Source organism: Myxine glutinosa, chromosome 5, assembly GCF_964187855.1.
Source record: "Myxine glutinosa chromosome 5, kmMyxGlut1.1, whole genome shotgun sequence".
In the NCBI taxonomy this organism is placed as follows: domain Eukaryota; kingdom Metazoa; phylum Chordata; class Myxini; order Myxiniformes; family Myxinidae; genus Myxine; species Myxine glutinosa.
In genome coordinates, this window is record NC_136265.1 from 33,788,771 (window position 1) to 33,860,859 (window position 72,089).

General features: G+C 47.7%; 2 protein-coding genes across 4 annotated transcripts in view; one reads left to right on the forward strand and one right to left on the reverse strand.

Annotated features, from left to right (window-relative positions):
* Positions 1–25,504: 25,504 nt before the first annotated feature.
* COX6B1 (cytochrome c oxidase subunit 6B1) lies at positions 25,505–44,274 on the reverse strand. The gene is made up of 4 exons (XM_068117418.2): positions 44,147–44,274; positions 37,753–37,866; positions 25,884–25,984; positions 25,505–25,668 (listed from the first exon to the last, which is right to left on the reverse strand). Exons 2-4 carry the CDS (start codon positions 37,856–37,858, stop codon positions 25,615–25,617), a joined length of 261 nt encoding a protein of 86 aa, XP_067973519.2. The 5' UTR covers positions 37,859–37,866; positions 44,147–44,274; the 3' UTR covers positions 25,505–25,614.
* A 27,220-nt stretch (positions 44,275–71,494) lies between these two features.
* The window catches only part of ST13 (ST13 Hsp70 interacting protein), a 63,412-nt gene continuing 62,817 nt past the window's right edge, over positions 71,495–72,089 (forward strand). For 2 of the 3 annotated variants that reach the window (XM_068104676.2, XM_068104677.2), the window contains exon 1: positions 71,495–71,738. In XM_068104676.2, coding sequence (XP_067960777.1) covers positions 71,629–71,738 — 110 coding nt within the window. In that variant the 5' untranslated portion in view covers positions 71,495–71,628. The remainder of the gene's footprint in view (positions 71,739–72,089) is intronic. The other variant, XM_078777849.1, reaches the window with a different exon arrangement.

The window sequence follows — 72,089 nt, forward strand, 5'->3', positions numbered from 1 at the left end:
GATACACCTCCACGAGTCTAGGATCTACCTCCACGAGTCTAGGATCTACCTACACTGCTAATTATACCCCACGTTATTGTGTAGGGTGGGACGAAACGAGCTCTGTTGTACAATGTCTGCATTGGTGGGTGATATTGGATATGCGTCCGCCTGCGTTCGATGTCAACCCACTGTTTACGTTTGATCTCGATTAAACGTCACATGACAGAGGTAAAACCTCAGATGTTTCAAACTCAAGTTATGATCTGCAAAAATATTTTCAAAGGGCACATGTCCTGTTACACCCAAAAATTTAATCTGTCCATCTTTGCACAGCAGGCCTTTGTGGTGTCAAATTTGGTTGTTGTTGTATCACGTCGGACAGTTCTCTCGAACAAGCCCTTGACACAAAGACAGCGGATCGATCTCCCAGAAACGACCCAGAGATCCCCCACATCGCGGATGGTGTGACCCACCTTCACGAAGTCAGGGCCACGTCAGAGTTGGAGAAAGAAAGAAACAGGGACAAGAGGGAAAGGGACGGTCCATGGGGACCAATCGACACTCTGACCCTAATAAAGCGCTGACCTGACGAATCGGGGCAGCAGGACAGAATGGGGAAGATTTTGGAGGGGGAAGGGTTTGACCACCATGAAGAAGCATCCGCGATATTTACTGTCAAGTTTGATTGAAATCCCTTCTCTCGTCCACAAGTTGTTGTGGTAACCAAGATTTTAAATTAAAGGTCACATGACCATGGTCCTTTTGACCTTTTCAACCCAAAATCGAACCAGTTCATCTTTGCATTACAGTTCATACCAATTTTGTTATCATACCAATTATTACAGTTCATACCAATAAGCCAATCCCATAAGCGGTTATTCTGGAAACGAAAGTCTGGTACGGACGGACAACCGGACGGACAACTGTCCTGCGGAGGCATAAAAACGTGCAATGTACACTAATTTTAAATAATAAAATACTCACGATCACCTTGCTGTTCTACCTGAGCTAAATAATTGCTGATTAATTATACCTGAGATTTTTCAAGTATATTGCTTGATCTTGTGCGTTATTCTGTCTGTTTTTCTGTCTGTTTGTCTGTCTGTCTGTCAGTCAGGCGCCTACGGGTCACAATTTTCAACCGATCTTCACGAAACATCACCAAATGGTAGAGTTGATCATAAGCAAGAAGCTTATTGTTTTTGGGATCAAAAGGTCAATAGGTCAACATAGGCCAAAGTTCACCAATTTTGTCGAATTTCTAAAATCCTCAATTTTCATCCGATTGCCTTGAAATTTTAAGAGGATTTGTGCTACTTGAGCCGTGGACATTCAGAATTTTCGCATACATCGAAGCCTGTATCTTTGCGTATTGACACGACGGTGAATAAACTATCATGCGATTTTCTTCAGGTGTGTGCCTTATTATCTATGGATTGATACTTATTGTATCAATGGATTATCATGTATTCATACCGCCGACCATAATACCAAGCTTCCCTACCTACTCTACATTCACTATGCTATCCCTGGTCATCATGCGGTCCCCATATGCATCTGGAGGCATTTTTAGTGTCGCCCCTGTCGTGGAAGTGTAGTGAGACTCAAGACTCCAATGATGTCACAGGTTTACAAAAGATCACAACTTTATTAACTGGTTGTTCACTTCATTCCAATACCAAATAACTACCGTTTAACTCAATGGACCAGGTAACTCTATCCGCATAGTCCCTCTTTCGTGGCTGCAGCGCCGTACTCGTGGTACGCGTTCATTCCGTCGGGCAGGGCTTCTGAGGATGAGTGCTCCTGAGTCAAGGAGATGTTCACTCTTTTATGGGCACCGCAGTATTAATCCTTCCTCCGCTAATCCTAATCCGTTCTCCGCAAACGTTACTCGGTCGCCTCACTGGCACCAGCTCGCTCCCCTCCTGCTGCGAGTTCCATTTACCAAACAATAGGGGGGTGCTCCAGCCTGGGGGCTGTGACCAGGTGGACAAGAGATTACCATGTTCGTGCACATTCCTGACATTCATTTACGAAATCGTCTATCTGCTTCGTTACCAGTCCCAATCAATGAGTTACCAGTCCCAATCAATGACTTACATTTCCACAATTCCCTCATCTTTTTGTTTTTGTTTATATTAACCATTAATCTAAACATCAATATAAGTAAACAATCAATCACTGCAAGTAAACATCAATACAAGTATAAGTAAATAATCAATCACTGCAAGTAAATATCAATACAAGTATTCAAACCATAACTTTGGTAATCAAATTCCCTTAGGCATACACCGTCATCCTGCAAGAATCACAAAACATTTCGTTGGTCATTGACTCCTTCCATATTGTTCAATCTATTGCATTTGCATCACAAATATCTTTTCAAAACAACACTTCACCATCACCAAGATACAACAATTTCACTTCATTTTCAAGTTTTGTAAAGCATCTGCACCATCTGGCAAAAACGTTTGCCTCCACACAAATGTTGACTTTGTTTGAAAGGAAGGGCTGATCACTTGTGTTTGAATCCAGGTATGAAACATTTTCTCCTAATGTCTTCATAGCACCTGCACTACTTTGTGTAGGATTTCGCTGTTGTGGTAACATTGCGGAGTCATAGACTGACCCTGCTCTCCATGTAGCATTCTTGCCACTTTTTGCTGTAAACCATAGTAATTCCTGAACAAGGCCTTCACCCAGTTGTAGTCGACTTGCCTCCTCCCTCATTGTGAGTGGGCAGCAAGTATTGGTGTGATGTTGATTGGCCAGCAAGATGTGGAACAGGGATGCCGGATGCATCCACAATGATGTTGGGACCATGGTGTTCAGGTCATCCATGGTCCATACCAGGAGTGGCCCGCAGAATCGTGCACAGCTGTTGTGAAAAGGCACAGCCATTGGTTTGCAGCTCCATGCTGGCTCCCCGGAAGTTGGTGAAGTAATAACATATGTCCCCGCATTTCACAGAGGTTGCAGGTAAGGTGTCGTTGTCCTGCAACTTCTGATGTGATGAATGTTCCAAGCCTTCGAACAAGAGTAAGTGATCGCCTTTCTTTCATATGTTGCAGTGTGATCCAGGCAAATGGTCACATAAATTTCCTTGGTGAAGGTAAGCATCCATCTCCAAGTTACACGGGAGAATGTCTTCATCATTCTTTGAGAAAGAGGGTGTATGCCACGTTTAACTTCATTTTTTTAGCCACAAATTTTCTTTCTCGAACTTCTTCCCAATTCCGTTAGCACCCCTTTCAAATGTGATCTCGTCTTATCCTTATGCTCAGTCACATCTGAATCTGCTTTCCACACACACTGAATCAGATAGGGTACATCTTACCATGAAATCAGCATAATCATGTATATCTTCCGACAGTTTCACATTCAACAATTTGTTGTTTTTCCTTAACACAAAAAAGTTATATTCGTTTATATGCGTCACACAAATAATATTCAATCAGGTATGTATTTGACTACTAAACTAAGAATAGCATCCACAATTGCTTTCAGGTTAATATAGTTCAAAAATTTACTCATGCAGGTATTTTAGCACTACTCTAAGAAAATAAATTGTATATGATTACAATCACAAACGGGAATATCTAATTCCCAACAAGAATTTTCCCAAACCAACAAATTAAGCATAATGTATTATTACCATAATTCCTCTCCACTTTTTCTTTTCCCCTTTTTTTTTTTCTTTTTTTCTAACAGTGTGTCACTCGTGGTGATATGAGTTCACTGATATTGTAATTGACACAACTCATAACATTGTCGTTATGCCATTATCGTAATTCTACTTTATTCATTTGCAACATCACTTGATTTAATCTTTTAATCTCAGTATTTATGTCGCCATAAAAGTCTTCCTTTTCTGGTTCCACATTTCTTTCCTCATTTGTCACTTCATGCGTTATCATCGTGTTGTTGGTTACCTTATTCAAACACACCGTCACTAAGGCTTTCAAGCAAGCCACCACTAAAACAATTGCCAATATAACTACTAAACCAACAAACAAATATTGCTACTCCTTGTATATATTCATACCTATGACATAATTATATGTCGATGACATTCAACATTATATACCAAACTAACAAGCTTCCTAAAAGGTAAATAAAGAAAATCCCTTAATATGTAACATAAATCAGATTATTTGTCTTACCCTGATCCCCCTATCTCCCGGGGTTGAACTCAATCCCCTGATCATGAGTGTAGTTGTGATACATTTTTCACTCATGTTGTATTAATATCAGCAGGTAATTGTATGTCATGTAGGCAAATAAATGTCACTATCCCAAGTAGGAATATCACATGTTGAAAATGTAATGTTTATCAATGCAAGGGGTGTTAAAATGTAATTCAAATGACTGTAAATCACGACTATCATTTATCTGCCACTGAATGTTCTGCTGGGCTGCTAGGTGCAGCCTCATTTTCTGTGGGATCGTCCACCTTAGCCCCATGTGCTTGTTTGCAATGAGGGGCATGAATCCAACTTTCTATTTTGGGTCCATATTTTTCTCCCTATTCTTATCAATCTCCTATGGTTTATCATTTCGTTCCAAGATACCGCAACCAAAGGTTTTAACCAAAGCTCTACCAAACTATTTCCAATTTGAACAAAAAATGCCAGTGAAACAATGATTCGAAGAATTAACTTCAAGGGGTCAATAAATTTATTCTATAGCCAGATCTAATTTTCCTATCCAATAGTTTGCCTTGCCACATGTCATATTATAACACTTTAATAAACCTTCGAAAAATGTTTCCCATCTCAACAAATTTCCTTTTTACAAATAGCCATGTGTAACTTACGTATTTAACTACAATTTCCTCTCAATTTGTTTGGCCTAACTGGCTGAAAAAGTGGCTGCCAGCATGCAGTACCGTTTTTTATCTACCAAGGAAGTGCTCGTCCACACAAGACCTCTTCCAAAATGTTGTTTGGAAAAACAAATCTGGGATTTCCGATTACATGGATGCACTCTCAGGACATTTTCAGGCTGCTGTTAACAATCCACTATGATAAATTAATTCCTTTACCCACAATCAAATAATTAGTACAAATTGAGGATATTATCCATCTGACATTCATTTATAGATTCATTATGTTGGATCTAATATATATATATATTTTTTCCCAATAATTTCGCACTGGTGTAAGGAAGAACAATAGCTCTCATAAGTCTTAGTAATATCGTAGTTAATTTACCCAGCATCGAAGAATTTATTTACTATCCATTCTCATCTGTGAACCAGTGACTTTGTTTGAACTCCAGAACTCAAAACTCACAATAGTTCAAACCAGCAAAATTTCCCTTACTATTTTCCCATATCATCTATGCCTTATACACATCCATACATACAGCCCAATTTATATTCTGATAAAATTCAAGTTTATATATATATAAAATCCGTGAGCAGAGTACTCTGGGAAGTCAGTGTAAGACCTCTCCAAAATTTGGCTAATTTTGTACTCCCACATTTTTTATGAAGCTCATATCCATAAATAGCTTTGATTCTCATATAAATTCTATCACAATGGAATCCCAAGATTACTTCCAATTTTTTACTATTAATGAATAGCTGCTCATAACTCAGCAAATCAAATCTTTATTCTCCATCTCCCTTGACAAAAGTGATAATTTTCATAATCAAATTATATTTCTATTTTTTATTTTACGAATTCTCTCGATATGCGATCCCATCCCCATGGAACTATCTATTTTTCAGACAAGGCACACTGTCGGTGTCAACAATCTTGTAAGATTGATACACAAAAACAAAAACACTGACACACAAAATACCCACACACACATGCATTATGTGTATTTGTTTGCGTTGGAACCCTTATTTACAGATCCGGATGGGTGTCAACTTTATTTCAATTTCTCAAAATTTGTCCTTCAATTTTATAAGCGCTAATACACAAATGGACCAAAAAGTTTATTCTTAGAAAACCCCTATGACGTCACATTGACATTACCCTTTCAGTTCCCACAATAATTTATCCAAATTTGACTACCCACCCATTTGTATGTCAGTCGACCACTGACCTATCAATCGTGTGGAACAATAGTCCGAAATTCCCACCTGATCATGATGTGACTCTTGTCACTTGGTTTGCCAAAAAAATTGCAAAGCAATTGTTCCAAACTTTGTAAATTTAAAATTTTGTGCCCAACATAAAAGATCCAATTTCGGCATTTGATCAATTAATTACCAATTTGCTTACAAGCAAAAGAAAAATGAATAATTCTTGCTCCGAAAACTTTTCAGACCCAAGAATCATCGACAGTTATTCATGTTTGTCCAGTAATCTAATTTGTTGAGGCCAATCGTCATTTGGGATTTGTCGCAATGAAGGCCTAATCATTGCCTGAGGTATCGGTCAGCACTGGTACCCTTGATCTTGGTTTACCCTATGAACTTGTCTTCCTTTTGGTATACGGACATCCTCTTTTCCAATGTCCCTTCCGTCCACACTTGAAACACCGGTTTCTGTCGTTGCCTGGTCTGTGCACCTGTGCACTTGTATTGCTGGGCTGCATCTCTACATCCCTGAGTTGCCACTGCAATCTCTCGTTATCTCCTGAAACACGAAAAAATTCTCTGTGCCGTCCTTTTTGGGGAGACAACTGGAAATCAGATGGGACAACTGTCACTTTCATTCCTAATTTCGAGGGCAGTTGTGCATTTGTCTCCTCCACTGTATCCTGTATCCTTTTTATTTTAAGTTCTAGATCCGTTATCCGTTCTTGCTGTTCCCGTTGTCTGGATTCACCATCCCAAAGATGGAATGCAAGCCAGTCTACCGTTAGATTCTGTCTCTTCCTGGCTTTCAATCTTTGTTCCAATCTTTCCAATCGACTTCGCTCAAATGTACCATCTCTTGGAAACTCCTCATCATGTCCCTTTGTCCACAAATACCAATTCTCGACCTGCCTTATAGCTTCGGCACCATAACGGTCGTACATATGATGTGTACAAGTACCTTTTTGTGGAATCTCTGGTTGTCCTTGTGTATTCTTGCAGGCTCCATTTCCCATTTTGCCTTTTATCAAAGTAGCATTGGATGTGTTGTAGTTTGTTCCTCTAAAGCTTCACTCGTACCTCCAGGAAGGATCTCTCCACCTGTTCAAACGGTGATTTCCAGAGAATCTCTCTCACCTGTGGCTTTTGCACAATCCAATCTCACAGATCAGTATTTGCAGATGAGCCAGAGGGTCAGTATGAAATGGGTGAATCCTCAGGTGTCCGCTCTGTTGAAGGGGAAATCACACAATGGTAACCGCACATATATATCTATATATAACTCACCACCTTCCTCAATTTTCCAAGGTTGTCTTCACATTGATAATATCTCACAAAGATATCAAAGCTTCTTTCTTGAGACCGCATTTTCATCAATCAAACAATCAATATATTCAATTCAATTTATTCAGTTCAATTTATTCAGTTAAATTTATTCAATTAAATTTATTCAGTTCAATTCAATTATTCAATTTCAATTAATTTATCAATATTCATCAATAAATCAAATTAATCATTTTGGATGACTCCTGCATAAGCCCTTTCCCCAATGATGTCAGGACAGGTCCATCTATTGACTGAGAACGAAGCTCATCGGTCGTCACCTCTGGTTCATACCTCATGTCAATTGACGAATCACTGTTCTGTCCTAGGGTCATATCTGACCTATTTTTTCCATTTTGCCCGGTCTTCACAAATTTTCTTTGCAACCACTAAAGGCAACTCATCCTTCATTCGTGAGACCGCCAAAATGGATGGCAGATATTAAAGTTCTTTGGGAAAAATATCTCATCATTTTTCTTTTAATAGTACCCAAATCTCTTGGCAATATAAATTTCGTAAAACTCCTGAAATAAGACTGTAAAATTCCTTCAATCATGCTAAATTTTGAAACTCCATCGCTTGTAACACCCAATTTATCCCATAGGGCTTGAAAGTTCTTTCCCAAGTTCATGCAATCATTCTGCATTTGAACCCTATGATATCATTCATAATAATCATCATGATTTTATAGTCATGGTCCTATCATAATCATCTATTTAAAATGAACATTTCCTTTATCACCACAGCTATGTGGTATAATCAACAATAGAATAAAACTGTACATAGCAACAGGCTACCTCATGGCCACTTAGTATACCTATTGACAATAAGTCATAACAATATCGAATAATCATTGAACAATTAAAAAATCGCTTCCACTGCTCCAGCCGCAGCATTCGTCATTTTGTCTGCTCATCCGCGTGACCAAAACGAAATAAAGGGAGCTCAACCATTACACAGCGCTTTTAATGGCGCATGCCATAGGAACTCAACGCAATTTCGACTCGGCCAGAAAAACGAGCAAATTTTGCAGGATGTTAACTGGAATTAGCCGTGAAAATATATACAAAATACACAAAAATACACACCCACAAAAATAAACAACAAAACCCAAACAAACCCAAGGTCGACCATCTTACACAGTAAATTACATCATTTCAGCATCGTATTGATTGCTGAAATATTCCAGGGTTTATACACACCTTAAAAGAGGTATGCATGGTGTTGCCCCCTCCCACGTTTATTCCAGGGTTTATACACACCTTAAAAGAGGTATGCGTGGTGTTGCCCCCTCCCACTTTTAATTACCTTCGCAAAAGCGGAAGGTTATGTTTTGATCGCTGTGTATTTATTTGTATGTCTGTGTGTGTGTGTGTATGTTATTCGCATAACTCAAAAAGTATTCAACCGAATTGCATGAAATTTGGTGGGATGATTGGTTATTATACGGGACACATTTGATTAGATTTTGGGAGCAATCGGGTCAAAGGTCAAGGTCAAGGTCACGAAAAGGTCAAAATCGTATTTTTACCAAGTACAGAACAGTAGCTGCGGCGAAGGTATGCGCTCTACCAAGTGCCCGTTCTAGTTACCTTCGCAAAAGCGGAAGGTTATGTTTTGATCGCTGTGTATTTATTTGTATGTCTGTGTGTGTGTATGTTAATCGCATAACTCAAAAAGTATTCAACCGAATTGCATGAAATTTGGTGGGATGATTGGTTATTATACGGGACACATTTGATTAGATTTTGGGAAACAGATTTGCTCAAATTCTGACTATTTTTAACTCGATCGTATTTCACTCAAAGTTATGAGCGACTGAAGAAGAAGATGTCCATCCAGGACGTCATCACTATAACGCGATCTCCCGCGATCATTTCAACCTCAAAAAAAATTATAATTGCAGATTTGACAATAGATGAGGCATATTAACAAACGAATGAAACAGATTTGCTCAAATTCTGACTATTTTTAACTCGATCGTATTTCACTCAAAGTTATGCGCGACTGAAGAAGAAGATGTCCATCCAGGACGTCATCACTATAACGCAATCTCCCGCGATCATTTCAACCTCAAAAATTTTATTTTGGCAACAAAAGTAGCTGCGGCGAAGGTATGCGCTCTACCGAGTGCCCGTTCTAGTTCCTCATTAAATTCCTCATTAAATTACTCATTAAATTACTCATTAAATTACTCATTAAATTACTCATTAAATTACTCATTAAATTACTCATTAAATTACTTATTAAATTACTCATTAAATTACTCATTAAATTACTCATTAAATTACTCATTAAATTACTCATTAAATTACTCATTAAATTAACTTACATAGTTTCAGCATTGTATTGATTGCTGAAATATTCCAGGGTTTATACACACCTTAAAAGAGGTATGCGTGGTGTTGCCCCCTCCCACGTTTATTCCAGGGTTTATACACACCTTAAAAGAGGTATGCGTGGTGTTGCCCCCTCCCACTTTTAATTAAATTACATCGTTTCAATTAAAAACATCGCTTCTACTGCTCCAGCCGCAGCATTCGTCACTTTGTCTGCTCATCCTCATGACCAAAACGAAATAAAGGGAGCTCAACCATTACACAGCGCTTTTAATGGCGCATGCCATAGGAACTCAACGCAATTTCGACTCGGCCAGAAAAACGAGCAAATTTTGCAGGATGTTAACTGGAATTAGCCGTGAAAATATATACAAAATACACAAAAATACACACCCACACAAATAAACAACATTTATTCCGTTCAACAGAACAAACATTTCCTATATCATGACATGCATGTCTTCAAAATTATATGACCAAGAGAAAAAGTAAAACTAATTAAAACTGCGGGCAGTGATGATCCGGGGACCATACCGCTCCATCGTGATTGGACGGGTGCATGCTAGAGTCGTTAACAACGACAGTCCAGATCCGATTGTTCAAAATTTCAACTCAATCGATCGAAAAATGAACGCAGGGATGCATTTTAAAGGTGCAGTGGCACTAACTGAGTTGCCACGAATATGGCCACGAAATTGCCAATATAGCCATCACAAAATATTTTCCTTAATCAATTGGCTCATAGCATAACCAATCTGCAAGTATTTCATCCGAAGATGTATCTCTGAGGAATTTTAATTAAATAAGTCATTTATAAATCAACGAGTTAATTTATTAAATGATTAATCAATAAATCAAAATTTTCCTTGACAGCCACATCACTTGGTCAGTGTCATGTCCAAATATCAGCTTCCTTACTCAAAAGGTGCCTGAGTTAATGTAATGTAATTACTGTAACTAGGGCATGCCCGTACTATATATATATCTAAAAGTATATCCCCCCCCTCTATTTACATGCAAAGGTTTGGTCCAAAGCGAACGGCTTGCGAGTACGGTGACAATCCCCCCCCTCTATTTACATGAAATGGTTTGGTCCAAAGCGAACGGCTTGCGAGTACGGTGACAATCCCCCCCCCCCCCTCTATTTACATGAAATGGTTTGGTCCAAAGCGAACGGCTTGCGAGTACGGTGACAATCCCCCCCCCCCCCCCCCTCTATTTACATGAAATGGTTTGCTCCAAAGCTAACGGCTTGCGGAGTTTGGTAAAGAAATCGCCATCGCGTGCACAAATGCGCAGGAAAGCGAATGAATCGCAAATTAGTTTTAATTAGTTTTAAAACATAGTTTAACGCCCGAGCGAGTTTAACGCAATCGCAAATCGCATCGCAAAGCGAAAGAATCGCAAATTAGTTTTAATTAGTTTTAAAACATAGTTTAACGCCAACATAGCGCCAACATAGTTTGCCGACGGGAAATAAATGAATACGCTCTCAAATGTGCCGTCCGAGGCAGAGTCTGTTCGCCACGTTCGGCACACGTGATAGCTCGCTGCTCTCTGATTGGTTGAATCGTTTTTTGGACATAGCTCGGTAACTACTTCTCCGATTAATATGAAACCTTGAAAAGGCACATCCTCGGGTCCCCAGCAATATACCTGGCAAGTTTAAAGTATATCGGACCCGTGGTTGTCGAGAAACAGCGGTCACAGACAAACATACAAACATACAAACATACAAACATACAAACATACAAACATACACACAGAGATTACTGGAATTATAGATAGATAAGATTACTGCAATTACTGTAATGATTACTGTAATTACTGTAATTACCGGAACTGTAATTACTGTAATTACCTCAGGTAATTACTGTAATGTAATTACTGTAATGTAATAAGAAATGTAATTAATTAAATAAGTACTTCATTAATCGCTAATAATTAAATAACTCGTGAATTCTTATCCGATTTACTTAACATTTGAGTGTCCCCAAAATTTACCCAGCATCGAAGAATTTATTTACTATCCATTCTCATCTGTGAACCAGTGACTTTGTTTGAACTCCAGAACTCAAAACTCACAATAGTTCAAACCAGCAAAATTTCCCTTACTATTTTCCCATATCATCTATGCCTTATACACATCCATACATACAGCCCAATTTATATTCTGATAAAATTCAAGTTTATATATATATAAAATCCGTGAGCAGAGTACTCTGGGAAGTCAGTGTAAGACCTCTCCAAAATTTGGCTAATTTTGTACTCCCACATTTTTTATGAAGCTCATATCCATAAATAGCTTTGATTCTCATATAAATTCTATCACAATGGAATCCCAAGATTACTTCCAATTTTTTACTATTAATGAATAGCTGCTCATAACTCAGCAAATCAAATCTTTATTCTCCATCTCCCTTGACAAAAGTGATAATTTTCATAATCAAATTATATTTCTATTTTTTATTTTACGAATTCTCTCGATATGCGATCCCATCCCCATGGAACTATCTATTTTTCAGACAAGGCACACTGTCGGTGTCAACAATCTTGTAAGATTGATACACAAAAACAAAAACACTGACACACAAAATACCCACACACACATGCATTATGTGTATTTGTTTGCGTTGGAACCCTTATTTACAGATCCGGATGGGTGTCAACTTTATTTCAATTTCTCAAAATTTGTCCTTCAATTTTATAAGCGCTAATACACAAATGGACCAAAAAGTTTATTCTTAGAAAACCCCTATGACGTCACATTGACATTACCCTTTCAGTTCCCACAATAATTTATCCAAATTTGACTACCCACCCATTTGTATGTCAGTCGACCACTGACCTATCAATCGTGTGGAACAATAGTCCGAAATTCCCACCTGATCATGATGTGACTCTTGTCACTTGGTTTGCCAAAAAAATTGCAAAGCAATTGTTCCAAACTTTGTAAATTTAAAATTTTGTGCCCAACATAAAAGATCCAATTTCGGCATTTGATCAATTAATTACCAATTTGCTTACAAGCAAAAGAAAAATGAATAATTCTTGCTCCGAAAACTTTTCAGACCCAAGAATCATCGACAGTTATTCATGTTTGTCCAGTAATCTAATTTGTTGAGGCCAATCGTCATTTGGGATTTGTCGCAATGAAGGCCTAATCATTGCCTGAGGTATCGGTCAGCACTGGTACCCTTGATCTTGGTTTACCCTATGAACTTGTCTTCCTTTTGGTATACGGACATCCTCTTTTCCAATGTCCCTTCCGTCCACACTTGAAACACCGGTTTCTGTCGTTGCCTGGTCTGTGCACCTGTGCACTTGTATTGCTGGGCTGCATCTCTACATCCCTGAGTTGCCACTGCAATCTCTCGTTATCTCCTGAAACACGAAAAAATTCTCTGTGCCGTCCTTTTTGGGGAGACAACTGGAAATCAGATGGGACAACTGTCACTTTCATTCCTAATTTCGAGGGCAGTTGTGCATTTGTCTCCTCCACTGTATCCTGTATCCTTTTTATTTTAAGTTCTAGATCCGTTATCCGTTCTTGCTGTTCCCGTTGTCTGGATTCACCATCCCAAAGATGGAATGCAAGCCAGTCTACCGTTAGATTCTGTCTCTTCCTGGCTTTCAATCTTTGTTCCAATCTTTCCAATCGACTTCGCTCAAATGTACCATCTCTTGGAAACTCCTCATCATGTCCCTTTGTCCACAAATACCAATTCTCGACCTGCCTTATAGCTTCGGCACCATAACGGTCGTACATATGATGTGTACAAGTACCTTTTTGTGGAATCTCTGGTTGTCCTTGTGTATTCTTGCAGGCTCCATTTCCCATTTTGCCTTTTATCAAAGTAGCATTGGATGTGTTGTAGTTTGTTCCTCTAAAGCTTCACTCGTACCTCCAGGAAGGATCTCTCCACCTGTTCAAACGGTGATTTCCAGAGAATCTCTCTCACCTGTGGCTTTTGCACAATCCAATCTCACAGATCAGTATTTGCAGATGAGCCAGAGGGTCAGTATGAAATGGGTGAATCCTCAGGTGTCCGCTCTGTTGAAGGGGAAATCACACAATGGTAACCGCACATATATATCTATATATAACTCACCACCTTCCTCAATTTTCCAAGGTTGTCTTCACATTGATAATATCTCACAAAGATATCAAAGCTTCTTTCTTGAGACCGCATTTTCATCAATCAAACAATCAATATATTCAATTCAATTTATTCAGTTCAATTTATTCAGTTAAATTTATTCAATTAAATTTATTCAGTTCAATTCAATTATTCAATTTCAATTAATTTATCAATATTCATCAATAAATCAAATTAATCATTTTGGATGACTCCTGCATAAGCCCTTTCCCCAATGATGTCAGGACAGGTCCATCTATTGACTGAGAACGAAGCTCATCGGTCGTCACCTCTGGTTCATACCTCATGTCAATTGACGAATCACTGTTCTGTCCTAGGGTCATATCTGACCTATTTTTTCCATTTTGCCCGGTCTTCACAAATTTTCTTTGCAACCACTAAAGGCAACTCATCCTTCATTCGTGAGACCGCCAAAATGGATGGCAGATATTAAAGTTCTTTGGGAAAAATATCTCATCATTTTTCTTTTAATAGTACCCAAATCTCTTGGCAATATAAATTTCGTAAAACTCCTGAAATAAGACTGTAAAATTCCTTCAATCATGCTAAATTTTGAAACTCCATCGCTTGTAACACCCAATTTATCCCATAGGGCTTGAAAGTTCTTTCCCAAGTTCATGCAATCATTCTGCATTTGAACCCTATGATATCATTCATAATAATCATCATGATTTTATAGTCATGGTCCTATCATAATCATCTATTTAAAATGAACATTTCCTTTATCACCACAGCTATGTGGTATAATCAACAATAGAATAAAACTGTACATAGCAACAGGCTACCTCATGGCCACTTAGTATACCTATTGACAATAAGTCATAACAATATCGAATAATCATTGAACAATTAAAAAATCGCTTCCACTGCTCCAGCCGCAGCATTCGTCATTTTGTCTGCTCATCCGCGTGACCAAAACGAAATAAAGGGAGCTCAACCATTACACAGCGCTTTTAATGGCGCATGCCATAGGAACTCAACGCAATTTCGACTCGGCCAGAAAAACGAGCAAATTTTGCAGGATGTTAACTGGAATTAGCCGTGAAAATATATACAAAATACACAAAAATACACACCCACAAAAATAAACAACAAAACCCAAACAAACCCAAGGTCGACCATCTTACACAGTAAATTACATCATTTCAGCATCGTATTGATTGCTGAAATATTCCAGGGTTTATACACACCTTAAAAGAGGTATGCATGGTGTTGCCCCCTCCCACGTTTATTCCAGGGTTTATACACACCTTAAAAGAGGTATGCGTGGTGTTGCCCCCTCCCACTTTTAATTACCTTCGCAAAAGCGGAAGGTTATGTTTTGATCGCTGTGTATTTATTTGTATGTCTGTGTGTGTGTGTGTATGTTATTCGCATAACTCAAAAAGTATTCAACCGAATTGCATGAAATTTGGTGGGATGATTGGTTATTATACGGGACACATTTGATTAGATTTTGGGAGCAATCGGGTCAAAGGTCAAGGTCAAGGTCACGAAAAGGTCAAAATCGTATTTTTACCAAGTACAGAACAGTAGCTGCGGCGAAGGTATGCGCTCTACCAAGTGCCCGTTCTAGTTCCTCATTAAATTCCTCATTAAATTACTCATTAAATTACTCATTAAATTACTCATTAAATTACTCATTAAATTACTCATTAAATTACTCATTAAATTACTTATTAAATTACTCATTAAATTACTCATTAAATTACTCATTAAATTACTCATTAAATTACTCATTAAATTACTCATTAAATTAACTTACATAGTTTCAGCATTGTATTGATTGCTGAAATATTCCAGGGTTTATACACACCTTAAAAGAGGTATGCGTGGTGTTGCCCCCTCCCACGTTTATTCCAGGGTTTATACACACCTTAAAAGAGGTATGCGTGGTGTTGCCCCCTCCCACTTTTAATTAAATTACATCGTTTCAATTAAAAACATCGCTTCTACTGCTCCAGCCGCAGCATTCGTCACTTTGTCTGCTCATCCTCATGACCAAAACGAAATAAAGGGAGCTCAACCATTACACAGCGCTTTTAATGGCGCATGCCATAGGAACTCAACGCAATTTCGACTCGGCCAGAAAAACGAGCAAATTTTGCAGGATGTTAACTGGAATTAGCCGTGAAAATATATACAAAATACACAAAAATACACACCCACACAAATAAACAACATTTATTCCGTTCAACAGAACAAACATTTCCTATATCATGACATGCATGTCTTCAAAATTATATGACCAAGAGAAAAAGTAAAACTAATTAAAACTGCGGGCAGTGATGATCCGGGGACCATACCGCTCCATCGTGATTGGACGGGTGCATGCTAGAGTCGTTAACAACGACAGTCCAGATCCGATTGTTCAAAATTTCAACTCAATCGATCGAAAAATGAACGCAGGGATGCATTTTAAAGGTGCAGTGGCACTAACTGAGTTGCCACGAATATGGCCACGAAATTGCCAATATAGCCATCACAAAATATTTTCCTTAATCAATTGGCTCATAGCATAACCAATCTGCAAGTATTTCATCCGAAGATGTATCTCTGAGGAATTTTAATTAAATAAGTCATTTATAAATCAACGAGTTAATTTATTAAATGATTAATCAATAAATCAAAATTTTCCTTGACAGCCACATCACTTGGTCAGTGTCATGTCCAAATATCAGCTTCCTTACTCAAAAGGTGCCTGAGTTAATGTAATGTAATTACTGTAACTAGGGCATGCCCGTACTATATATATATCTAAAAGTATATCCCCCCCCTCTATTTACATGCAAAGGTTTGGTCCAAAGCGAACGGCTTGCGAGTACGGTGACAATCCCCCCCCTCTATTTACATGAAATGGTTTGGTCCAAAGCGAACGGCTTGCGAGTACGGTGACAATCCCCCCCCCCCCTCTATTTACATGAAATGGTTTGGTCCAAAGCGAACGGCTTGCGAGTACGGTGACAATCCCCCCCCCCCCCCCCCCCTCTATTTACATGAAATGGTTTGCTCCAAAGCTAACGGCTTGCGGAGTTTGGTAAAGAAATCGCCATCGCGTGCACAAATGCGCAGGAAAGCGAATGAATCGCAAATTAGTTTTAATTAGTTTTAAAACATAGTTTAACGCCCGAGCGAGTTTAACGCAATCGCAAATCGCATCGCAAAGCGAAAGAATCGCAAATTAGTTTTAATTAGTTTTAAAACATAGTTTAACGCCAACATAGCGCCAACATAGTTTGCCGACGGGAAATAAATGAATACGCTCTCAAATGTGCCGTCCGAGGCAGAGTCTGTTCGCCACGTTCGGCACACGTGATAGCTCGCTGCTCTCTGATTGGTTGAATCGTTTTTTGGACATAGCTCGGTAACTACTTCTCCGATTAATATGAAACCTTGAAAAGGCACATCCTCGGGTCCCCAGCAATATACCTGGCAAGTTTAAAGTATATCGGACCCGTGGTTGTCGAGAAACAGCGGTCACAGACAAACATACAAACATACAAACATACAAACATACAAACATACAAACATACACACAGAGATTACTGGAATTATAGATAGATAAGATTACTGCAATTACTGTAATGATTACTGTAATTACTGTAATTACCGGAACTGTAATTACTGTAATTACCTCAGGTAATTACTGTAATGTAATTACTGTAATGTAATAAGAAATGTAATTAATTAAATAAGTACTTCATTAATCGCTAATAATTAAATAACTCGTGAATTCTTATCCGATTTACTTAACATTTGAGTGTCCCCAAAACGTTGGAGCAAAACGTTGCAACAACGAAAGTGAAACGTTGTAGCGACGTTGTGGAAACGTCAGCAAAACCCAACATTTGAATGTTCCCAAAACGTTGGAGCAAAACGTTGCAACAACGAAAGTGAAACGTTGTGGCGACGTTGTGGAAACGTTAGCAAAACCCAACATTTGAATGTTCCCAAAACGTTGGAGCAAAACGTTGCAACAACGAAAGTGAAACGTTGTGGCGACGTTGTGGAAACGTTAGCAAAACCCAACATTTGAATGTTCCCAAAACGTTGGAGCAAAACGTTGCAACAACGAAAGTGAAACGTTGTGGCGACGTTGTGGAAACGTTAGCAAAACCCAACATTTGAATGTTCCCAAAACGTTGGAGCAAAACGTTGCAACAACGAAAGTGAAACGTTGTGGCGACGTTGTGGAAACGTTAGCAAAACCCAACATTTGAATGTTCCCAAAACGTTCCCAAAAATGTTCTCTCTCTGTCTGTCTCTCTTTCTGTCTGTCTATGTCTCTCTCTGTCTGTCTCTCTCTGTCTGTCTCTCTCTCTCTCTGTCTCTCTCTGTCTATCTCTCTCTCTTTCTGTCTGTCTCTCTCTCTCTGTCTATGTCTCTCTCTGTCTGTCTCTCTCTCACTTTCTGTCTCTCTCTGTCTATCTCTCTCTGTCTGTCTGTCTGTCTCTCTCTATCTGTCTGAATATCATCTTTATCTCTGTCTGTCTCTATGTCTCTCTCTCTCTTTCTTTCTGTCCCTCTCTCTCTGTCTCTCTGTCTGTTTGTCTCTCTCTGTCTATCTCTCTCTGTCTGTCTCTCTCTCACTTTCTGTCTCTCTCTGTCTATCTCTCTCTGTCTGTCTCTCTCTCACTTTCTGTCTCTCTCTGTCTATCTCTCTCTGTCTGTCTGTCTCTCACTTTCTGTCTCTCTCTGTCTATCTCTCTCTGTCTGTCTGTCTGTCTCTCTCTATCTGTCTGAATATCATCTTTATCTCTGTCTGTCTCTATGTCTCTCTCTCTTTCTTTCTGTCTCTCTCTTTCTGTCTCTCTGTCTGTTTGTCTCTCTCTGTCTATCTCTCTCTGTCTGTCTCTCTCTCACTTTCTGTCTCTCTCTGTCTATCTCTCTCTGTCTGTCTGTCTGTCTCTCTCTATCTGTCTGAATATCATCTTTATCTCTGTCTGTCTCTATGTCTCTCTCTCTTTCTTTCTGTCTCTCTCTCTCTCTGTCTCTCTGTCTGTTTGTCTCTCTCTGTCTATCTCTCTGTCTGTCTCTCTCTCACTTTCTGTCTCTCTCTGTCTATCTCTCTCTGTCTGTCTCTCTCTCTCACTTTCTGTCTCTCTCTGTCTATCTCTCTCTGTCTGTCTCTCTCTCACTTTCTGTCTCTCTCTGTCTATCTCTCTCTGTCTGTCTCTCTCTCACTTTCTGTCTCTCTGTCTATCTCTCTCTGTCTGTCTGTCTGTCTCTCTCTATCTGTCTGAATATCATCTTTATCTCTGTCTGTCTCTATGTCTCTCTCTCTCTTTCTTTCTGTCTCTCTCTCTCTCTGTCTCTCTGTCTGTTTGTCTCTCTCTGTCTATCTCTCTCTCTCTGTCTCTCTCTCTATGTCTTTCTCTCTCCCTGTCTATCTCTTTCTCTCTGTATTAATTTGTTCAACACTGCAAGTTACATGCATTCTCAAATCCATGATCGTGCTGAAAATATCGTGTACGACATTGGGTGGTTTGCCATTGCCTTCCCCAAAGCGCTTAATTATTGTCTTTCATTTAACCGTGAAGCATGTCTGAAAAGCTTACTCATTTTTATTTTATTTAAATCCCCTAGCCGTTCCAAAATATAAGCACATTGCAATGGGGGAAAATATAAAAGTGCATTTTTCCCATCCAATTTGACTGAGAAAAAATATCTGTATATAATACTTTCTTTGTCCGCCGCCTTAATCGCACACCTAGAGCGGGCAGCTCAGGGGTACGTCTTCAAGTGCTAAACACATGTACCAGCCTTGTACATTCCACGAATCCTGCACCAAATTTTCTCATACTCACTCAAATTAGATCCATTGCACATATCTGTTCATGAAATTTCACAAAAGATCCCAAGTAATTAATATTGCAATGACCTCTAAACATTCCTAAATCATTCCACTTGTTCAAAGAACGTTCATTTCGCAAGAAAGAGCGGGGGCAAGAGACAGGTAGCCGAAATGGAAATGAGGGACAATGAGGGACAGTGAGGGAGTGTCGGTATGCAATTTTCATCCAATCGCCATCTTTCACAATAATTCTGGACCGGCATGAGATGGCGTTGTCTGTCATTAATTTATATGTTAATCAAACGAGTTTTAGAAATGGCGGGAAAACTGAAAAAAAATTATTTATTTATTTATTTAAAACGGGTGTACACGATTGTACACGTGTACGGACCTTACCGAACCCTACCGAACCGGCAAACAAATCGCCTCATGGTGCACTTCATGAGCCGATTTGCCTGCAGACCAGAGTAAGGCTCTTAACACCCAGCGTATAACGTACGCATCCTCGCAAGCACACGAATAATAGAATCATTTAAAACGTTCCATCCGTGACTTTTACCTATATCGCAGCAAGCCCCACACACACATCCTCCACCATGTTCAGAATTAAACACAGGTTCGTATTTCGTAATGGACCATCCCCAAGACGCCATGCTTACTTTGGCGACGTCCACTCGAAATCCCAGCGGTGCCTCCAGATTGTCGTGGAAGTGTAGTGAGACTCAAGACTCCAATGATGTCACAGGTTTACAAAAGATCACAACTTTATTAACTGGTTGTTCACTTCATTCCAATACCAAATAACTACCGTTTAACTCAATGGACCAGGTAACTCTATCCGCATAGTCCCTCTTTCGTGGCTGCAGCGCCGTACTCGTGGTATGCGTTCATTCCGTCGGGCAGGGCTTCTGAGGATGAGTGCTCCTGAGTCAAGGAGATGTTCACTCTTTTATGGGCACCGCAGTATTAATCCTTCCTCCGCTAATCCTAATCCGTTCTCCGCAAACGTTACTCGGTCGCCTCACTGGCACCAGCTCGCTCCCCTCCTGCTGCGAGTTCCATTTACGAAACAATAGGGGGGTGCTCCAGCCTGGGGCTGTGACCAGGTGGACAAGAGATTACCATGTTCGTGCACATTCCTGACATTCATTTACGAAATCGTCTATCTGCTTCGTTACCAGTCCCAATCAATGAGTTACCAGTCCCAATCAATGAGTTACATTTCCACACCCCCTTCATCAGTTGTTTTCCAGACAACCACGAAACGTCGTCAATAAGCAGTATCCCTTCCATATGCCAAGCTTACCCATTTTCGGGAGGATATCTCTGATGGTTTCGAAAATATTTTGGGTTAATTTCAGAGAAATTCATTGAATTTTACAGTAGGTACGTACGACAAAAGTACATTTTTTACATTTCCGCTGTATGATGCACGCGTAAGTAAGAGCTTTAAAACTGACCACAGGGCCACAGAACCATGGGAGGTCTGTGCCGAGCAAAGATTCCTAGGCTGAATTATATGTACTGACGGAGATACCACGCCGCAAAGTCGGCACAGGAGCTAAAAACCCTCCTTTTTGACTCTACATGACCTAGTTTGACGTGGTCGTTCACGGAAACTGACAGGGCCACAGAACCATGGGAGGTCTGTGCCTAGCATAAATTCCTAGGCTGAATTATATGTACTGACGGAGATACCACGCCGCAAAGTCGGCACAGGAGCTAAAAACCCTCCTTTTTGACTCTACATGACCTAGTTTGACGTGGTCGGTCACGGAAAGTGGCAGGATTTCAGAGTTAAACTTTTAACACAAAGTCAGACATGTTGTATACAATTTTAAAAATGCATAGAAATCGTAGTCCCACGAGTTCGGAACGAAACTCATTTTTTGGCACTATTTCAGGCCTCAGCTTGAGGCCTATAATGCCAGACCCACACTGCAATGCAAGCTTACAATGTTTACATGAGTGCATACATACATGGTATGACCGAACACTATATACTGCACCATGAAAGGGTTATTTCTGGCCCTTGACTGTTGAATTATGTTTGGTTCATACTTCGATGCATTGTCAGTGGTAAGGGATGCAAACCAAACGTTTGTTTGATGTAACCCGAGCGACCCGATAAAAACAAACATGCCGGTCGATCATTTTTTGATTTTAATCGGGGAAAAAAATGAAAATCTTCTGACCCGACAGCAATGTTTAAGTTCCACGCGGAACTATGCAAATGTACAAAATGCGAAAATGTGTTTGACGTGTCTGGCATGTTTCTGATGACAATGATATATGATCTGACAGAAAATTTGCATTTTCCCAAGAGCGTAAACACTCATGTAATATTATAATTTGTTTGAGGTTGCTCAAAAATAGTCATGAAAAGTTTATCATGTTTTTCTTTTCAAGTGTCTTTAAAATGTCAAGTTGGGAATTCGCAAAATCTGATAGTTGAAATGTTTTACGACACAACGTGACATTTCATGCTTTCAAGATTCATCTGATATTTTGTAGACAATGCCATCAAATTTAGCAACAACACAACAATGTGGTAGAGAGTCACAGTGGTCTATCATATTTGAATTGAACAACCACACCAATTTTATTAATATTTCAGTGAAGTGTGCAATTATATTGAATCAGTTTTTCAAAAATAAGTCAAAGGAGACATCTTTACCCTGCGCTCGCGAAGCGAAAAGCGGAGTTGAGCATTGAGTTACGTACGTGTGCCGTGTGCCGTACTTGTCTGCATTTTAAAAATTCATTTTCTCAGCAACCGTTGGTCCGATTGACACGAATTTTTACCATGGAAGCGCCTCCGCCTGCAGAATTTTTTTATTCAGAATTATGACGTCATGTCACGTGGTACGGACGCCATCTTGGAAAAACGTTACACCTCTATATCTCCCAAACCGCTCGATGGAAAAAATTGAAACATGTCTCATTGTCAAGTACTCACCATGGGGAATAAGATATGTTGATGATGTGATCGATGCCTTAATTATGACGTCATAATTCAACAAGTACAACGCTTGATCTGATCAGTATGAATAAAACAAAAATTCCAGAGCCAGGGGAGAGGGTATTGCATTTGAGTCCGTTTGTCTGTTTGTCCACACAGAATAAATATGATTTTCTCTGCAACCGTTGGTCCGATTGACAGGAAATTTTCACCATAGGTGCAACTCCACCTTTGAAATTTTTAAAATGATAATTATGACGCCATAGGTCACGTGGTTCGGCCGCCATCTTGGAAAAACCGAAAAACTTTGCACCTCTATGTCACCAAAAGTGCTGAATAGAAAAAATTGAGACATGGCTCATTGTAAAGAACTCTTCATGGGGAATAAAATATGTTAATGATGATGTCATAGGTGCCTCCATTATGACGTCCTAATTCGACATGTACAAAACTTCATCCGATCAAGATGAAATTTCTTCAGCATAATCTAGGAATAAATTAGTTTAGAAAAAAATAATGATGACGTCATCAGTCACGTGTTTCGGCCACCATATTTGGTTTAACACAAAAGCCTTAAAAACCACTGAAAATACATCCTGGCGAGGGTTTGCAATCTCTCATTGCTCTTTTTCTTGTTTGAGTATGTTAAAGATCACACGGTGCCCTTCACGAAGAGTAGGTGAAGCTATCGCCGGCACGCCAAACAAATTACAGGCCTATCGTCCTGTGTCAGAGCGGTGACCCGTCCACAATTGTAATTCTAGCCATAGAAACTGATTCAGCATCACCAACGCTCTGTATGGAGCACGTTTCATTATAATGGTGATCGTGCTGACTTCTCACGTGCGTGCCATGTGTCAGCCCATGTTTGTGATTAATAACAACAGTACAGCATGATTTTATACACGAATCTGAAACCATTTTGATCGTCATGGTTTTGAATGAAGGTTAAACTTCAGGCCACTGCTGGACAAGAACCAGAACGACATTCTACACCTGCTCATCTGTGAGATGGGGCATCCCAGTGGATTGGGTTACTAATACAAAATCCGATGAGAGAGAGGGAATGAATGAATGAATGATCGTTTTAAGGCCATTTTCCCTGCTAGAGCGGGGGTTAGCCTTGCGGGCCCCATGACAATCATGGTTCCCCGTTTGAGGCAATGTTTTTATGGCCGGATGCCCTTCCTGACGCCAGAGAGAGAGAGGGAGAGATAGTTTATTTAATAATTCGCCAGTCGTTTAATCGATACAGTTTAAGATTATTCAAAATGCATGGCTGGAACTTGTTTTATTGAATAAAGCTTTTGGTTAAAACTTTTTCCACCTCATTTTGGCACCAGCACAGTGTCATGAGATGCTATAAAAAAAAAACCACCGTTTAGAGGCCATTTTTCCCCGCAACGCGGGGGTTGGCCTTTTTCGGGCACCGTGGTTGTTGTTGTTTTTTGGTCCCCTTTTTGAAGCAATGTTTTACGGCCGGATGCCCTTCCTGACGCCAACCCTTTTTGTCGCCTTTTTACGACAAACAGGGAATTACCAGTGAACTGGTACTCAATTGGCTGAAATGCTATAGATGCTATGATTGGCTGAAATGACTGTGACATCATTTCACAGTCACTTGTGGCCAAGAGCGAGGTGGCTTCATAAACTAATAAGAGGTGACCACAACCACCCTTCATAGACCAGACGGATTTATGGAAAAAGGCCATGTATACGCTTCTAGGTGCATTTTCGGAAAAAAATAGTTAGGAACCTCACGTTTTAACAATTAGGGTATGACGAATTTGATTAACCCGGTTCCCAAGCCGAATTGAGTTTGTTTTTTTTGAGTTTTGAATAAACTGCTGAAGAACTTTGGCATTGGTGAACTCACAGAGACCATCAAATCTGCAGAAGCGTTCGTCTGCAGAAGATATAATGTGCACAGAACAACCTCTGTTGATTCAGCACGACATATGTTGTTCTCCAAGACTGGTAAACCAGAAGCAATGTCACCGACAAGTGATGCTCTTCATTTCCTTTGATGCGAGTACACTATCAAGCCATGGTATGGAGAAATTCTCATTGTGCCATACCTGACCTTGCTGCACCAGTGGAAATGAGATGGAAACGTGGTGATTCAGGACTAGAGCCCATTCTGACGTCACCGAGTCCAATCCCAGAAAGTTGCCTCAAGATGATTTGTTGTGCATGCCAGAAGCAATGCAAGACTCGACGCTGCAAATGTCGCTATTCACAGTGAGGTGCACATCAATGTGTGCCTGTCAGCACCAGAGTGATGATCAGACCCCTTGTATGAATTTGATGTAGTTTGGCAAAACAACATGTGTGACATTCCTGAATGTTTGTGCTTCATGGCCATGTATACTTAACTTTAGAATAAATGGTTGTCTGAAACATTGTCTTATTAAAACCATTTCCCATTTTATAGTGTCCAATTTTAATATCCGTTTGAATGTCTCTTTCAATATGTCGCCAACCATAATATGGACTAGACGGATTTATGAAAAAAGGGCATGTATAAGTTTCTAGGTGCATTTTGGGGTAAAAGTTGTAAAGTTAAAGAGCTGCATGTATATACATGATATATAAATGCTTGTTCAAAGAAATTGTCCAAAAATGGCAATTTGGCGGCCATTTTGTTTATGCTAATTAGAAGGTTAAAAACTCAACATTCGGCTTGAGAACCAGGTTAATCGAATTCAGCATACCCTAGTTATGTTAAAAAGTGAGGTTCCCAACTTTTACCCAAAAATACACCTAATTCACATTTCTCAGAAATCCATCTAGTCTAAAGATGTGATCTCAAAGAAAAGCAGTTAATGTAATAATTTTCTGCATTATAATTCAAGCTGGTGAGTGTTTTGAATGACATAGATAATTCCCAATTAAATAAATAAGAGATTCCATCAACCAAGTTTATTGAGATGCAAAGGCTGCAACGAGTTGAGCAGAAGTCATGGTGCGATTACAACATGAAGATAGATGCCACGGACATGAAAAAGGACACGTTTTCATACGTTCCCAGCAAAAATACCCTCTTCTTGTTGTTCATCCCACTTCTGAACCTGAAAAGATCGCAAGTGCAAGGAATTAATCAAAACGGGCTCGTGCACCCTTGCGCAACCTGGTTTTGTGTTCGAGGACATTTACAACACCAAAAGAAAAACCGTCATAATTTGAAGTCAAACCCACATGTCCTTCTTAAAAAAGGGAAAGAAAAAAAAATCTTCAAAATGTTTTGGTCATTTTGTAAAAATGACCCAGATCTTCACAAACTCACCCACGACATGGGGCACAAGGACTTGTAGACGCGCCGATACCAATCGCACGGAAGGGGGTCGACACCTTTGGCAGTCAGGGCCTTGGTGCAACGGTAGAAATCTGCCAACAATGGTGAGAGAAGGGTGAGACTGGACTCGTGCCGATTTCTTCGAATCGATTCAAAGTTCATTCGTCGGGAGGGCGGTGGTGGGGGGAATCGTCGGGAGGGGGGAATCCTGTTTTAGAAGAACATGTCAAATGGATTTCTAAAACAATGAGCAAATATGAAATGAATTCCATGTAATTCACGAGAGGGTCTTCCATGTAATTTTCCCACATAGATAAATTCCAAAATTTAATCCTGTTCATTAATCCAATTGCTTCACTACACCCCCAGTGGTGTTTGTAATAGAGGACATGGATTTGTCCCCCCCGATTGGAGGAAGACCCTCTCGTATTCAGGCTGTTGGTGCTCCTATTGTTGGCAGCGAGTGCCCAGGAAGCATTGACAGAAACAGTGGCAATCATATGTGTGGGAAAATTGCATGCTCAGTCAGGGTCGCCCAGATCGCTCAAATGGCAAAGCACTGGTACAGTTTTCCAGATGACCTGGGTTCGATTCCTGGTCAGGGCATGTAACTTTCCCACATAATTTAATTAAGAATGCAATGAAGTAAAATATGTCCATTTCATTCAAGTCTTACAAAAACATTTTTTCCACATTTTTCAACAAAATTAATAAAAACACCAATTTATTGGGAACAAATTAAATGCTAATGTACACCATTCATTAAGGCAGCCAGTTCCGGGTTCCTTTGACACCGCTATCTCTGCTCCGAGAAGCTGTCTGTCTGTCTGTCTGTCTGTCTGTGAGCACTGAGCAGGATATCTCCAACAGTTGTGGAAGGATTTGGAGTAAACTTGGTGGACAGGTTAGGTCTGTCCCAAGAAAGAATCGATTCGATTTTGGTGAAGATCCGGATCCAGACACCAATTCTTGGAGCGATTCTTCACCATTGAGAGATGGTGCCAAAACGATACGTAGAATGATATTTCAAAACGTTGTGGATGGGGGGTTATGACAAAACTAGGTGGACGAGTAGTTGGGTAGGTGAGAAGATCAAGCCGATTTTAATTTGGAGGCCAATCAGTGGTATACAAAAGTTAAACTGTTTAGCCTGGCAGAGATATGTGCTCTACCGAGTGCCATTCTAGTTTTTTCAAGCGGTGTAATTCCGTGTCGTGCGTGTGTGTTCTTCCTCTCCTTCCTTCCCCTGCTTGAAGCCCCTCTGCCGTTGCGTTGCCCCCTTTCCCTTCTGTCGCCGCGCTCTCATAGAGGACGTGGGAGGAAATAAAGGGAAACTAAACTCGGGCATTAAACAATTACTGTACTCTGAATTTTTACTTTGCATGCAATTTCAAATATATATATATGTGGGGGTTCAGACCCCCCCCCCCTTCTTCTGTGTTCTATTATTGTTGCTCAATTACAGAAAATACCTAATTTGTATGTGTTGCTTTGCAAACTTTATCCATTATATTTCCTGTTAAAGAGTTAAGTTACTGTGATGGCATGTTCTCTTACTGTCGAAATATTCCTTTGGAAACTTGTTATAAAAAGTTATATGCTTTGTAAATCCAGACCCTGATGATATAATCCCTCTGTGAAGACCAACCTATCTTTCCCAGTCCCCCTTAAAGGACTGCGTTATATCACTTTCATGTTTGACATTTTTACGACTTGCTGAACTCTCCCCCAAAAATCAGGTTTCTAGAAAGTAGTCAACATGTTGTTTAACCCTTAAATGACCTTGGAGACTACTCTGTCTTTCCTTTGTCTCGAGAGCTAAAACCACACCCCAATATTCCCTTTATAAAATGAAAGCTTGACCGAATTATTTCAGAGCATCATGTTGGAATTCTGGTCCTTGTGGGCCTCTGTTTTAAGCATTTTGCTTTCCACAAGCTTGTGTGTTTGATGAATCAAATAAATATATCAGTTGTTCTTTCTCTGTCATGAGTCTTGAGTCCTAAATCAACGGATCCATCAAATGGCGAGCCAGGCAGGAGTCAGCTCGGACAGAGTCGGGACGCGGCTCCAGGCGCGAGTGAGTGGGAAAAAACACCAGCTGGTTTGATCGGTCTGGGTGAGGTGAGCCTTGGGTTTATTTTGTTATAGACTGGGATGTTAGGCTAAATTGGAACTCACTCTGTCGCTCGGTGTCGTTTGCCTGTTCCCTGCTCCACCCTGATCCTCGAACAAAATTTAAGAACGAGCCGTTTTTGGGGCTCCGGAGCAACTGACTGTTTATAGGATTCGTCAGGGTAATGTTACGGGACGGGAGTAAGGTGCCCCAGCAGGGGGCACGAGGTAAGGAATAAATTGGTTTCGAAAGTAAGGTTAGAAGCGTCATAAGGACGCCGGAAAAAGTAAGGTACGGTTAGCATATAAAGGGAGCTATATGCGGGAGAGATCTCTCGGGAATAAGGAGTAAGGTTACCTGGCGGTTACCTGGACAGGTAAGATACGGTTAGCACACAGAAAGTTGAGATGAGGTGGTCGAACCTCTTCAGGAGTTATGTTAGAGAGCTGAGATGAGGCGGGCGGACCTCTCTCGGAGTTAGGTTAGAATCTGTGAAGGCAGTGTGAGCCTCTCAGAAATATCCCAGCATTTTATGTTTAAAAGGCATGGCTATGCCGCTGCGAGACCAAGAGAAGGCCGGCGAGCCTCTTGGCTCTCGATGGCCTGAGGAAGCAGGCAAACTAATTGCAGGTGCAGAATTAGGCGGGAATAAGGAGTAAGGAATAAGATAGCTAAGCGAGCCAGCGAGCGACCAATGTCGCTCGTTGAAGATCAAGACCTGTGGAAGGGTTAGGTAGATCAAACCCCTACCCTCCAAGCCCTAAGCTCTGTCCCGGGGCTTCAGGCAACACCCCCCCTGCGCAGCGAGCCCCCCCTGCCCCCCCCCCTTCCCCTGCTTCACCCTTCTCACCCCTTTCCTCCCCTTGTCCCAAAATCCCTCTTTTTTCCTTTGAATGAAGTGAGATATCTATCTATAATTCCACTAATCTCTGTGTGTATGTTTGTTTGTATGTTTGTATGTTTGTCTGTGACCGCTGTTTCTCGACAACTACCGGTCCGATATACTTGAAACTTGCCAGGTATATTGCTGGGGACCCGAGGATGTGCCTTTTCAAGGTTTTAAATTAATCGCAGAAGTAGTTACCGAGCTATGTCCAAAAAACGATTCAACCAATCAGAGAGCAGCGAGCTATCACGTGTGCCGAACGTGGCGAACAGACTCTGCCTCGGATGGCACATTTGAGAGCGTATTCATTTATTTCCCGTCGGCAAACTATGTTGGCGCTATGTTGGCGTTAAACTATGTTTTAAAACTAATTAAAACTAATTTGCGATTCTTTCGCTTTCCTGCGATATGCGACCTTCCGGAGCTCCTGTGAGAGCGTGCGCCATTACGGATAGTACGGGTACGGGCATGCCATATGTTGGCGTTAAACTATGTTTTAAAACTAATTAAAACCATTTCATGTAAATAGAGGGGGGGGGGGGGGGGGGATTGTCACTGTACTCGCAAGCCGTTCGCCGTTCGCTTTGGCGTTGCGAATGGACCAAAACATTTCATGAACCAAACCATTTCATGTAAAGCGTTCGCCGTTCGCTTTGGCGTTGCGAATGGACCAAAACATTTCATGGACCAAACCATTTCATGTAAATAGAGGGGGGGGATATAATTTTAGATATATATAGTACGGGCATGCCCTAGTATAAATAAATGTGGATTGTTGCACAAGATGCTCTGAATGTACGTGGTTAGTGTCAAGTTGGTCGGAGATAAGGAAACGCATGAAATGCGAGCCGGTTTGTCAGTCACGTGGTATGATTCAAATACGTTGCATCGGGAGACATGGGAGTTTTGTCTGGGAGTTTCAGTTGGGAGGTGCATGGTTGGAGTCGATCCGGTGTTCGCGCGACGTCTGGGAGACTCACACTCTGGTATATGAATGAATGAATGAGTAGATGTATTTGCGGATGTCTGTCATAGAAGTGTGTATTTGGCCAACTTATGTCTGAATGAAATATACAAGATAGATGGGTTTCGGTGTGAAGTTTTGCAACTCGGTTGCTTGCGGTGTGGGAATCCAGACCGGGAATGCCGATTCTGGCATCCATCCGAGGATCCTGGTGATGTTCGTTTAATTAAAGTCTGGATTTATATTGGGAGTCTGGATTTTTATCTGTTTGGGACGAGAGGCGAACGGATGGTCTGGCGGTTCTATTGTCGGGCAGAAAGGAAGGGGTAGGGGGGAAAGGGAGGAGCATGGGGGAAAGGGAGGGGGAGGGGAGGGTGGAGGGGGATGGGGAAGGGGTAGGGCGAAAAGGAAGGGGTAGGACAGAAAGGAAGGGGTAGGGGGGAAAGGGAGGAGCATGGGGGAAAGGGAGGGGGAGGGGAGGGGGATGGCGAAGGGGTAGGGCAGAAAGGAAGGGGTAGGGGGAAAGGGGGGAGGGAAGGGGAAAGGGGAGGGGGAGGGGGAGGGAAGGGGAGGGGGAGGGGGAGGGAGGGGGAGGAGGGAAGGGGAGGGGAGGGATATCGATGGTTACTGGCAATTGATCACATCCAGAAATGATGTAATCCACACAATTTATGTACTTTACATAACGTTAATAGGAATACATGGCCGTGTAGATGGGAAATACAGTTTGTTTGAAATACATCACAAATATCAGATGAAAGTGAAAAAAAACCTATGTGGTGTGAATGGCAATGTTCCTCGCTGAAATGTGAAAAAACTGAATTACGTGCGAACGCATAACTGTGAGATTATGGCGGCAAAGTTGGAACATCACGTGATCCGAGCAGAAGTACCCTGGGGGAGGGGAGACCCGTACATTCGCCCTCTCGACTCAAGCTCGTATTCAATTCGTATTCGAAATCGAAAGGGGAAAGGGGAAATCCTTCGTATTCGAATTCGCACAAAATCGACACAAAACACGGTCGCATAAAGGTGAATGGCGGCGATATCATCACCTTGCTCAGCCATGAAACGCCGAGCAAGCTCGACGCAGTAAGTAAGTATAAAGGTGAAAAAACGCAATGGCTTTTCGCCCTGAATTACGTGCAAACGTGTGACGTGTGACGGGATGGAACATCACGTGATCGCTCTGAGCGAATCAGCGAGCTGCTCGCACTGGCTGAGATTAGCGGGAACTTCGCTGAGGTAAATATGAATAAAAAATATGGATCTCGTCAAATATGGTCTCTGCCATGTTCGTCCCGGGCTCAATGGCCATGTCTATGCCAAATATCAAGCACGTGAGCCTCTCCGTTTCGGAGTCTATCGGCAACATTACACACACACAAACTGTGTTTTATATATATAGATGGATGGATGTATGTATGTATGTATGTATGTATGTATGTACATATATATATATATATATATATATATATATATATATATATATATATATATATATATATATATATATATATATATATATATATATATGTATATATATGTATATGTATATGTATATATATATATATGTATATATATATATATATATATATATATATATATATATATATATATATATATATATATATATATATATATATATTGAAGCGCGGTGCTGCACGCGCTAAGGCTTACGAAAGGAGCAAGCGGACAACGCGGAGGGTGGCCCGGAGCGCAGCCTTCAATGAGCGGTGGAATCGCTCGCACAGGCCGTTAGCCTGGGGGTGGTAAGCCGTGGTTCGGTGCAGCCTGACCCCGAGCCCCAGCGCGACCGCCCCCCAGAGCTCCGAGGTGAACTGGGGGCCGCGGTCGGACGAGATGTCTGAGGGGGCACCGAACCGGGCGACCCAGGTGGCGATGAACGCCTGCGCGACGTCCGCCGCCGTCGTCGACGCCAAGGGCACGGCCTCCGGCCACCGGGTGGTGCGGTCCACCATGGTGAGGACGTGGGTGAAACCCCGCGAGGGGGGCAGAGGTCCCACCAGGTCCACGTGGACGTGGTCAAACCGGCGTTCCGGCACCGTAAACGGGGCCAATGGGGCCTGGGTGGGCCGGTGCACCTTGGCGCGCTGGCACGCGAGGCACGTCCTGGCCCAGCCGCGGACGGCCTTCCGGAGGCCATGCCAGACGAATTTGTCGGCGATCAACCTCTGGGAGGCCCTCGTGCCCGGGTGGGACAGGCCGTGGATGGCGTCAAACACCTGGCGATGCCAGCCCGCGGGCACGATGGGGCGAGGCCACCCGAGGGAGACGTCGCACAAGAGGGCCGCGCCCGCGCCGTCGAACGGCACCTCGGTGACGCGGAGGCCCGTGACGGCGGTCCGCAAGGCCTGGACGTCGGGGTCAGCGGCCTGGTCCGCTGCCATCCGGGCATAGTCAATGCCGAGGTGGACTGCGTGGGCGACGGCCCGCGAAAGGCAATCCGCCACCGGGTTGTCCATCCCCGCGACGTGCCGGATGTCCGTCGTGTACTCGGACACGGCCGAGAGGTGACGCTGCTGCCGGGCCGACCACGGCTCGGTGACCTTGCCCATCGCGAAGACCAGCGGCTTATGGTCGACGAAGGCTGTGAACGCACGGCCCTCGAGCAGATGGCGGAAGTGCCTGACCGCCAAGTGAAGCCCGAGCAACTCGCGGTCGAAGGTACTGTAACGGCGTTCGGGCGGGCGAAGCTGCCGGCTAAAGAATGCCAGCGGTTGCCAAGCTCCACGCACCCATTGCTCGTGCACCGCGCCCACCGCGTAGTCCGGGGCGTCGGTGGTGAGGGCGATCGGTGCATCGGGCGCCGGGTGCGCGAGCATGGTGGCGTTAGCCAAGGCGAGCTTCGCGCCCGTGAACGCCGCGTCCATCTGCTCGGTCCAGGTAACGTCACCTTTGCCCGGTTTACCTCGGAGAGCTTCGTGCAGGGGGCGCAGGAGCTGGGCGATACGGGGCAGGAACCGATGGTAAAAGTTCACCATGCCCAGGAACTCCTGCAGCCCCCTGATCGTGCGGGGGCGCGGAAACCCCTTCACCGCCTCCACCTTGGCCGGCAGGGGGACGGCTCCGTGCCTGGTGACGCGGTGCCCCAAAAAATCGATTTCGGCGACGCCGAACCGGCACTTTGCGGGGTTCACAATCAGGCCATGCTGGCCCAGGCGTTCGAAGAGCGTGCGTGGTGGTGTAGGTGCTCTTCGCGGGACGCACTGGCGACGAGGATATCGTCCAGGTAGACGTATACAAAATCCAAGTTGCGCAGGACGTTGTCCATCAGCCGCTGGAACGCCTGAGCCGCATTCTTCAAACCGAAGGGCATCCGCAGGAATTCGAAGAGTCCGAATGGCGTGATGACCATTCGGGATGTCCTCCGGCCTGACGGGGACCTGATGGTAGCCGCGTATGAGGTCCACCTTCGAGAAGAAGGACATGCCCGCCAAACGGGCGGAAAAGTCTTGAATGTGGGGGACGGGGTAGCGGTCGGGGGTGGTGGCGCCATTGAGACGGCGATAGTCCCCGCACGGTCGCCATCCCCCGCCGGGCTTCGGCACGATGTGCAGCGGCGATGCCCAAGCACTCTCCGAGCGCCGAACGATGCCGAGTCGCTCCAGGGTAGCGAACTCCGCTTTTGCTACCGCTAGCTTCGTCGGCTCCAGGCGGCGTGCCCGGGCGTAGACCGGTGGCCCGACGGTGGGGATGTGATGGGCCAACCCGTGCTTGACGGCCCCCGCCGAGAAGGTGGGCCGCGAAGCTGGCGAGGAGGCGGGTGAATTCGTCCGCTGCTGGAAGCGTACAGATCAACGTGGCCGGAACCGAACCGCTTGGCAAGCAGCTCGGTGAGCCGCTCAGTGAGCTGCTCGACGAGCTGGGCAGCGCACAAGCGAGCGAGCTGAACGTCTCGGCCTGGACAAGACGTCTGTGCTTTACGTCGACCAGGAGCCCATTTGCGCACAGGAAGTCCGCGCCAAGCAATGCCATGGGCACGTCGGCGGTGACGAACGACCATCGGAAAACCTGCCCTCCGAACCGCAGAGAGAGGCAGCGTTTTCCGTAAGTACGGATGGGCGTCCCGTTCGCGGCAAGCAGCGCGGGGCCCCCGCCCGCGGTGTGCTTGTCCGACGTATCGGCAGGAACGACACTCACCTGCGCTCTCGTGTCGCACAGGTAACGGCGCCCGGATAAGGTGTCCGTTATGAACAGTAGGCTGTTCGAACGGCCGGCGCTCATTGCCACTATCGAGCGCCGGCCCGGGCGTTTCCGGACCTGTCGAAGGAGCACGGCGGATGACACTGTCGAGCCTTGTGGCCGAACCTGGCGTGGAACCGGCACCAGGTGGTGGAGCTGGAGGAGCGCGGCTGGCTCTGCCAGGCTGGTGGAGCCGGTGGTTTTCCCCGCGGTGGCGGTTTTCTCTGCGGTGATGGGCGGGGCGTGGCGGCGGCCACGAGGTGTGCATCGGCATCAGCCTCGGGATCCACGAGGTGCGCAGCAGCATCAGCCTCGAGATCCGCGACGGCCGCACCGACTCTCGCCCGCGTGTCCGAAGCCGCGAAGTACCTGTCTGCCTCGGCGGCCAGTGCTCGGGGTTCCGTTATCACGGTCCCGGCCAACGCGAGGCGTACCTGTGCTGGTAGTTGGCGACGGAAAAGCGCCCGGAATAGAGAACCAGGGGCTTCGTCGCCCAACAGCGACAGCATATGGTCCATTCGGACCGACGGGCGCATGTCGCCGAGCTCGGGGAGATCCAGGAGGTGGTCGGCCCGTACGTCCTCCTTGAGGCCGAACGTGGCTAGGAGTAGCCGCTTGAGCGCCTCGTACTTGTGGCCGTCCGGTGGGTGGCGAAGGACGGACACAACTCGAGCGGCCGTGCCGGGCCTGAGGGAGGCGACGACGGGGCAGTAGCGCATGTCGTCGCTGGTGATGCGCCGAAGCTGAAACTGGGCTTCAGCTTGGACGAAACAAACTTCGGCCTGGGCCTCCCAAAATTCGGGAAGTTTGACCGACATCGCGTTGTTTGCCATTGCAATGGCGTCGTGTTCGGAAGGATCGCTACGGCAGATCCAACGTCGAGGTCACCAAATGAAGCGTGGTGCTGCGCGCGCTAAGGCTTACGAAAGGAGCAAGCGGACAACGCGGTTTATACAAAAGAGTCTTTATTCAAAGTACTCAAACTGCAGCACTGAGCTGCTCGGGGCTGCGCGCCCCGTGTATATCCTGAGGCCACGCCTCTCTCCCCGGCGTGGCCCACCCCCACTTGGTGTGCGGGGTGATGTCACCACGTCAGTGCTTTCGTGTCCGCCACAATATATATATATATATATATATATATATATATATATATATATATATATATATATATATATACAGACTTGGCATTTAATATGGAATATTTTTTTTTTCTTGACATGGGTTTACTTTCTGAACTCGGTGTATCAATCTGGTGAGTTTCTTTTACCCTTCCGTGTTGTCTTTGTTGAAAGAACCATGTCACTGATTGTGTTTCGCAGCAAGAAGTCAATAACAGGATTATATCACAGGTGGCGTGACAAAATTTAAGGACAGGTACATTTGACGATTGGCATTCACAATTGGGTATATAAGGGTTGTTGCGTTCTGTATTAGTGGAAAACAACTGCTGCACGTCTACAAAAGTTATTGCCGCTTCCTCTGGAGATGGTCCGTCAACTTGACAATGCTGTTTGTCATGGAGTGGTGGCTTTACAAAATTCTGGCATGAAACAGCGCGCTATTGTTCGGCAGTATGGCATCACTCAAGTTCAGGTGTCAAAGATCCTGAAACGAAATGCTCAGAGGGGTGTCCCTACTCCAATACCGAGGCCAGGACGTCCACGCAGAAACACAAGGATAGATGATCGCCAGCTGCACCGGTTAGTCTGCAATGGCCGTACCAAGTCAGCTAATCGGCTTAGGGCTGAGTGGCAGAAACTGACAAATGTGCCTGTATCCAGAAGGCTAGTCGACCAACAACTGGTTCAAACAGGCTATCGTGCCAGGCGTCCCCTGAGAAAGCCATGCCTGACCAGACAACACAGCCAGCGCCGATTGCAGTGGGCCAGAGAGCACCGTCAATGGCAGCCAGGACACTGGAATCACGTGACCTTCAGCGACGAGTCTAGATTTCTGATCTATCGTCAAGATGGCCGCGTCTGAGTGTGTAGACAAGTGCATGAAGCCCACAACGAAGATTGTATAGTGCCAAGAGTCCAAGCTGGAGGTGGTGGGGTGACCGTTTGGGCTGCTTTTCATGCAGGGGGCAAAACGGACCTGGTTGTTCTGAATGGAAACCTGAACCAGTTCAAGCACAGGGCCATTCTGGAAGAAACATTGCTTCCATTTGCTCGTGCAGCCTTTCGAGGAAACTTTGTCTTCCAAGATGACAATGCACGGCCTCATCGTGCTCGCATGATCCAACACTTTCTTGCTCACCGTGGTGTATAGCATATGGAGTGGCCTGCCATGTCCCCGGATATGAATCCGATAGAGAACTTTTGGGCAGAATTAACGCGTCAGATCGACAACTTGGACCAGCAGCCGACCTCTGTGCGTGAATTGCAGCAGGCTATTGTAACTGCATGGCAAACGATTCCTGTCCAAACCTTGGCAAATCTCGTGAACAGCATGCCTCAATGTGTACGTGCTCTCCTGAATGCTCGTGGGGGTTACACAAAGTACTGAACTGTAATTTTACTCTCTGTAATCCCAGTAATAATTTAGCTTTTGTTTTTGTTGAAATTTTTTTTGGCTAATGTGCAAAATAAAGAGATACTTCTGGAAAACGTACAGAAGCTTAACACAGTACTGTCTGTGAATTGAGTTCGATATCAGTTTACATCACTTTCAAGGATCAATTTATTTGCTTCGAAATGTCAAATGTGGTTTTTGTTTCTTTTAAAGGTCACATTAACAAAATCTAGAATAATTTCAACATAATTTCAATGAACTTTTGGTTCTAAGTCATCTTGAAAAGTAAGTTCACCGCCACAAAAAAAATATTCCATATTAAATGCCAAGTCTGTATATATATACACACACACAGGGTGAGTCAAAAGTAGCACCCGATTTCTGTTTATATATATTATAATATTCATTCATATATATATATTTTCACAAATATGATGATTTTGACGAACCATGGGTAAATCCCCAAGGGATTCTTAAATCCCCAATTAATTAATTGGTTAAATCCCCAATCAAGGGAATCCAAGCATTCTGCTCATTTCAGCTCCACGGAAGGCCAAGCCAATCAAAATTCCGAGGACGAACAAGATTTTTAAGTGTGCCAGATTTCCAGCAGGCATGGCCCACACCAGTTTCCTCACGAGACAGGTGTTTTTATTCATTCATTCATTTATTTATTTGAAACACCAATACGAGGCTCGTAGTAGAGCTTGTACACGTAATCACATGCAGGATTTGAACACCAGTTACCGTCATTACGAGCCAGGGGTTCCGACAGGAATTCTAACAGGTGTTTAGGAGGCCTTCGAGATGAATGTCCTTTAGGTTTTTTTTTTTTCTGCTTTTATTATTCTCCGATACCTGGTGATAACACTGGGCATCGAACGGTCCAGCTTCAGAAATGAAAATCTTAAACTATGCACGGGATGAATTAAAACACGTTTGAGAGGGAAGGGGAAAAGCAAGGGTGGAAAAACAAAAAATTCAAAAACATGGACATTTATACACGAGAGATAATCAAATTGCTTCAAACCGAGATGGGACGTGTTCTTCATCCAAAATACCAGGTGAAGAGGCAAGCCCTTAATTAGGTACACCTTGTGCCCATCATTCCCTTAAAAGTACCTTAACAAACCTCCAGAACAACCGTTCCGTGCCCCGCGTGCCCCACACTCACCCAGGTAATTCTGATAGCAATTGCGCGTCTGGTTCTGGTTGGGGAAGCGCGCATCAAAGGGAGCGGTTTTGTAATTCTTCAACTTTTCTTCAATCGTTTCAGACATCGTGATATCTGCAGATCGACAAGTTTGGAGGCAATGGATCACTTGTTGTAAACATCCGCAGAACAGGTTGAACATGCATTAGAATAAAGGTCAATCACAAGGAATTAACACAATGTGCGGGATTGGAACGTAGGATCCCAGGAACACGGGCTCAGTTGGGAATGCCGGAACCTAACTACTCGTGAGCCTCGATGGAGCTACCACATTCATCGCAGATCAGGATGGTTCCTGAAGCCATTTGACCGCACAAAATGGCTACACTTGCGTGAATGAATATTTAATAACACAGTGGGCCCATATCAACACAAGGATAACCAGCTTAATATTTCCACTGAAAAAAGGGTGTAATCTCTAATGTGGTACTCTGCTGGCAGGGCACCCAGTTTTGGTCTGGAATCATCCCCACAACCAAACAGTTCAACTTTTAAAATCAACCTTCTTCAAGCAGCCATCAATCATCTGGACTGGTCTCCCATCTCTCGGCCTCTGACATCAACTCATCCTGGGAATTCTTCCAAAGTGAATTGCTCTCTCTCTCATGCACAGATTTATCCAATCTCGTCTTCAGTTGTCATACCCTTCCTCCTGTCCATGGTACACGGAATCTTGTGGTGAGGCTGTTGCCCAGAAACAACTTCCCTTCTCCTGGAAAGCAAATGCAACGGAAGGAAATCTCATTTCCTTTCACAAAGCCCGAAACAAGTGTGTCTCCACCCTCAGGAGAGCCAGGAAACAATATCTCTCCGTTCTCAAGACCGAACTCTCTGATCTGTCTCCCTCTTCCAAATCCTGATGGCGTCTGGTCAAATCTGTTTCTGGTGTTTGTTCCCCTTCCATCCCCTCCCTTACCTCAAATGGCTACACAGCTGACTCCACAAGTGAAAAAACTGAATGCCTCAACTCTCTGTTTGCCCCTAAATCTTGTGTCCCAAACCCATCCCTCTCTGTACCCACCGTACCCAGTCGTACCCAGCTGCTCCTGGACTCTGTGTCCTTTCCTCCTGACAAGGTGGAAAAGTTTGTGTCAACCCTCGACTCTGATTCTGCAACTGGACCTGACGGCATCAGCCCACGGGTCCTAAAATCCTGTTCTTCCACTCTTTCACTCCCTCTCTCTGTTCTCTTCACCCTCTCTTTTGCTCAATGTCATCTGCCATCTGCTTGGAAATCAGCCAATATCAACGCTTTACACAAAAAAGGTGCAAAAACAGATCCCAGCAACTACAGACGAATCAGCCTTCTCCCAATTATCAGCAAAGTCATGGAATCCATCATTGCTTCGGATATGAAATCTTTCCTCTTCTCCAATGGCTTGATCTCTGATCATCAATTTGGTTTCAGACCAGGTCATTCTACTCTGGACATGCTGCTTCTGCTGTCTCAACAATGGATGGCGGTCCTCAATGCCAAATAGGAAATTAGAGCTGTCTCCCTTGACATATCACGTGCCTTCGATACGGTCTGGCACCCCGCTCTGCTCACCAAACTCTCCTCCTTTGGTATCCATGGAAATCTCCACGCATGGCTGGCGGACTTCCTTTCTAGTCGTAGTCAACGTGTGGCCCTGAATGGATTTCTCTCATCTCCTCTTCCTGTTCAGGCTGGAGTTCCCCAAGGCAGTGTTCTGGGCCCTGTGCTCTTTATGGTCTTCATCAATGATCTCTCCGACTCTCTTGAAAATCCTCTCTATCTCTTTGCTGATGACTCCACTCTCTGCCGCTCCATTCCTCATCCCTCAAATCGGCAGTCTGCAGCCTTCTCACTCTCTGCAGACCTGGACAAAATCACAGACTAGGCAAACAAGTGGAACATGTCTTTCAATCCTGACAAATCTCACACTCTTACGATGTCTCTCCGAAAAGACCGACTGGACAACCCTCCCATCCACTTTCTGAATAATCCTCTCCAAGAAGTTCTGTCACTCAAGCTTTTGGGTCTCACTCTCTGCCATGATCTTTCCTGGGAAAACCACATTTCAAATCTGGCCTCCAAAGCCAGTCGCCGACTGGGCATCCTCCATCATGCGAAGTCCTTCCTTGGCACACCTGAGCTCCTCACCACATATAAGGCTTTCATCCGCAGCTCAATGTAATATTGTTCCCCCCTCTGGGCTGGTGCTCCTGCCTCACACCTAGCTCGTCTTCACGCTGTTGAAACCAAAGCGTTCAGGTCATTGGAATCTCCCGCGATGAAGTTACCTACGAGGGCCTTTCACTTACTCACCGCAGGCAGGTTGGTGGTCTTTCTGTCTTCTACCGACTCCTCTCCGGCCTTGCTCCTCCAGCTCTCTCTGGGCTGTCCCCCAAATATTCCTGCAGGTCGCACAAGATCTGCCTGCAACCCTCTCATGGTTAAACTGCCAAAATCAAGACTCTCTGCTCACCTTCACTCCTCTTTTCTCCTGCCTCTGGAACAAACTCCCTCACTCTCTTCAATCCCACTCCTCCCTCCAGGTCTTTAAAACAGCTGTTCACCACCATCTCTTATCTTCCCCCATCCAAAACCTTGATCTTTTCTACCCCTGCTAATTTCACCCCAAATCCACTTTTTTGAAATACCAACTTCTTTCTTGGAAGTCCTTGGTGTCCTTGTTTTTATACTTCTCCCACCCCCACCCCTCCTTCCCACACCGCCTCCCCCCCCCGCCAAGCCCTCTCCCTCCCACACATTCCCGATGTCCCTGCTCTCAAATGTTGTGTTAATGCTCTTCTCCTTCTCTCCCCATCTTGTCTACAGCTCCCCTTTTTATATACTTTGTTTGTTTGTCTGTTTTGTTTGTGTGATCTGTTTGTCTGTTTGTGTGTCTCCTTCTCTCCACAAATGTAAGCTCTTTGACGAGCCTCGATTCTGTATACAAAAAAAAAACAAAAAAACAAACAAACAAAAAAAAACACAACGAGTCACCTTTTTGCATCGCATACTACAACGACGACTAAAACGCCAACAACTACTACTACTACGAAATCAACTGCGACAACTACTACTACTAAAACATCAACGACTACGACTACTAAAACATCAACTACGATGACTACTACACCGAAAACATCAACGACGACTACTACTACTACCACTACTAAAACAGCAACCACGACTACTACTACTACTACTACTACTACTACCATGACTACTACTACTAAAACGCCAAATACACCTACTACTAAAACGCCAAATATGACAACTACTACGAAAACGACAAATAGGACTACCACTAGTAATACTAAAACGACAAATACGACTACTACTACTAAAACGACAAATACGACTACTACTACTACTACTACTACTAAAACGACAAATACGACTACTACTACTAAAACGACAAATACGACTACTACTACTAAAACGACAAATACGACTACTACTACTAAAACGACAAATACGACTACTACTACTACTACTACTACTAAAACGACAAATACGACTACTACTACTAAAACGACAAATACGACTACTACTACTAAAACGCCAGATACGACTACTATTACTAAAACGACAAATACGACTACTACTAATAAAACGACAAATACGACTACTACTACTACTACTAAAACGACAAATACGACTACTACTACTAAAACGCCAGATACGACTACTACTACTATTACTAAAACGACAAATACTACTACTACTACTACTAAAACGACAAATACGACTACTACTACTACAACGACAAATACGACTACTACTACTACTAAAACGACAAATACGACTACTACTACTAAAACGACAAATACGACTACTACTACGAAAACGACAAATACGACTACTACTACTAAAACGACAAATACGACTACTACTACTAAAATGCCAAATACGACTACTACTAATAAAAGGACAAATACGATTACTACTACTACTAAAACGCCAAATACGACTACTACTACTAAAACGCCAAATACGACTACTACTAATAAAAGGACAAATATGACTACTACTACTACTAAAACGACAAATACGACTACTACTACTAAAACGCCAAATACGACTACTACTAATAAAAGGACAAATACGACTACTACTACTAAAACGCCAAATACGACTACTACTCATAAAAGGACAAATACGACTACTACTACTAAAACGCCAAATACGACTACTACTAAAACGCCAAATACGACTACTACTACTACTAAAACGACTACTGCTAGTACTACTAAAACGCCAAATACGACTACTACTACTAAAACGACAAATACGACTACTACTACTACTACTAAAACGACAAATACGACTACTACTAAAACGACTACTACTAGTACTACTAAAACGCCAAATACGACTACTACTACTAAAACGCCAAATACGACTACTACTACTAAAACGCCAAATACGACTACTACTACTAAAACGACAAATACGACTACTACTACTAAAACGACTACGACTACTACTAATACTACTACTAAAACGACAAATACGACTACTACTACTACTACTAAAAGGACAAATACGACTACTACTACTAAAACGACAAATACGACTACTACTACTACTAAAACGACAAATACGACTACTACTAAAACGACAAATACGACTACTACTAAAACGACAAATACGACTACTACTACTACTAAAAGGACAAATACGACTACTACTACTACTACTAAAACGACAAATACGACTACTACTACTACTAAAAGGACAAATACGACTACTACTACTAAAACGACAAATACGACTACTACTAAAACGACAAATACGACTACTACTACTACTAAAAGGACAAATACGACTACTACTACTAAAACGACAAATACGACTACTACTACTACTAAAAGGACAAATACGACGACTACTAAAAGGACAAATACGACTACTACTACTAAAACGACAAATACGACTACTACTACTACTAAAAGGACAAATACGACTACTACTACTACTAAAACGACAAATACGACTACTACTACTACTAAAACGACAAATACGACTACTACTAAAACGACAAATACGACTACTACTACTACTACTACTACTACTACTACTACTAAAAGGACAAATACAACTACTACTACTAAAAGGACAAATACGACTACTATTACTAAAACGACAAATACGACTACTATTACTAAAACGACAAATACGACTACTACTACTACTAAAACGACAAATACGACTACTACTAAAACGACAAATACGACTACTGCTACTACTAAAAGGACAAATACAACTACTACTACTAAAAGGACAAATACGACTACTGCTACTACTAAAAGGACAAATACAACTACTACTACTAAAAGGACAAATACGACTACTATTACTAAAACGACAAATACGACTACTATTACTAAAACGACAAATACGACTACTATTACTAAAACGACAAATACGACTACTACTAAAACGACAAATACGACTACTGCTACTACTAAAAGGACAAATACGACTACTACTACTAAAACGACAAATACGACTACTATTACTAAAAGGACAAATACGACTACTATTACTAAAACGACAAATACGACTACTATTACTAAAACGACAAATACGACTACTATTACTAAAACGACAAATACGACTACTACTAAAACGACAAATACGACTACTGCTACTACTAAAAGGACAAATACGACTACTACTACTAAAACGACAAATACGACTACTATTACTAAAAGGACAAATACGACTACTACTACTACTAAAACGAAAACTACTAAAACGCCAAGTATCACTAGTACTAGTAAAACTACTACTACTGAAACAACAACCTCAAAAGATTCCCTTCTTATGAGTTATGACTTATGAGTTATGAGGTCAGATGGAAACGCTCTCGGCACAAGTCTTTCACGAACTGGTTCGCCAAGCCTGACGTTCGACTGAAGGTGACAGGAATGTGTCATTTTATTTGTTCAGAGTGCCGGCGATAACTCCCCTAATATATTCACAGAAGACACCGTGGGATCTTTAACGTCCACCAAATATTGCTGAGAGACGGGATGCCCGTCTAACGTCTACATCGATGCATCATCACACCTGTACAACACCTGAATAGCAATTTATACTTATAGTTGGGTAAACAGCTCAAAAGCGAATGTGCGACCTCTAGTCTAATCTAACCCGTCAACCCATTATGAACAAAATACAGAGAACATATTTGGAAACGGAGGATAAAAGGACATCCAGAAAGAAAAAGAAAACCAGAATGAAGGTAAATATAATAATATTAATAATGAGCACTGGGCCTGCAGGATGGACGGTGAACATAAGCGTCGGCCTTTGTCAAACTTTGTGCCACCTGACCTACAATTAACCTTGCAGGTCGAGCGGACACCTGCTCACCGGGTTTGGCGACGAATAAAGTCACGGGGCCGAGTGCGTCGATTGGACAAACGAGCCGAGGGCCGAACGAGCGCTGACAGAATCGAGATTCGAGAAGGACACTGTTCCGAGATGCGGAAACCGACCGGAAATAGATCCTTAACACCTCCTCTCCTCGGGGTTAATTATGTCTGTCAACCTAAAAAGTCATGATGTATATTTAATCGACTATTAGTTATTGAATACAGTTCAAATAAATTGATCATTGGGTGGTGCTCATGAACCGACAATCAAACACTACCGTTGAGGGTATCAACCGCTACACCGTCCCAAATGATGACATGGATAGGCAGGAAAATCGGTGGTGGGGTAGAATGGAAACCACGAAAAATTGATTCCAATATATTGTACTGTACCGTTACTACGATTCACGGGCAGGTATTTGTTTGTGTGTGTTTGTCTCGTTACTCCTCCTTGCTACATAGGATCAGCATAACCACAAATAGTGTATAGCAGGGTTTTATATTTGTCGGTGGTGTTGGGGGAGAATGGGGGAGGGGGAAAAGGGGTGGCGGTATGGGGGGAATTGGGGTGGGGGGAGAATGGGGGATTACAAGAATCCCACCTCCAGGTGGGAGAGGGGATTACAAGTCTCACCTTTACAGTACAGTATTCCTGTGCCCATCCTTTACAGAAAAGTATTCCTGTCCCCACCCTTACAGTACTGTATTCCTGTTCCTGTAGCGGCTACCGCTGGGTTTTCACAATCGCCTTGCACCTATCAAGGACGCGGAGCGATCACCATGCCGGGTGTAAAGTATCTCGACAAACTGCGATCAATTGTCGTACGCGTTTATTCACTCTGCCGATCAAGGCCCGATTCACAGCAGAGGCATCCGAGCTCTGGCGTAGGGATACAACCCGGTCCCGGTGTAGGGATACAACGGTGAACATTTGCACTGCATACATGACATCCTCCCCTTTAAGTCCAAAATTACCAAGAGCAATACGTGCTAGATTTCCAGAATTGACATTTCAAAAGCAACATTTCCAAAACATGTGAAAATATGTGTGCAAACGGTTATGAGAATAATGAAAATACGTGAAAATAGAACATGTGTCAACGTGAAAAAAAAACATCTTCAAAGATTCAACCGGTCGGGTGCTTTTCTCTCACGCATTGAGCGTCGCGGTGTACCAGTGGATACAGAGTCCGAGGTGATTCCTTTGGGTCGCGGTGTACCAGTGGATACAGAGTCCGAGGTGATTCCTTTGGGTCGCGGTGTACCAGTGGATACAGAGTCCGAGGTGATTCCTTTGGTCTCCACGAAGGGTGTAGCGTTTGCAGAGGTTTTCGGGGCATCCGAGCCGGCTGGAGCGGCCACGACGATCTCCGGCAGTGGCGGGTCGAACTGTTGTCCTGACTGTGACGATGCTACAGGCTCCATCGACTCACAGTGACGGTAGGTTATGTGGTCCTGATGTCGACGAATTTCGCGGCCGTCCTGCAGGCGAATCACACTGGACAGTGGACCTGGCTTCTCGATGATGTCTCCCGGTAGCCACGTCGCACCTGCACCAAAATTTCGGGCAAACACTGGATCTCCAATGTTGATACATCGACTGTTGGACGTCTTATCGTGCACCAACTTTTGATTAAGCTGGCTCTGATAAACATTTGATGATATGTCTGGTTTGAGATTGTCAAGTGTCGATCTCAAGTGTCGTTTCATCAATAACTCAGACGGAGCTGCACCGGTTGTTGATTGTGGCGTGATGCGGTATTTGAACAGGAGACGAGACAGCTTTGTTTCCAGGGTTCCCTCCTGAAGTTTCTGCAATCCGGATTTGATGATTCCCACGGATCGTTCGGCCAAGCCATTTGAAGCCTGGTGATGTGGGCTGACAAACTTATGTTTGATGCCGTTCCGACGTGTGAACTTGGCAAACTCGGTACTGGAAAAACACGAACCGTTATCACTCACGATCATCCTGGGCAGACCATGAGTGGCGAAACAGCGTCTGAGTCTTTCGATGACAATGGCTGACGTAGTACCACGCGTCACATAGGCATCAATCCATTTTGTGTGCGCGTCCGTAATTATTAGAATCATGCTGCCGTTAATAGGCCCGGCATAATCGAGATGTAGGCGATGCCACGGTTCGCTGGGCCATTCCCAGGGATGCAGTGGCGCTTTCGCAGGTGTATTCCGGGTGCTCTGGCAGGGGTAACAATGTCGAACATGATGTTCGATATCAGCATCAAGATTCGGCCACCACACATAGTTTCTGGCGAGTGACTTCATCTTCACAATCCCGGGGTGACAGTCATGGATTTCATCCATGACCCTGGAACGCAGATTTTTCGGGATCAAGACACGACATCCCCAGAGTAGGCAACCATTTTCCACGCTGAGTTCGTTTTTACGTGCTTTAAAAGCCGCAAAATCTGGGTCACCCTCAGGTAGCAAATGCCATCCAAGCTGTACAGCCTGGACAGTTCTGGACAGAACGGGGTCTCGTCGAGTATGAGTGCGGATCTGGCCGGAATCGACAGCACAATCTTCCAGATGATCCATCAGTGCGATAATGGATCCTGGTGTAGGCGAATCATCAACGGATTCTGGAAGGGGTAACCGACTCATGGCATCTGCATTTGTGATAGACGAACCGGGCTTATAACATATGGTGTAGTCATAAGCAGCGAGAAACAGGGACCAGCGGATGATCCTGGGCGGTAGTGTGTCAGATGTCGCCTTAGTTGGACCAAACAGACTGATCAGCGGCTTGTGATCAGTGCGAATCGTGAAATGATGTCCAAGAAGGTACTGGCGAAATTTGCCGACGCCGAAAACGATTCCCAATCCTTCCTTGTCAAGTTGGGAATAGTTTTTCTCTGCCGGGGACAACGTTCTGGATGCAAATGCAACCGGTCTTTCCGTACCATCAGGCATCACGTGCGATAATACACTCCCCACTCCATACCGACAGGCATCGCATGTCAGCACAAGATCCTTCTCTGGATCAAAATGAACGAGAACATTGGACGATTTGAGCAGATCCTTAGAGGTCTGGAATGCTGATTGTTCAGTAGACCCCCAGCTCCAGCAGACTCCTTTCCTCAAAAGCCGATAAAGGGGGCCCAAAACGTCGGTCACATTTGGGATGTAACGACCATAGAACTGAAGCAAACCGAGGTATGACTTCAATTCGGTCACATCTCGTGGAGAAGGAGCATCCTTGATAGCTCAGACTTTCTCATCTGTCGGGTGTAGACCCTCGGCATCAATCGTATGACCCAGGTACGTGACTGATGGCACCATAAACTTGCACTTGTCTCGACGCAAACGTAGGCCGGAGTCCGAAATCTTCTTCAGAACTCTCTCCAGGTTCTGTAGATGTTCCGCGTCCGTACGACCAGTAACCAGAATATCATCCTGGTAACAAACGACGTTGCGTTCGGCGGCAAACAAACTGTCCATGACACGCTGATAAATTCCAGGTGCAGATTTCACTCCAAAACTAAGTTGGTGGTACCTATACAACCCACGATGCGTGTTGATGGTAAGATACTGTTTCGAATTCTCGTCCAAGCAGAGCTGTAGATAGGCGGATTTGAGATCGAGTTTCGTAAAAGTCTTGCCTCCCGTGAGACGAGCATAGAGGTCTTCGATCCTCGGGATTGGATATTTATCCAATGAAGAACACCTGTTCACGGTCATTTTATAATCTCCACATATGCGGATGGACTGGTCCGATTTTATGACCGGAACGATGGGCGCCGCCCATTCGGCATACTGGATTTGCTCGATGATCCCCAGATTTTCAAGATGATCCAGTTCCTTGTCAATCCGCTCACGCAGGGCGAAAGGGACTGGGCGAGCCCTGCAAAATATAGGATTGGCATCCCGGTCAACCCTGAGTTTAGCCGTATGTCCTTTCAAGGTTCCAAGCTCATCCTTGAAGACATCCGGGTACGTATCCAGCACATTTTTGAGTGTGTATGCTGCGGTAGGAGAAACGTTGGCTGCCCGGAGTTGATGAATGCTTTCCCACTTCAGTCGAATTATGCTCAACCAGTTCCTGCCGAGTAAGGAAGGGCCCTTTCCAGGAATGACGATCAGGGGTAGGTGAAACTCACGGTTATCGTAGCCCACCATGACATCACATGTACCGCAGGGAACAATCTTCTCACCTGTATAGGTGGAGAGTCCATAGGTAGTAGGTTTCAGATGGGGTCGGTCAGCATCACTCCACAGGTTTGTGAAAACAGCATGGCTGATGAGCGAGACGGCCGCACCAGTGTCGACCTCCATTTGCAATGGTCGATTGTTGACGACAACATTGGCAAGAAGAGGGTCCCGCCTATGGTGAGAATCAATATGAAGCAGGTCATACGATTCTGAGTTGTCGGAAACAGAGCTCACCTGGTCAAGCTCGGGTTCCTCCGAACCGATAAACTGATGAATCTTGTCAGCAGCTTTTCCTTTTCCCGATTTGCGAGTGATGCAAGCTGGAGCAATATGGCCAGTTTTCGAACAGAAATGGCAGGTGGCATCTTTGAACCGACACGTCTCCGGAGGGTGCTTTCCGTTGCACCGAAAACAGTTGTTGTGGGTTTGAGACTGCACTGGCTTCTGACGAGGAGCCTTGTTCCAACGTTGTGGCTGAACATGATCCAACCCGATTCACAGCAGGGCTGGTACCAGATGAGCGAGTGGCACCGATGCTTGTAGCGTTGCGTTCAGCACTTTCCATGGAAATGGCGGTGTCTCTGGCATTTTGGAACGTCAGTCTTCTCTCAGCAAGCAGGCGTCTACGAGTGCGGTCATCGGACATGCCAACCACCAGCAAATCACGAAGCATGTCATCGATCGTGTCCCCAAACTCACACAGATGTGACAGTTTTTTGAGGTGTGCAATGAAGTCTGCGATCGACTGACCTTGCTGCTGTCTGCACATGTAAAAATTAAACCGACACAGGATGACTGAAGGAGATGGGTTGCAATGTTCCTTCAAAGCGGCCTTGAGCTCTGCATACGTGAGCTCCTGGATTGTCCGAGGCCGAATCAGGTTTTTAACGAGTGTGAACGTCTCACCTCCGCAAACGGACAGGAAGACGGCCTTCATCCGGCCTTCGGTCGCAATGCCGTTCGCCTCGAAGTAGAAAGACAACCGCTCAGAATACGTGTCAAAATCCCCCTCATGAGGGTCGAATTCATCGATATGGCCGAAAGATGTCATGGTCTAGATGTTTACCTTCGTCGCCATGTAAAGTATCTCGACAAACTGCGATCAATTGTCGTACGCGTTTATTCACTCTGCCGATCAAGGCCCGATTCACAGCAGCGCCATCCGAGCTCTGGCGTAGGGATACAACCCGGTCCCGGTGTAGGGATACAATGGTGAACATTTGCACTGCATACATGACACCGGGCTCGTCCAGGACGCCCGGGCAGGCCCGCGCTCAACTTGCCAGGCCTCGGTCGGGACGCCCGGGCAGGCTCGCCCTCAACTTGCCAGGCCGCAGCCAGGACGCTCGGCCACGCCCCCTCTCGCCTTTCCTGGGCAAACGCTCCGGGATAATGTGTGTATATATATTGCTGCCCGATAAACGGGCTTTTCAGAGTACCTGAGTGTTTTGTTTGAATAAAGCAACTCGGACGAATTCCAGCTTTTTGTCGCGTCCATTCTTCCGATCGACGTGGGAGCCCGAGCTCCTTCATTGGTGACCTACCGACATGGACACGGCAGTGACCCTTAAACTGCCTACCTTCTGGGAGGCTCACGCGGCGGTTTGGTTCGCACAGGCAGACTCCCTGTTCGCCCTGCGAGGCATCACGGCCGACGACACCCGCTTCCACCATGTGGTAGCAGCGCTCGGTTCAGCCACCGCGGCCCGCGCTCTGAGCCTCCTCGAGAGCCCGCCAGCCGCTGACAAATACGGCGCGATTAAAAAGCTCCTCCTCGACGCTTTCACCCTCCCATCGGCGGAACGCGCACGGCGCCTGCTCGACCTGCCCGAGCTCGGCGACACGCGCCCTTCCGAGCGAATGGACTACATGCTTTCGCTGCTCGGCGAGCACTCTCCGGCATTCCTGTTCCGGGAGATGTTCCTCCGTCAGCTGCCTAGCCCGGTACGCCTCGCCCTGGCAAGCACGACGATCACGGATCCCCGTGCCCTTGCCAGGGAAGCCGACAAGATCTCCGCCGCAGGCCAGCGCATCGCAGCAGCGACCTGGGGCCCACCGCCGTCCGACGCAACACCCATGGCGCCCGAGCACCCGGCACGGTCGACGACCGAACTGCCGACGCAATTGGCGGCCGCTACACCGAGCCGACCACCTCCAGCACGACGACCGGAGCCTCCACCTGACCAGGCGTGGTGTTATTATCATGCCAGGTTCGGACAGAAGGCCCGGACATGTCGACCCCCGTGCACCTTCGGCAGGCCGGGAAACGGCCGGGCCGGCGTTCATTACCAGCCATGAGCGCCGGCCACACGGGCAACTTACTGTTCATCACGGATAAAGCGTCTGGACGGCGCTTCCTGTGCGACACCGGCGCCCAACTGAGCGTCATACCTGCCTCTGACCAGGACAGGCAGTCCGCGGTTTGCGGCCCCTCCTTGGTTGCGGCCAACGGATCGGCCATCCGCACCTTCGGCCCGCGCAACGTCACCCTCCGCTTCGGTGGCCAACACTTTGCTTGGACGTTTGTAACCGCAAACGTGCCCATGGCTCTGCTAGGCGCCGACTTCCTCTGCGCACACGGACTGCTGGTGGACGTCCAACGGCGTCGTTTAATCAACGCCGAAACCTTCAGCTCCCTGGCATGCACATTGAGCAGCTCCGTGCCGACCGAGCTGGCATGCGCCCTCCCGGCGGCGAACGAGTTTGCTCGCCTGCTCACGGAGTTCCCGGCCCTCACGCGGCCGACGTTTTCGGCCGTCGCAGTACGGCATGGGAACGAGCACCACATACCAACCACGGGCCCGCCGGTCTATGCCAGAGCCCGCCGCCTCGACCCAGCCAAGCTCGCCGTGGCCAAAGCCGAGTTCGACGCTTTAGAACACCTCGGCATCGTGTGGCGCTCCGATAGCGCGTGGGCTTCACCACTACACATCGTCCCAAAGCCAGGGGGCGGCTGGCGCCCATGTGGCGACTACCGCCGCCTTAACGACGCTACCACCCCCGACAGGTATCCGATCCCGCACATCCAAGACTTCTCCGCCCGTCTGGCGGGACGGGTCATTTTTCGAAAATTGATCTCATACGGAGATATCACCAGGTACCTGTCAGGGCGGCCGACGTCCCAAAAACGGCAGTCATCACGCCGTTCGGCTTATTCGAATTCTTACGGATGCCGTTTGGTCTCAAGAACGTGGCTCAGGCGTTCCAGCGCTTGATGGACGGCGTGCTGCGTGACCTGCCGTTCCTTTTCGTTTACCTGGACGACATCCTCGTCGCCAGCACGTCCCGGGCCGAGCACCTCCTCCACCTCCGAACACTGTTCGGGCGCCTCAGCGAGCACGGCCTCATCGTCAACCCGGCCAAATGCCACTTCGGCACGACAGCCGTTGATTTTTTGGGCCACCACATCACCAAGAACGGGGCCGTGCCGCTGCCAACCAAGGTCGAGGCCATCACCACGTTCCTGCGTCCCCGCACCATAAAGGCCCTGCAGGAATTCCTGGGAATGGTGAATTTTTATCACCGCTTCGTGCCCCGCGCTGCTCAACTCATGTGGCCCCTCTACGAAGCCCTCCGGGGCAAGCCGGCCAAGCACGACATCGCCTGGTCCGCAGCAATGGACGCGGCCTTCCAAAGCTCAAAGCGGGCCCTCGCCGACACAACACTGCTCGCTCACCCGGTGCTCAACGCTCCCATCGCCCTCACCACGGATGCCTCCGACTACGCGGTGGGCGCCATACATGAGCAATGGGTGAACGGGGTTTGGCAGCCACTCGCTTTTTTCAGCCGGCAGCTCCGGCCGAACGAGCTCAAATACAGCACGTTTGACCGTGAGCTCCTCGGTCTACACCTGGCCGTCCGCCATTTCCGCCACCTCCTGGAGGGCCGACCTTTCACGGCGTTCGTCGACCACAAGCCGTTGGTTTACGCAATGGCCAAGGTCACGGAGCCGTGGTCAGCCCGCCAACAACGCCACCTCTCCGCCGTGTCGGAGTTTACCACGGACATCCGGCACGTCGCCGGCAAAAACAACGCCGTGGCCGACTGTCTTTCCCGGGCCAGCGCGAACGCGGTCCACCTGGTTGTGGACTTCGCACTTATGGCGGGGGACCAAACCACCGACACCACGGTGCAAGCCCTCCGGGCGGCGGACACGGGCTTCCGCCTGGCCGACATCCCCTTCGCGGACACTGTCCTGCTCTGCGACGTCTCCCAAAGCCAGCCTCGCCCCATCGTGCCCGTCACCTGGCAACGCCGCATCTTCGCCTCCCTCCACGGCCTTTCCCACCCGGGCCGGAAAGCTTCCCAGAAGCTGGTGTCGGCGCGATTCGTCTGGCACGGCCTTCGTCGGGACGTCCGCGATTGGACCAGCACCTGCACAGGCTGCCAATGGGCCAAGGTCCACCGAACACACCCAGGCCCCGCTGGCACCTTTCACCATGCCTGAACGACGTTTCGACCACGTCAACGTGGATCTGGTGGGCCCCCTCCCCCCGTCACGGGGTTCACACACCTGCTCACCATGGTGGACAGGACCAACAGGTGGCCGGAGGCCGTTCCCCTCGTCTCCACCACCACCGCCGACGTGGCGCAGGCTTTCATCGCCACCTGGATCGCCCGCTTCGGTGCACCGGCGGACATCTCGTCAGACCGCGGACCACAGTTCACCTCCGAGCTGTGGGGCGCGGTCGCCCGCAACCTGGGAGTCAAGCTCCACCGTACTACGGCCTACCACCCCCAAGCAAACGGGTTGTGCGAGCGATTCCACCGCTCCATGAAGGCCGCGCTCATGGCCGGCCTTCAAGACGGCGGTTGGGCCGACCGGCTGCCGTGGGTCCTTTTGGGCCTCCGCACGGCCCCCAAGGAGGACCTCCAGGCATCCACCGCCGAGCTTGTCTACGGCCAGGCGCCACGCGTCCCGGGTGAATTCGTGCCCGACGCTACCAGTCCCTGGTCCGCAGCTCACCAGCGCTCGGACCTCCAGGAGGCCGCCCGATGGTTTGCCCCCGTGCCAACATCCCACCACGGTGACCCCCAGTCCTACGTCCCGCCAGCACTTCGCACAGCGGAGTATGTTTTTGTGCGTCACGACGCACATCGGGGGCCACTCCGGCCGCCGTACGATGGGCCCTTCCGGGTCCTGCGTCGGGACGACAAGTCGTTCGCCATCGACATCGGTGGCAGGTTGGACCGGATTGCGGTGGACCGCCTCAAGCCGGCGCATGTGGACGTCGACCAACCACCACGGGTGGCCCTTCCGCCGCGGCGAGGCCACCCCCCGTCCATGGTGCCCCCCACTCGACCGCCCACCACCACACCGGACCCCCCCCCCCCCCACGACCCGCCAGGGGTTGCTTCGGCCGGGTCATCAGGACCCCCCTCAAATTGACCCTGCCGGTGCAAGTCGATTCTGGGGGGACGTGTGTAGCGGCTACCGCTGGGTTTTCACAATCGCCTTACACCTATCAAGGACGCGGAGCGATCAGCATGCCGGGCTCGTCCAGGACGCCCGGGCAGGCCCGCGCTCAACTTGCCAGGCCTCGGTCGGGACGCCCGGGCATGCCCCCTCTCGCCTTTCCTGGGCAAACGCTCCGGGATAATGTGTGTATATATATTGCTGCCCGATAAACGGGCTTTTCAGAGTACCTGAGTGTTTTGTTTGAATAAAGCAACTCGGATGAATTCCAGCTTTTTGTCGCGTCCATTCTTCCGATCGACGTGGGAGCCCGAGCTCCTTCATTCCCACATTTTCCAGTGCAGAGATGTTTTGAATTTGTTGTTTTTTTGTTTTTTTGCCTCATGTACGTATTAAACCCAGGTTATTTTATTTTCAGGAGCGATTGAGGAAGCTGTCAGTTGCCTATACACCGTCCAAATAAAGGTATGTGTCGGAATAATGGGTTGCATGCTTGGAACAAGATCGCTCATAGGGTGGGTACTCCGCTAGTTTACATAAACTACCAAGAGTACGAATCAACATTACCTCGGAATCTGAGTTCAGATCCAAGGGATCCTGAGCAGAGGTAAATTGCCAGCTCAAAGTGAAATCTGGAGTGAGCAATGTCGCGACTGCTCTGGAACAAAATTATCTGAAACACATTGTGAGAAAGCAGACCTGTGCAATGTACTGTACCTACTACAATGGAACAGCTAATGTCATTGCAGAACCCCCACAGATCTTCCAAAAGTCTCTCGATGAAGGGGTTCTCCAATCGGATTGGAAAATGGCTAACATCACACCCACAGTCATAAGAAAGGAAACAGCATGCTGTTGAGAACTACCACCCCGTAGGCTGTAAGATTGGTAGGAAGATACATGGTAGTGTAGCGGTTACCGGAAGCATTACACAATCCCCTTGCACCGGCCGATGACGTAACCGGCGGGCGTTCACTTGCCCGGGCTCGTCCGGACTTGCCCGGACTTGCCTTGCCCGGGCGGACCCTTGGTTTGCATACCACGCCCCGTTGAGAGGCGTGGCTTACCGATTTGCAAACCACGCCCCGCCTGAGAGGCATGGCTTTTGTGTGGTGAACTTTGGTTATAAATTGCCAATGCTTTTGAGTTGAGCTAGAAATAAATAGCTCAGTGAAACTTCGTTCCTGGTGTCGTCCATTTTGTCCTGCTTTACCGTGAGAGCATAGCTCCACAATTGGTGACCCCTTTTCAAGAACACGGCGATGGAGTCATCTGTAGCTTTGAAGCTCCCTGGCTTTTGGGAATCGCACGCAGCTGTCTGGTTCGCCCAAGCGGATTCTCAATTCGCCCTGCGGAACATTATGGAGGACACGACGCGCTACCACCATGTGGTCTCCGCGCTCAATGCCTCCACTGCCGCCCGGGTCCTGAGCTTCCTACAGAACCCACCGAACGCCGACAAATACGGCGCGCTCAAAGGCCTACTCCTCGGTGCGTTTGGACTAACGGAGACCGAACGTGCGCGACAACTGCTCGACCTCCCGGAGCTGGGTGAGGCCCATCCATCCGAACGCATGGACCACATGCTTGCTCTACTCGGTGACCACAGCCCAGATTTCCTCTTCCGCGAGCTGTTCCTCCAGCAGCTACCCGGGCAGGTACGATTAGCTTTGGCTAATTCGCCCATCACGGACCCTCGCGCCCTGGCCAAGGAGGCCGATAATTTTTTCTCGGCCAGGCGACACGTCGGAGCAGCCGCCTGGAACCCTGGGCCAACCGAGGCAACGCCCGCGCCACGACCGGCACAAACACCGGCCGAGTTAGCGCCACTGGCGGCAGCGGCCGCCGTGACGTCCCGTCGACTGAACCCGACGCGACCGCCGGAGCCTCCACCAGAGCGGACCATGTGCTACTACCACACCAGGTTCGGGCAGAAGGCCAGAACGTGCCGCACGCCGTGCACTTTCGGCAGGTCGGGAAATGACCAGGCCGGCACTCGTTGCCTGCCATGAGCGTCGGCCATTCAGGCAGCCTTCTGTTTATTATGGACACGGCGTCCAGGCGGCGTTTTTTGTGCGACACCGGCGCTCAGCTGAGCGTGATACCCGCCTTGGTGCAGGACAAACAGGCCGCGCTTTGCGGCCCCGCCTTGGTCGCTGCAAACGGCACCTCCATCCGCACCTTCGGTTCGCGCAGCGTTGCATTCTGCTTCGGGGGCCAGCGCTTCAGGTGGGACTTCATCATGGCGAACGTACCCATGGCCTTGCTGGGTGCAGATTTTCTTTGCGCGCATGGGCTTTTGGTTGACGTCAAACTGCGTCGGCTCATCAATGCGGAGACCTTCAGCTCGCTCGCTTGCTCATTGAGCGGCTCCGCACCAACCAAGCTAGCCTGCGCTCTCCCGGCCGCGGACGATTTCACCCGCCTACTCGCCGAGTTTCCCGCCCTCACGCAGCCGACGTTTTCGGCCGTCGCCGTCAAACACGGCGTCGAACACCACATCCCGACCACAGGTCCACCGGTCTATGCCAGGGCTCGTCGCCTCGACCCGGCCAAACTCGCCGTGGCGAAGGCGGAATTCGACGCACTGGAGCGATTGGGCATTGTGCGGCGCCCGAATAGCGCGTGGGCCTCGCCCCTGCACATCGTGCTCAAACCGGGTGGCGGATGGCGACCATGCGGCGATTACCGCCGCCTCAACGACGCCACCACCCCCGACCGGTACCCGATACCACATATACAGGACTTTTCCGCCCGTTTGGTGGGGCGGGTGATCTTTTCCAAGGTCGACCTCATTCGGGGCTACCACCAGGTACCCGTCCGGCCGGCCGACGTGCCGAAGACGGCGGTAATTACACCTTTTGGCCTCTTCAAGTTCCTTCGCATGCCGTTCGGCCTTAAGAACGTGGCCCAGGCCTTCCAACGGCTGATGCACAGCGTGCTGCGTGACCTCACCTTCCTTTTCGTCTACTTGGATGACATTCTCATCGCCAGCACTTCCCGGGCGGAGCACCTCATCCACCTGCGCATGCTTTTTGAGCGCCTCGGCCAGCACGGCCTCATCATCAACCCGGCGAAATGCCAGTTTGGCGTAACGGCCGTCGACTTCCTGGGGCACCGCATCACGAAGCGCGGGGCCGTTCCGCTGCCGACCAAGGTGGAGGCAATCACAAGTTTCCCGTGCCCCCGCTCCATCAAGGCCCTACAGGAATGTTTGGGAATGGTAAATTTCTACCACCGGTTCATGCCTCGCGCCGCCCAACTCATGCGCCCCCTGTACAAAGCCCTCCGGGGCAAGCCGGCCAAGCACGACGTCACCTGGACCAAAGAGATGGACGAGGCGTTCACGGGCGCTAAGCTGGCCCTCGCCAGCGTGACCAATCCCGACCATGCTAGCGCACCCGGCGCTCGATGCACCCATCGCCCTCACCACGGACGCTTCCGACTACGCGGTGGGTGCCGTGCATGAACAGTGGGTGAACGGGGCTTGGCAACCGCTGGCCTTCTTCAGCCGACAGCTTCGCCCTAACGAGCGCAAGTATAGCGCTTTCGACCGCGAGCTCCTCGGCCTTTACCTGGCTGTTCACCACTTCCGCCATCTTTTAGAGGGACGCACGTTCACGGCGTTTGTGGACCACAAACCCCTGGTCTTCGCCATGGCCAAGGTTGCAGAGCCGTGGTCGGCCCACCAGCAGCGCCACCTCTCCGCCGTGTCCGAATTTACGACGGACATCTGGCACGTCGCGGGCAAGGACAATGCTGTGGCCGATTGCCTCTCCCGGTCCGGCGCGAACGCCGTCCACCTCGGTGTGGACTTCGCCGCATGGCGGCCGACCAGACCGCCGACCCCACGGTGCAAGCCCTCCGGACAGCGGACACAGGCCTGCGGTTGGCCGACGTCCCCTTCGAGGACACAGGCACAGTTCTCCTGTGTGACGTTTCCCTGGGCCAACCTCGCCCCATCGTGCCCACCGGATGGCAGCGGCACATTTTTGTCGCCCTCCACGGCCTTTCCCACCCGGGCCGGAAAGCGTCGCAGACGCTCGTGGCAGCGAAATTCGTCTGGCACGGGCTCCGTAAGGACGTCCGCAACTGGGCCAACGCCTGTGTCGCCTGCCAGCGCGCGAAGGTCCACCGGCACACCCAGGCCCCGTTGGCACCATTCGACGTGCCTGCGCAGCGCTTCGACCACGTCAATGTGGACCTGGTGGGACCCCTTCCCTCCTCGCGGGGCTTCACCCACCTCCTCACGATGGTGGACAGGACCACCAGGTGGCCGGAGGCCGTCCCGCTGGCATCAACAACATCCGCCGATGTGGCGCAGGCCTTCATTGGCACCTGGATTGCCCGTTTCGGCGCCCCCTCGGACATCTCCTCCGACAGAGGCCTGCAATTCACCTCTGAGCTTTGGGGCGCGGTCGCCCAGGCCTTGGGGGTCAAGCTACACCACACCACGGCCTACCACCCCCAAGCCAACGGCTTGTGCGAGCGGTTCCACCGCTCGATGAAGGCCGCTCTCAGGGCCAGCCTCCAGGATGACGGTTGGGCTGACAGGCTCCCATGGGTCCTATTGGGCCTCTGAACGGCCCCTAAAGGGGACCTCCAGGCTTCCACCGCCGAGCTGGTCTACGGCCAGCCACTGCGCGTGCCGGGCGAGTTCATCCCCGACGCCACCGTCGCCTGGTCCGTGGCTCGCCAACGCTCGGTCCTCCAGGAGGCCGCCAGGAGGTTTGCCCCCGTGCCCACGTCCCATCACGGCTGCCCCAAACCCCACGTCCCCCCAGCACTTCGCACTGCGGAGTACGTTTTCATCCGGAACGACGCACACTGGGGACCGCTCCGGCCGCCGTACCATGGACCTTTCCGGGTCCTGAAGAGGGACGACAAGTCATTCATCGTGGACATCGACGGCAAACCGGACCACATCTCCGTGGACCGCCTCAAGCCGGCCCATTTGGACCTCGACCAACCTCCACGGTTGGCCCTTCCTCCACGACGGGGCCGTCCCCCGTCAACCAAGCCCCCCGCCCGACCATCCACCGCCACGCCACCTACCACCCCCACACGAATCGCCAGGGGTCGTTTCGGCTGTGTCATCAAGACCCCCCTCAAACTGACTCTCCCGGTGCAAGTTAATTCTGGGGGGGCGCATGTAGCGGTTACCGGAAGCATTACACAATCCCCTTGCACCGGCCGATGACGTAACCGGCGGGCGGTCACTTGCCCGGGCTCGTCCGTTATTTGCCCGGACTTGCCTTGCCCGGGCGGACACTTGGTTTGCATACCACGCCCCGTTGAGAGGCGTGGCTTACCGATTTGCATACCACGCCCCGCCTGAGAGGCGTGGCCTTTGTGTGGTGAACTTTGGTTATAAATTGCCGCCCGTTCTATCGTGCTTTTCAGTGCTTTTGAGTTGAGCTAGAAATAAATAGCTCAGTGAAACTTCGTTCCTGGTGTCGTCCATTTTGTCTGGCTTTACCGTGAGAGCATAGCTCCACAGTAGGAATATTTGTTTGGAATAATACATGGTAGTGTGGCGGACACAAAAGCCCACTGGCGTGGTGACATCATTCCACGCACCAAGTGGGCGGTGGCCACGCCCGAGGGGTAGGCGTGGCCTCATGATATACCCCGGGCGACCAGCCCGGAGAAGTTCAGTGTTACAGTGTAGTCTTACAATAAAGACGTTTATATGTTACCGCTTGTCCGCTTCCTCCTTGCTCACAAGCAGCGCGCGTACCGCCGCGCTTTACTGGTGACCCTCGACGTTGGATCTGCCGTAGCGATCCTTCCGAACACGACGCCATTGCAATGGCCAACGACAAGGCAATGGCGATTAAACTTCCCGAATTTTGGGAGGCCCAGGCCGAAGTCTGGTTCGTTCAAGCCGAAGCCCAATTTCAGCTTCGGCGCCTCACCAACGACGACCTGCGCTACTGCCATGTCGTCGCCTCCCTCGGGCCCGGCACGGCCGCTCGAGTTGTGTCCGTCCTTCGCCACCCACCGGACGGCCACAAGTACGAGACACTCAAGCGGCTACTCCTAGCCACGTTCGGCCTCACGGACGACGCACGGGCCGATCGCCTCCTGGATCTCCCCGAGCTCGGTGAGACGCGCCCGTCGGTCCGAATGGACCATATGCTGTCACTGTTGGGCGACGAAGCCCCCGGTTCGCTATTCCGGGCGCTTTTCCGTCGCCAACTTCCAGCGCAGGTTCGCCTCGCGTTGGCCGGGACCGGGCTAACGGAACCCCGAGCATTGGCGGCCGAGGCGGACAAGTACTTCGCCGCTTCGGACACGCGGGCGAGCGTTGGCGTGGCCGTCACGGCCTTCGACGCTGATGTTCCACAGCATCATCTTCTACAGCACGCTGATGTTCCACAGCATCATCTTCTACAGCACGCTGATGTTCCACAGCATCATCTTCTACAGCACGCTGATGTTCCACAGCATCATCATCTACAGCACGCTGATGTTCCACAGCATCATCTTCTACAGCACGCTGTGGTTCACCAGCATGCTGATACGCACCTCGTGAACGCCGCCACGCCCCGCCCACCGCCGCGGCGAAAACCGCCACCGCGGGGAAACCCGTCGACTCCACCGGCCTGGCGGAGCCAGCCGCGCTCCTCCAGCTCCACCACCTGGTGCTGGTTCCACGCCAAGTTCGGCCACGAAGCTCGGCGGTGTCATCCGCCGTGCTCCTTCAACGGGTCGGGAAACGCCCGGGCCGGCGCTCAATTGTGGCGATGAGCGCCGGCCGTTCGAGCAGCCTGCTGTTCATAACGGACACCTTCTCCGGGCGCCGTTACCTGTGCGACACGGGAGCACAGGTGAGTGTCATTCCCGCCGGCACGTCAGACAAGCACGCCGCGGGTGGGGGCCCCGCGCTGCTTGCCGCGAACGGGACGCCCATCCGTACGTACGGAAAACGCTGCCTCTCTCTGCGGTTTGGAGGGCAGGTTTTCCGATGGACGTTCGTCACCGCCGACGTGCCCATGGCACTGCTTGGCGCGGACTTCCTGTGCGCTAATGGGCTCCTGGTCGACGTCAAGCGCAGACGGCTTGTCCAGGCCGAGACGTTCAGCTCGCTCGCATGTGCGTTGCCCAGCTCAACGAGCGGCTTGCCAAGCGGCTTGCCGAACGATTCGGTTCCGGCCACGTTGGTCTGTACGCTTCCGGCAGCGGACGCATTCACCCGCCTCCTCGCCGGCTTCCCGGCCCTCACGCGGCCCACCTTCTCGGCGGGGGCCGTCAAGCACGGGGTGGCCCATCACATCCCCACCGTCGGGCCACCGGTCTACGCCCGGGCACGCCGCCTCGAGCCGACGAAGCTGGCGGTGGCAAAAGCGGAGTTCGCTACCCTGGAGCGACTCGGCATCGTTCGGCGCTCAGAGAGCGCTTGGGCGTCGCCGCTGCACATCGTGCCGAAGCCCGGCGGGGGATGGCGACCGTGCGGGGACTATCGCCGTCTCAATGACGCCACGACTCCCGACCGCTACCCCGTCCCCCACATTCAGGACTTTTCCGCCCGTTTGGCGGGCAGGTCCTTCTTCTCGAAGGTGGACCTCATACGCAGCTACCATCAGGTCCCCGTCAGGCCGGAGGACGTCCCGAAGACGGCGGTCATCACGCCATTCGGACTCTTCGAGTTCCTGCGCATGCCCTTCGGTCTGAAGAATGCGGCTCAGGCGTTCCAGCGACTGATGGACAGCGTCCTGCGTGACTTGGATTTTGTCTACGTCTACCTGGACGATATCCTCGTCGCCAGCGCGTCCCGCGAAGAGCACCTACGCCACCTCCGCACGCTCTTCGAACGCCTGGGCCAGCATGGCCTGATTGTGAACCCCGCAAAGTGCCGGTTCGGCGCCGCCACAATCGATTTTCTGGGGCACCGTGTCACCAGGCACGGAGCCGTCCCCCTGCCGGCCAAGGTGGAGGCGGTGAAGGGGTTTCCGCGCCCCCGCACGATCAGAGGGCTGCAGGAGTTCCTGGGCATGGTGAACTTTTACCATCGGTTCCTGCCCCGTATCGCCCAGCTCCTGCGCCCCCTGCACGAAGCTCTCCGAGGTAAGCCGGGCAAAGGCGACGTTACCTGGACCGAGCAGATGGACACGGCGTTCACAGGCGCGAAGCTCGCCTTGGCTAACGCCACCATGCTCGCGCACCCGGCGCCCGATGCACCGATCGCCCTCACCACCGATGCCTCGGACTACGCGGTGGGCGCGGTGCACGAGCAATGGGTGCGTGGAGCTTGGCAACCGCTGGCATTCTTTAGCCGGCAGCTTCGCCCGCCCGAACGACGTTACAGTACCTTCGACCGCGAGTTGCTCGGACTTCACTTGGCGGTCAGGCACTTCCGCCATCTGCTCGAGGGCCGGGCGTTCACTGCCTTCGTCGACCACAAGCCGCTGATCTTCACGATGGGCAAGGTCACCGAGCCGTGGTCGGCCCGGCAGCAGCGTCACCTCTCGGCCGTGTCCGAGTACACGACGGACATCCAGCACGTCGCGGGGAAGGACAACCCGGTTGCGGATTGCCTTTCCCGGGCCGTCGCCCACGCAGTCCACCTCGGCATCGACTATGCCCGGATGGCAGCGGACCAGGCCGCTGACCCCGACGTCCAGGCCTTGCGGACCGCCGTCACGGGCCTCCGCGTCACCGAAGTGCCGTTCGACGGCGCGGGCGCGGCCCTCTTGTGCGACGTCTCCCTCGGGCGTCCTCGCCCCATTCTGCCCGCGGGCTGGCAGCGCCAGGTGTTTGACGCCATCCACGGCCTGTCCCACCCGGGCGCGAGGGCCTCCCAAAGGCTGATCGCCGACAAGTTCGTCTGGCATGGCCTCCGGAAGGCCGTCCGCGGCTGGGCCAGGACATGCCTCGCGTGCCAGCGCGCCAAGCTGCACCGGCACACCCAGGCCCCGTTGGCCCCGTTCACGGTGCCGGAACGCCGGTTTGACCACGTCCACGTGGACCTGGTGGGACCTCTGCCCCCCTCGCGGGGTTTCACCCACGTCCTCACCATGGTGGACCGCACCACCCGGTGGCCGGAGGCCGTGCCCTTGGCGTCGACAACGGCGGCCGATGTCGCGCAGGCTTTCATCGCCACCTGGGTCGCCCGGTTCGGCGCCCCCTCAGACATCTCATCCGACCGCGGCCCCCAGTTCACCTCGGAGCTCTGGGGGGCGGTTGCGCAGGGGCTCGGGGTCCGGCTGCACCGAACCACGGCCTACCACCCCCAGGCTAACGGCCTGTGTGAGCGATTTCACCGCTCATTGAAGGCCGCGCTCCGGGCCACCCTCCGCGACGGCGGCTGGGTCGACAGGCTCCCCTGGGTCCTGCTGGGCCTCCGGACGGCGCCCAAGGAGGACCTGCGCGCATCCGCGGCGGAGTTGGTCTTCGGGCAACCGCTGCGGGTGCCGGGCGAGTTCCTCCCCGACTCCACGGCACCATGGTCCGCGGCACAGCAGCGCTCCGCTCTGCAAGAGACCGCCCAGAGGTTCGCCCCGGTGCCAACGGCATGCCACGGGCACCCACCGACGCACGTCGCCCCGGAGCTTCGCACGGCGGAGTACGTCTTCGTCCGCCACGATGCCCATCGGACACCACTGCGGCCCCCGTACGACGGGCCTTTCCGCGTGCTGGAGACCGGGGCGAAGCACTTCACCCTGGACATCAGCGGTACTCCTGACCGCGTTTCGGTAGACCGCCTCAAGCCGGCCCACCTCGATGTGGACCATCCACCGCCAGTGGCCCGACCCCCACGTCGGGGCCGCCCTCCTGCGGGCAGACCCCCGGCACCGCCCAGCCCCGCCGCCACGGCGCCCCCCGGTCCTGCACCCATCCCAGGGGCAGCCAGGGGCATCCCACCTGGTATCCCTGCACCCCGGACGCCGCCGATCGCCAGGGGGCGCTTCGGCCGGGTCATTCGACTGCCCCACAAACTGGCCCTCCAGGTGCGCGGGAATTCTGGGGGGGCGCGTGTGGCGGACACAAAAGCCCACTGGCGTGGTGACATCATTCCACGCACCAAGTGGGCGGTGGCCACGCCCGAGGGGTAGGCGTGGCCTCATGATATACCCCGGGCGACCAGCCCGGAGAAGTTCAGTGTTACAGTGTAGTCTTACAATAAAGACGTTTATATGTTACCGCTTGTCCGCTTCCTCCTTGCTCACAAGCAGCGCGCGTAACGCCGCGCTTTAGTAGGAATAATTCAAAATGAAAGGAATATGTTTTTCTTTTCAGAAACAAGGAACTGCAGGTAAGAAATTGTTAGAGAATTGCATTTATCCTATATCTAACAAAATGCTTTTTTTTTTTTATCATTTCAGAAATCCCCAAACCGTAAACAACCAGCCTCAAGAAGGACTGCAAACATGACAGAACATCGCACCTCGATGCTCCAGCGAAGATACTCCCTTTCAGTTGAGTCATCTCCATCGCAGCAGGAAGTTCCAGAGAACAGCAATCAAGATCACTTTTACGCCATTTTGGACTCGCCAAGAAAGCTCAAGCGAAAGTTGAATCAAAGCGTAGTGGAATTGCAGAGCCGCAAGAAGATATAGAAAGCCGAGCACCAGAAAACAAGACGTCTGAGACAGAAAGTTGACAGCATGAAATTAATTGTATAGTGTAGCAGCATAGCAAACCTGTTGTGCATTTTGTGATACAAGCACCAAATTTGGCACAAATGTCCATTAATATGTTGCGAACATTTTCAGATATTGGGCCACTTGAAATTCCGTAATTTTTTTTTTCAAATTTTTTCAAATTTCGTAATTTCAAATTTTTCGGGTGACACCGTCACAATTTCGGTCTTCGAGGCCGGCCGATATAGTGGGGCGGCTTAGCCCAAATATTCAAAAGAATTGTGCATTTTGTGATACAAGCACCAAATTTGGCACAAATGTACATTAATATGTTGCGAACATTGTGTGGTCAGCAATGAAGACGAGAGTCTGAATTACATGTATGCAAAAGACCTTGTGAACCAGTGAAGCAAATACACGGGTAAGCATGAATTAAATCTAGGGCATGATATAATTTCCATGATGTTTACCTCTACACTCAATGGTGGAAGGAGGTAATGTTTTGATCCCAGCTTGTCTGTATGTCTGTTTGTCTGTTAGTCCACAAAATTCCAGACAAAGCTTGTAGTAGTGGTAGTTGTAGTGGTAGTGGTGATAACAGAAATTGTTATATAGAACTGAACTTATATTATTATTATATGCAGAAAATAACTTCATTTCTATATGCCCTGCAGTGGACAGGTTAATTGGTTTATGCACTGAAGGGGTCACCCTGGTGTGCACTGCTGTGTTCTGCCTCACTGAGTTGTTCAGGTATGATGTACTCAGCACAAGCTTCCGGTCGGCCCGGAGGTGGGGGTGCGGGGCCTGTCACGGAACGTCAAAACAAACGGCCTGCCGGGCCGCCCAAAAGTCGGGCGTGAGGGGCGCGTCCACTAATGGAACGCCTCTCGCTTCCCAGATCGAGGGCCACGTGGTCAGGAGAACCTCGTCCCTTCCGGTCACACTTTGCCTATCGGCCGGCCTCGAAGACCGAAATTGTGACGGTGTCACCCGAAAAATTTGAAATTACGAAATTTGAAAAAATTTGAAAAAAAAAATTACGGAATTTCAAGTGGCCCAATATCTGAAAATGTTCGCAACATATTAATGTACATTTGTGCCAAATTTGGTGCTTGTTTCACAAAATGCACAATTCTTTTGAATATTTGGGCTAAGCCGCCCCACTAGTATGTTCTCTCCGTGAACAGAATCTCATATCAACAAACTGTGCAGATATGCTGGAGTTCCCAATCACCACAAGGACAGTTAGAAACTAGAGTGGTACTAGGTAGAGAGAGCATACTTCTACCAGACTGAGCAGTTTAATTTTTGTATCCACCGATAATGATAGGTCGGATCTGGATCTAATTGGCTTGTTCTTGTCACCTTACCAACTCATCCACCTAGTTTTGTCACAAGTCGTCCACAACTTTTTGAAATATCATGCTATACAATGCATTCAGAAAGTATTCAGACCCCTTCACTTTTTTCACATTTTGTTATGTTGCAGCCTTATGCTGAAATCGTTTAAATTCATTTTTCCCTCATCAATCTACACTCAATACCCCATAATGACAAAGAGAAAACAGGATTTTAGAAAGTTTTGCAAATTTATTAAAAAGAAAAAACGGAAATATCACATTTACATAAGTATTCATACCCTTTTCTATGACACTTGAAATTTAGCTCAGGTGCGTCGCATTTCTCTTGATCATCTTTGAGATGTTTGTGCACCTTGATTGGAGTCCACCTGTGGTAAATTCAATTGATTGGACATGATTTGGAAAGGCACACGCCTGTCTATATAAGGTCTCACAGCTGGCAATGCGCATCAGAGCAAAAACCAAGCCATGAGGTCGAAGGAACTGCCTGCAGAGCTCAGAGACAGGATTGTGTCGAGGCACAGATCTGAGGAAGCCTAAAATAAATTTCTGTTGCATTGAAGGTTCCCAAGAGCACAGTGGCCTCCATAATTCTTAAATGGAAGAAGTTTGGAACAACCAGGACTCTTCCTCGAGCTGGCCGCCCGGCCAAACTGAGCAATCGGGGGAGAAGGGCCTTTTGTTTTTTTGTGTTTTGTGTGTCGGTTTGTCTTTTTGTGTGATTAATGTTAGCTCTTTCACGAGCCTCGATCTTGTATACAAAAAAACCAAACAAAACAAAAAAAAGAAAAAAAAAAGAAAAGGGCCTTGGTAAGAGAGGTGACCAAGAACCCGATGGTCACTCTGGCTGAGCTCCAGAGATCATGTGTGGAGATGGGAGAAACTTCCAGAAGGCCAACCATCACTGCAACACTCCACCGATCTGGCCTTTATGGCAGAGTGGCCAGACGGAAGCCTCTCCTCAGTGAAAGACACATGAAAGCCCGCTTGGAGTTTGCAAAAAAGCACCTAAAGGACTCTCAGACAGTGAGAAAAACAAGATTCTGTGGATTAAAGCAACGGGACTAGCACGATGTCCGAGAGGTATGCACACTTGCTCTAAGCTGTCGAGACTGGGTTCGAATCCCGACGCAGCTATATGAACTATGATCCCAGGTGTAGCACAGGCATATCATCAATGTGTGTGTGCGCCATTCCTCTGATGGACGTTAAACGGGAGTCAACCCCACAAGAATGTCGGAATAATTGTGGTCGTTCAGAAAAAAATTGTTGGGCCCGATAAGGACATAATAGTAGTAGGTTCTAGGCAAGACCGGCTGATCAGATAACCTTCCTACCAGTGCAATAAATGATATTCAACTAGAACAACACTCTTTGATGTCACGACGTCGACCGCTATGCCTCCGCCCACATTATTACGTCATTATAATACTTGTACCAAGTTTGATTTAAATCCATTAGCTGTTCTCAAGTTTTTTTGTTTTTGTTTTTTTTTGTATACAAGATCGAGGCTCGTGAAAGAGCGAACATTAATCACACAGAAAGACAAACAGACACACAAAACAAGTAACATCGAGAGCGGTAGACAAGATGGGGAGAGAGGGGGAAGGACACAAACACAACATTTGAGAGCAGGGACCGAGAGACATGGAGACATCGAGAGAACTGTGGGAGGGAGAGGGCTTTGGGGGGAAGGCATGGGAAGGGGGGGGGGGGGAGAGGTATAAAACATATGGACACTGCCAAGACTTCCAGGAAAGAAGTTGGAATTTCAAACAAGGTGGATCTGGGGTGAATTAGTGGGGGTAGAAAAGATCAAGGTTTTGGATGGGGGAAGATAAGAGATGGTGGTGAACAGCTGTTTTGAAGACCTGGAGGGAGGAGTGTGATTGAAGTGAGTGTGGGAGTTTGTTCCAGAGGCGGGAGAAGAGAGGAATGAAAGAGTGAAGGTGAGCAGAGAGCCGAGATTTCGGCAGTTTAACCATCAGAGGGTGGCTGGCAGATCTTGTGCGACCTGTAGGAATATTTGGGGGACAGAGCACAGAGAGAGCTGGGGGAGCAAGGCCGGAGAGGAGTCGGTAGAAGACAGAAAGACCACCTACCTGCCTGCGGTGAGTGAGTGAAAGGCCCTCAGAGATAGCTTCATCGCGGGAGATTCCAATGATTCTGAAAGCTTTGGATTCAACAGCGTGAAGCCGAGCCAGGTGTGAGGCAGGAGCACCAGCCCATAGGGGAGAACAGTATTCCATTGAGCTGCGGATGAAAGCCTTGTATGTGGTGAGGAGCTCAGGTGTGCCTAGGAAGGACTTCGCACGACGGAGGATGCCCAGTCGGCGACTGGCTTTGGAGGCCAGCTTGGAAATGTGGTTTTCCCAAGAAAGATCATGGCAGATGGTGAGACCCAAAAGCTTGAGCGACAGAACTTCTTGGAGAGGATTGTTGAGAAAGTAGATGGGAGGGTTGTCCAGTCGATCTTTTCGGAGAGACATAGTAAGAGTGTGAGATTTGTCAGGATTGAAAGACATGTTCCACATGTTTGACCAGTCTGTGATTTTGTCCAGGTCTTCAGAGAGTGAGGAGGCTGCAGACTGCCGATCTGAGGGAAGAGGAATGGAGCGGCAGAGAGTGGAGTCATCAGCAAAGAGATACAGAGGATTTTCCAGAGAGTCGGAGAGATCATTGATAAAGACCAGAAAAAGCACAGGGCCCAGCACACTGCCTTGGGGAACTCCAGCCTGAACGGGAAGGGGAGATGAGAGAAATCCATTCAGGGCCACACGTTGACTACGACCAGAGAGGAAGTCCGCAAGCCATGCATGGAGATTTCCATGGATACCATAGGAGGAGAGTTTGGTGAGCAGAGCTGGGTGCCAGACCGTATCGAAGGCACGTGATATGTCAAGGGAGACAGCTCTGATTTCCTGTTTGGCATTGAGGACCTCCATCCATTGTTGAGACAGCAGAAGCAGCATGTCCAGAGTAGAGTGACCTGGTCTGAAACCAAATTGATGATCAGAGATCAAGCCATTGGAGAAGAGGAAAGATTTCATATCCGAAGTTATCACATTTTTACCTGACATGACATCTGACCTTTGACCTCTTGATCCCAAAATTTAATCGGTTCATGTTTACATCATTATACATACGTGCACCAAGTTTTAATTTAAATCCCTTCAGCTGTTCACAAGTTATCACATTTTTACCTGACGTGACGCCTGACCTTTGGCCTTTGACCTCAGGACCCCAAAATATAATATAATCTTTACATCATTATACATACCTGTGCCAAGTTTGAATTCGATCACTTCAGCCGTTCTCAAGTTATGGACCTTTTACAGACTTTGACCTTTGACCTCTTGACCCGAAAATCGAATCGGTTCATCTTTACGTCATTCTACATAATTGCACCAAATTTGATCAGAATCCCATAACTGGTTCACGAGTTATCGCGGTAAGAGGACTTTTTTTTTTTTAACCTAACATGACCTCTGACCTTTGACCTTGTGACCCCAAAATCTAATCAGTTCATCTTTACCTCATTGTACATACCTGCACCAAGTTTGACCAAGATCCCTTCGGCCGTTCGCAAGTTATCGTGGTAACGAAAACCTATCATGGACGGACGGACGGACGGACGGACAACCTGAAAACATCATTCCCTCAGCGACTTCGTCGATGGAGGCCTTAAAAATAGTTTCCTTCTGATCAGTAAAAGAAGGGTAGTGACTGTAGTTGCTTTCCCACAGACTGCATCTGCTTTCATTATGCCAAGACTTGAATTCATCGTTCATTATGCCAAGACTGAACGGCGCTGTCTCAGCAGATGCTATCATTTGGATGCTGTTGCAGCATTGTAATCGTGCTGAACGCACTTTTCCCCCTTTCGCAAGCCACGTCTTGCATTAGCATCGGGATGTTTTTTGGGGAATTTATACATATCAGCAAACTGCAAGTCGGCCATTCAAAGCACGCTCAGGAAGGAGTATAGGTTGTTGATGAGAAATGAAATTGAACTTTCTGACTCATCACACACATGGAGGCGAATTAGCCTTTTTGTGCATTCTTTCACATGGACACTCCATGGTGCGAGGTTCTTCTGCTTCCCTTGCCTGTCCATACAAGTTGAGGATCTCTTTATCTCTACCCAACACCAATGCTGGTGGGCGACCAAAGTTGGAGGCTGCTTCATGAGGAACTAAATCTCTGGACTTCTGCTGCAGCACTTTACAAAAGTTCCCCATGGATGTTGCTCCGGTGGGCAAGCAGAATCCATTCTTCACATGCACCTGGAATGTCAGCGTCTTCAACCAGTTGAAAAAAATATATATTTTGTATTCAAGATCGAGGTTCGTGTAAGAGCTAACATCAATCACAAAAAAACAATCGGACACACAAAACATACAATAAAGGGAGCGGGAGACAAGATGGGGAGAGAGAGGGAAGCACACAAGTACAACAGCAGAGAACAGGGACATCGGGAGATCTGTGGGAGGGAGAGGGCTTGGGGGGAGGTGGCATGGCAAGGCGGGGGGTGGGAAGGGTATAAAACACATGGACACTGCTAGAACTTCCAGGAAAGAGGTCGGTATTTCAAAAAAAGTGGATCTGGGGTGAATTAGATCAAGGTTTTGGATGGCGGAAGATAAGAGATGGTGGTGAACAGCCGTTTTAAAGACCTGGAGGGAGGAGAGGGATTTAAGAGAGTGCGGGAGTTTGTTCCAAAGGCGGGAAATAAGAGGATTGAGAGACTGGAGGTGAGCAGAGAGTCTTGATTTTGGCAGTTTAACCATAAGAGGGTTGCTGGCAGATCTTGTGCGACCTGTCGGAATATTTGTGGGACAGAGCACAGATGGAGCTAGAGGAGCAAGGCCGGAGAGGAGTCGGTAGAAGACAAAAAGACCACCAACCTGCCTGCGGTGAGTAAGTGAAAGGCCCTCGGAGTCAGCTTCATCGCGGGAGATTCCAATGATTCTGAAAGCTTTGGTTTCAACAGCGCGAAGCCGAGCTAGGTGTGAGGCAGGAGCACCAGCCCAGAGGGGAGAGCAGCACTCCATCAATCTTGTAGTACTTGTGTTGATAGTACTTTCTCTTTAAATGCTCTGCCTTGTCTACTGCAGTTCCCCCGACAATCTTTATTGAGGCAGATGTATAAGCCAAATAAATGAAAGGCGGGATGCTCCATGATACAGCACTTGCTGCAAGCAATAAACCTGACAGCCATTTTTGCCTGATCCAAATATGAACAATGATCTCAGGAAGAAAATGTCGACAACATTATAATAGTGAGCTTTGTCACATTATTAAATCAATCTGCAATTCGAATTTGGATTTTAACTTAAAATTAATTCCAAATGAAGTAATTCAGATCTATAGGATCTATATATACCACTATTACGATTTTATGGTGTTCGAACGGAGATTTTTCTTGCTGAATCATTTAAATGTGTGTATTGCAGGAAATTGCCGATAATACTTTGACAGCCCTTAGTTGACATTGTTTATAGCCAAAGTGCCATTGGAAGCTTTTTATTGGAAAAAAGAAACCAAAAGTATATAAATGTATCCACGATGTCCACCACATTCCGGCCCCTGCAATGCCAGTAGTTTATTTGTCAGATCCGATTAAACATAAGACAACTCGATGGCGAACGCAACACCTCAACCTACAATAATAATAATAATAATAATAATAAAAAAGAAATAAAATCAACCAAAGCATTTCATTTGAAACGCTGACTAGGCGCTGTCTTAATAGTATTTGGCTGCCTCTCGTTGGTTAGCTGCTGACACGTGATGTGCATGCGTAGTTCTGATTGGCGCACAAGAGAGACGTCTCGTGAAGGCGGGAGGGAGGTTTGGTGGAGGCCGACAGTCGCGTTGCTAACGTGGTGGTTGTGCTTGTGGTGGATTTTTTTTTTGACTGTGGTTAAACTTGATACGCGATATGGACTCAGAAAAGATCGCCCAGCTGCGCATCTTCGTGGAGTCGTGCAAGTCGGCGCCTGCATTGATTAATTTACCCGAGCTGCGTTTCTTCAAGGACTGGCTCATCAGGTGAGCGGCCTGCACTCTTAGTCTTAGTCTTACGCGAATGCTGTGCTCAAATCACGATCAGGCGCCAACTAGCACGGGGTGGTTTGCGAGTTTTAAATTCGTTGCTTTTGCCTGAATAGTGAATGCCCCAGAGACGATTTACTTGTTTTTGCGGCCTCGGTCCAAAATCTAATCCTGATTGCCGAGTCACTGGTTTATTTGGCCTTTTCGCTTTGCTAATGTCTCGGAACGCCTCGCCTACATTTTGATATATTAAATCACTTTCAATGTTTGCACACGTATTCCGATCGAGGTTTCAAATTTAAATGGTGTCGTGGTGTATGAATTGAATGCGCTGCATACTGCCTTGAC

What these genes read in the sequence shown, in the direction of transcription:
- COX6B1 (XM_068117418.2), bottom strand. Translation starts at nt 37,858, where the DNA reads ATGTCTGAAACGATTGAAGAAAAGTTGAAGAATTACAAAACCGCTCCC. An exon ending in TTGCTATCAGAATTACCTGG is followed by an intron (nt 25,985 to 37,752) that starts GTGAGTGTGGGG and finishes CATTGTTGGCAG; the next exon opens with ATTTCTACCGTTGCACCAAG. An exon ending in CCTTGTGCCCCATGTCGTGG is followed by an intron (nt 25,669 to 25,883) that starts GTGAGTTTGTGA and finishes CGATCTTTTCAG; the next exon opens with GTTCAGAAGTGGGATGAACA.